Source organism: Triticum aestivum, chromosome 3D (genome assembly GCF_018294505.1).
Source record: "Triticum aestivum cultivar Chinese Spring chromosome 3D, IWGSC CS RefSeq v2.1, whole genome shotgun sequence".
Classification (NCBI taxonomy): Eukaryota; Viridiplantae; Streptophyta; class Magnoliopsida; order Poales; family Poaceae; genus Triticum; species Triticum aestivum.
In genome coordinates, this window is record NC_057802.1 from 27,527,207 (window position 1) to 27,599,295 (window position 72,089).

The 72,089-nt window shown below is 46.3% G+C and overlaps 2 protein-coding genes across 5 annotated transcripts; one reads left to right on the forward strand and one right to left on the reverse strand.

Annotated features, from left to right (window-relative positions):
- Positions 1-9,302: 9,302 nt before the first annotated feature.
- Positions 9,303-10,178, reverse strand: LOC123073901 (germin-like protein 11-1). The gene has a single exon (XM_044496900.1). The coding sequence runs from the start codon at positions 10,176-10,178 to the stop codon at positions 9,510-9,512; it is 669 nt and encodes a 222-aa protein (XP_044352835.1). The 3' UTR covers positions 9,303-9,509.
- An 8,115-nt stretch (positions 10,179-18,293) lies between these two features.
- LOC123077063 (uncharacterized) lies at positions 18,294-22,888 on the forward strand. 4 transcript variants are annotated; one of them, XR_006436359.1, is made up of 3 exons: positions 18,294-19,910; positions 20,477-20,606; positions 22,492-22,888. XR_006436359.1 is itself a non-coding variant. In XM_044499263.1 (3 exons), the coding sequence occupies exons 1-2, from the start codon at positions 18,377-18,379 to the stop codon at positions 20,557-20,559; spliced, it is 1,581 nt and encodes a 526-aa protein (XP_044355198.1). In that variant the 5' UTR covers positions 18,294-18,376; the 3' UTR covers positions 20,560-20,606; positions 22,492-22,888. The 4 variants fall into 4 exon arrangements, 2 of the variants coding, with proteins under 2 accessions (XP_044355198.1, XP_044355199.1); XR_006436358.1 differs by having other exon boundaries at positions 20,481-20,606; XM_044499263.1 differs by having other exon boundaries at positions 20,513-20,606.
- The last annotated feature ends 49,201 nt before the right edge of the window (positions 22,889-72,089 follow it).

Sequence of the window (72,089 nt, forward strand, 5' to 3'; positions counted from 1 at the left end):
GTCGGCCACCACTTCTTGTGTTGCTGCAGTCTCCGGGCCGACTGCTGCAGTCCCCGGGCCGGGTTCTGAAGTCCCCGAGCCGGGTGCGACTATGGCAGTCCCCGGGCCAGTTGTCGAAGTCCCCGTGCCGCCTGCGGGGTTCCTCCAGTCGGATTCGGCTGCATCGGGGGCAGGCGGTGCGAAGATAGAGTCCGACTCTAGAGACGGCATGATGGACGGCTTGAGGAGGCGCTGGAGGGAGACACCGGTCGGTATAGCTTGTCGGGTGGAGCCGATCCGCGCCAGGGCATCTGCTTGGTCGTTGTCGGCCCGTGGTACGTGAAGGAACTCGCACCCTTCGAAGTATCCACTGATCTGCTGGACGAGGAATCAATAGCTCGCCATGTTTGCGTCCTTGGCGTCCCAGTCGCCAGATGACTGCTGGACCACCAAGTCTGAGTCGCCATAACACAGGATCCGGCGTATGCCAAGTTCTTTGGCTAGCCGGAGCCCGTGTATGAGCGCCTCGTACTCGGCCACGTTGTTGGAGGCGGCGAAGTGGATTTGCAGCGTGTATCTCAGTTTGTCGCCTTTGGGAGAGGTGAGGACGATGCCGGTTCCCAAGCCGGTGCGCATCTTGGACCCGTCAAAGTGCATCCGCCAATGGGTAGAGTCGGGAGACGGCGGTAGGTACTGGGTCTCGCCCAGTCGACGAGGAAGTCGGCCAATGCTTGGGACTTGATGGCGGTGCGGGGTTGGTAGAAGATTGTGTATGGCGCCAGTGCAATGGCCCATTTGGCCACTCGCCCGGATGCATCCCGGCTGCCTATGATCTCGGCAAGCGGGGCGGTGCACACGACCGTGATGGGATGCTCTTGGAAGTAGGGCTTCAGCTTCTTGGCGGCGAAGTACACCCCATAGCACATCTTCTGGTAATGCGGGTAATTTTGCTTTGAGCTGGATAGTACTTCGCTTAGATAATACACCGGCCTTTGGACTAGCTGGGCTCGGCCTTCTTCCGGGCGCTGGACCACGACAACTGTACTGACCACTCGGCTAGTCGCGGCAATGTAGAGGAGCATGGGCTCCTTCTCAGTCGGCGCCGCCAGGACAGGTGGAGTGGTCAGCATCTTCTTCAGCTCATGGAAGGCTTGGTCGGCTTGGTCATTCCACTCGAAGTGAGTGGACTTCTTCATGAGTCGGTACAGGGGGAGAGCCTTCTCTCCTAGTCGGCTGATAAAGCGGTTTAAGGAGGCCAGGCACCCAGTGAACTTCTGCACATCTCGCAATTTGGTGGGAATCTCCATCCTCTCGATGGCCTTGACCTTCACAGGGTTGCACTCGATGCCGCGTTCGGAGACCAGAAAGCCTAGCAGCTGGCCGGCTGGTACTCCGAACACGCATTTCTCGGGGTTGAGCTTGATCTGGAATCGGCGCAAGTTGGCAAATGTTTCTTTGAGGTCCTCCAGTAGGGTGCCGCGCTTCTCTGTCTTCACCACAATGTCATCTACGTAGACGTGGGCATTTCTGCCGAGTTGCTTGAGGAGGCATTTCTGCATGCAACGCTGAAAAGTGGCACCGGCATTCCTTAAGCCGAATGGTGTGATGAAGGCAGTCTTCAGGCGGTCTGCTGGGTCCAACTTGATTTGATGGTACCCTGAATAGGCATCCAAAAAACTCAACAGCTCGCATCTGGCCGTGGAGTCTATCCGCTTGGTCAATCCGTGGCAAAGCAAACGGATCTTTGGGGCAGGCCTTGTTGAGGCTGGTGTAGTCTATACACATGCGCCACTTGTTGTTCTTCTTCAATACCAAGACGGGGTTGGCAAGCCACTCTGGAAAAAATACTTCCATAATAAAGCCAGCAGCGAGGAGCCGGGCTATCTCTTCTCCTACGATTCTTCGCTTCTCTTCTGATAGTTGGCGGAGGGGCTGCCTGACCGGCTCCGCGTCGGCTCGGACGTGTAATTTGTGCTCGGCGAAATCCTTCGGGACACCCGGCATGTCCTTTGGGGACCATGCAAAGACGTCTCGATTCTCACGGAGGAAGTCGACGAGCTCGCCTTCCTATTTACTGTCCAGGTTTGCCCCAATGACAGCAAACCTTTCCGGGTTCTCCGGGTCCAGAGGTATCTTCTTCGTCTCCTTGGCCGGCTGGAAGGAGCCCTGCGCATCATAATCTTTGGGGTTGGGGGACAAGGCCGGCTGCTTGCCAGCCATGGCCACAACCCGTTCCAGCATCTTCTTCTCTTCTGCCACTACGAGGGACTCGGCCAGCCGACTGCTGGCCATAGCGCACTCGATGGACTTCTTGTAGTCGCCGGCTACAGTGATGATCCCCTTCAAGCTCGGCATCTTCATCTTCAGGTAGGCGTAGTGGGGCACAGCCATGAACTTGGCCAGAGCAGGTCGGCCAAGCAAAGCATGGTAGGGGCTCTCCAGATCCACTACCTCAAACCAGATCGCTTCTCGGCGAAAATGATCCTTGTCTCCGAAGAGAACATCCATCTTGATCTTGCCGATCGGGGAACAAGACAAGCCGGGCACGATGCCATGGAACACGGTCCGGCTTGGCATGAGCTGCTTCGCCTTGATGTTCAGCTTCTCCATGGTATCGCGGTACAGTATATTGATACTGCTTCCGCCATCAATCAGGACGCGAGAGAATCGGGCAGCTCGCCTCTCCGTCGCGAGGGTGACATCCAAGACTAGTGCATAGGAGCCAGGGGATGGCATCACCTCTGGGTGGTCGGCCTGGCTCCAGTTGATGGGCTTCTCAGACCAGTGCATGAACTCGGGGGTGCTAGAGGTGACTGCATTGACCTCTTGGTGCTGACGGCGCTGACTACGCGTGTCTTCAACTTGGCTTGTGAAGACGAGACGTAGGCGGCGTGCTCTTCAGGGAACTCATCTTGAATGGCTCCGACCGCTGGTCGAGCCGCCGGCTGCTGGGGGGCTGGAGGCGGCGGGCCGGGAGGCGGAGGCGGCACCAGCCCCTCGCCCTTGGAGATTCGCGTGAGCCAGTGGCACTTTCGGGTCGTGTGGTTGGACGACTTCGCGCCGCTGTGGAACTTGCAGGGGGCGTCGAGAGTCTGCTCGTAGGAGAAAGCCGGCTGCCAAGCCGGCCTGCCACCCTTCTTCTTGGGAGCAGGCCGCTCTTCGGGCTGCTCCTCTTCAACTGTGGCCACTTGCCGACTGGTGGAGGGCGGCATAGGGGCCTTGCGCTTGTGATCGTTCTGGTAGGGGTGCCGATTGGAGTCGCCAGCCGGCGTCTTGGGAGCCGGAGCGATCACCTTCCCAGAGGCGTCCACTCGAAGCTCGGTCTTCATCAAGGAGTCGGCCGTGGCGTACTTGTCTGCGATGATCAGTAGTTCGTCGAGGGTAGCCGGCTCGTCGCAGAGGAATCGGTGCTTGAGGAGGGTGCCCTCTCGGCACCCGGCGGTGAAGTACTCGATGGCCTGAACCTCATGCACCCCCTCCCAGGAGTTGCGGAGCTCGGCCCACCGTGTGAGGTAGTCGCGGGTCGACTCGTTTGGCCCTTGGACGCATAGGGAGAGTTGGCGAGGCTTGGGAGGCCGCTTGTACGTGCTGGTGAAGTTACGGACAAAGACTTCCGTGAAGTCCAGCCAGCTGTTGATGCTGTAGGGCTTGAGGCTGTTGAGCCAGGTGCGCGCTATGCCCTGTAGCATGAGGGGGACGTACTTCACGGCTACGCACCGATTGCCGTTGGCTATGCTGACAGCAGTAGAGTAGTCGATGAGCCAATCTTCCGGCTTCACAGAGCCGTTGTACTTAGGCGTGTCTCTGGGGAGCGAGAACCCTTTGGGGAAGGGCTCGTCGCGGATGCGGGGGCCAAAGCATGGCGGACCGACATCGTCATCTTCTTCTAGCACCAGGGACCGAGCCAGGCGGTCGATCCGGTGGCGGGCGTCGTTCTCGCCGACTCCTTCGCGGTGGCCTAGTCGGCCACCAAGAGTCGGATGCGTGACAGGCGGCGGGGTGGGGTATCTCTCCCCTCGAGGTGGGGGAGGAGGCGGATTTCCTTGGCGCTCCACCGCTCGAGGGCGGCCTTCCGCGTCGCGCTCGATGGTGATACGAGTCCGGCTGCAGCTAGCAGCCGGCTCCTTGTCTTTCCTCCGCGAGCGCCGCTCGCAGTCGGCGACCGGGATGTCGCGGCGTGCTCCCGGCGCGGGGGAGGACTCTTAGCGCAGGCGCCGGCTTCGTGCTGTTCTGCGGCCGCGTCGATCAGCTGCTGGATCCGCCTTGTCATGTAGGGGAGCTCATCGGCTCCCAGCCCATTTAGCTCTTCAGCGGCCGCCTGAGCGGCTCGCAGATTCTCGAGCGGGGTGGCGTAGACGGGGCGGTCTGCCCCCAGGATGCTGGCGATAGCTGTGCCGCGCTTCTGGACGAAGCCGGCTCGGCTCGGCCCGCCACGAGGCGGCGTGCCAAAGGCGGCGCTGTCGACTTCGCGCTGGTGAGCCTCGGTGAGGCGTCTCATGGAGGCTATCTTCTGGCCTTCCGCGATGAGGGCAAGGCGGCGTGCCTCCAAGGTCTCGGCGTCGGCGTCGGCCGGGATGGGGACGGATAAGTCGTGCATCGCCGCTTGCAGGGCGTCGTGAGCGTTTTCGCCCGAGTTGGCGACGTGACTGATGACCAACACTTCGGTGACAGCGCTGCTGCCGCTGTCAGCTCGAAGGAGAGGGTCGTCGAAGAACACCACGTCGGAGGGGTAGGCGTCGAGTGATGCCGTGTCGGAATCAACAAGCATCGGGTCGGTGGAGCCGACCGACTCCAAGTCTACAGCAGGCTCGCCGGAGACGTGAAGTTGGTCGAGGAGGCTGACGAGGCGGCTCTCGGGGTAGTCCGTGCCAGCGTCGGACGCGGGCTCGTCGGAGATGCGAGTCTCGCCGAGCAGATCGGCGAGGCAGCTCGCTGCGTAGGCGTCGTCGACGCCTTGCAGCGCGTCGGGGCAAGCGCCATCGGGCGCAGCAGGCTGGCTGCGCTCGCGGGGGAGAAAAAGGGTTCCCGTCCAGAACAGGTCTCCGGACGACGGTGCACCTAGCCCCACGGTGGGCGCCAAATGTCGGGTGGTAGGTGCGACATATGCCAACGGGTGGCTTATCATTGTGGGAGCCAGTAAGACGTGGCCGGTGCCTGGAAACGGGATGAGGCGAAGACATGCACGCCGGCGAATCTTACCCAGGTTCGGGGCTCTCCGTGGAGATAACACCCCTAGTCCTGCTCTGCGGGGTCTCCGCATGATCACTAGATCGAAATGAGTAGCTACAAGTGCTCCTTGAGCTGTCGGATTTTAGGGAGAAGAAGAGCAAGGCTAGCTCTCACTTTCCTCTCTATATGGTGTCTGTGTAACTCTATGAGACCAACCCTTTGCATGGGTGCCCCGGGGGGTTTATATAGGCCTACCCCCCGGGGTACAATTGTAATCCGGCTGGGCGCGGGTCCCAGCCGTCAGTGTCTGTGTTCGCCGGCTTCTCCGCCGGCCATTGGGGCCCGCCGACTGGTGGGTCCCGCCGGCTGCCGGCCTCTTGGTCGACAGGCCGGCCCCACCACTTGGGGGTCTTGTCGGCGGCGGGTTACTGTAGCCTCGCCCCTGATGACGAGGGCTTTGTCGAGGTAAGCGTGGCTACAGTGTGCCGCCTTGTGGGCTCTCACTGTAGCCTTACCTCGTCTTGTCTCCTTAATGTGGCGCACGTTTCGAGGGAGGGGGTAGCCGGCTTCTGGGGGCCGGCTACGCCCCTGGCCGACTAGGGGAGGCCGGGCTGCCTTCGAGCGTCTCTCTGGCTAAAGGGGCCCGCCGCCCGCGGACCGTACTGGCGTCTGTCGTGGATGACGTCGAGGCCAATATGGCTACAGTGCCGCGCCGGACGGGAGATGGCTGACCCGCACGGCGTCCTGTGGCCATGCCTGCTTCGGGATTCGGGGGTAGTGGGCTCTACTGTGGCCACGCCCCGTCTTATCTCCGTTATGTGGGCATAGTTTTGGTGGGTGCGGTCTTGGCCGGCTTCTTGGAGTCGGCGTTCTTCATGGCCGGCTTTTGGGAGTCGGTCCTTTGGGAGCCGGCTTCCTGGAGTCGGTCATCTCGTAGCTATCTTGGAGGAGGTTTCTGGGAATGGGTCGCCTTCTGAGAGTCGGCCTCTGGGATAGCCGGCCGGGGGAGGGCATCCCTGTGCTTCGAATGCTTGAAGGCTCAAATGGCCTGATAATTTCTTGAGAAGCCAGGGGGAGTCAGTTAGGCTACCCGTGGCTATTTACTCCGACATCAATTGTCCGTAACATTTCAAATCGAAATTGGACAAAAACAAACATAATCCATACAAACTGGACAATATTTATTACATTCTGAAATATGGTATAATCTAAAGGATGAAATTAAAGAAATTCAACTAAACCAGACGAAAAATCAAACTAAACTAAACTACGAGAGGTGCCGGGCGGTGACCTTGTAGGCTTGTACACATGACCATCATCGTCATCGGCGTCGTCGTTACATCATGGCCTTGAACTCCTCGTCGGTCTGCGACGCCTCGGCGAGGAGGGGCAGTGACTGCCACAGGTTGTCGGAGGAGGAGGAGGAGGGCAGCACCTCCTCCTTCACCGACGAGGCGGTGAAGGACGGCGGCCCCGAAGACCATGGGTGGCGGCGCCACAATCCAGAGCTCCCTCCAAATCCAGTCGTCGACACCGAGAACCAGCCGCTACCGCCAGACTTGGACTTGCCCATTGCTCGGTGACGGTGTGCGGAGAGGAGAGTAGATGAGAGGGTCGGCGACAGTGTGTGGATAGGAGAGGAGAGGCGGGGATGGGGTTGGCCAGCAGCGCCTCCCTGCTTAAATAGCCGGGGCAGGCGGACCGATGCCGATTCGATGCGGCGCAGCGGCCGGAGTAGGCTTCTCAATCGTCGCGTGAGCATTGAAGCGTCAGCACCCTTCCGTGCGGTCACATCCGTCTGACCGCCATTCATGCTGTATAGTCACCTCCGCAGCAAGGCGACATGAATGCACGAAGATGGTTTTTGAGCTGAACGCATAGGGAGAACTATGGGTAGGACCTGGCAGTTGGACACCTACGTGGCGGAGGTCAGGATGTCCGCAAACATCCTTAGGTTTGCCTCTGATTTGTGGGAATTTGACGTGCAGATCTATCTGCCAATGTCTGATGGATTGTGTTGGAGGGCACAAAAGGTCCAGGCCACGTGGTCCGGACATATAGCAGTGCATATGAGGGCAAATACTTGATATAATCTATAGTTCTCGTGTCTTGGGACATAATGTTGCAAAAATATTTACAAAATGCTACTTGAGGGGTTGAACAGGATGGTACAATATACAGTGACAGAAATTCACAAAACATGATTGACCATATACACTTGAAGGGTTGAACAGGCCTGTACGATCACGAAGGACGAATCATCATACTGTGTTATCAGAACTTCACATAAAAAGAATCTGTAAAATATATTCACAACATCAAACTTCAACACAATATACCATGTTTCGAATCTGAATTCGATCAACACATTGCTGAATTTGAAATATTATCTTCCATGAGAGATACATCTTGTACCCAATATGATGTCAAAAGGTTTCAAGAAAATTCCTGACTTTTTGATAGGCCAGTCAACAAGGCGTCCAAGCATCCAGCTGGCAGCTGTGACCATCCAGATGTGCCTGTGGCAGCAAAGAGTGTATCAGGAACGAACAGAGCTAGTAGTCTAGCGGCAAATTTTACAATGAAAGCTATCACAATGAACAACATTGGACGGACGGGTTTGCATGTACAGAACATATTCCACTGTTCTGACACACAGTTTCTGGCAATCATGCAGTTTCACGGGTTGACGTCGCAGATTACAGAAAGTTTGATGTCTACAGCTTTGGTGTTGTCGTCATGGAAATCATCAGCGGAAGAAAGAATCTCGACTCTTCCCGATCTGAAGTGAGCCTGCATCTTATTACCATGTTGGAAGAAAACGTTAAGACTGATCAGTTGGTAGATTTGATTGACAAAGAATAGTAACGACATTCAAACACATGAGCGAGAGGTAATTCAGATGATAAAGATGGCAATGTGGTGTACGCAGATTGATTGCAAAGAATGCCTCAAATGTCTGAGGTTGTCAAAGTCTTGGAAGGTACCAAGAATCCAGAGACCAACATAGAGCACAACTTTGTTGTTAAAAATCCAGTTGATTTTGCTATTACTGTGAATGTGAGCTCCTCGGTTGCACCTCTAGCCTGGGATGTATGAGGTCCTAGGTGAACTGATAATCCTGACAAGATATATCTAGATTGTGGCAGGAAAAAAATTCAGTGTGTTTTTATTACACAAGTACTGTTGTACTTAGGAAAGCGTATTGTATATGACATTTAAATTTCAGCCTTTAAGATGTACTCCCCCGTCCGGAATTACTTGTCGTTGTCTAGATAAATCCGCTTGAGCGACAAGTATGAGGTAAGATGTATTGACTGAGACACAAGTCACATAACACAGCTAGCATATTGTATGAGAAGCCAGACATGAATTTCTCTCCTGCTCACAGAAAGACCAACCATGCCTAGAGGGTGTCAAGTCTGACTGAACTATCTCTGCTACTGCTGTGACCATGTAATGCTCCCTATTATCAGGGTATATGACATCAGATTTCACAACATTTTTGCAAATCTAGTCAGATAGAAGTTGTGCTGCTTACAATGCCACTGGTCTGAATTCAGGGCGCAGTCGAGTAGCCATTCGTTCCCTCTGGATTATTCTTCAGACCTCGCTAAGCTCAACCTGTTCACCTCGCCGCCGAGTGCTCAGAATCCTATGCACGAGTAGCTAGTTGATTGGTAGGATAATCCTTGCACAAATCTGTAAGTGGCATCATAGGTATATACCTATGAATCAAACTTTCAGTGAAGAGAGAATAAAAAATAAGCTTCACTTTCAAAAGAAGGAAGGGAAAAGAAAGGGACCACCACAACTGCAAGGAGCAAAAGATAACAATACTAAAAGAACGGTATAGAATTCCACTGAGTAAAGCAAAAGGAAAAGCAAGGCTACGATACATACAGTCCAGAGGATGTCAACCTTGGTGATGCTGAACCAAAGAGACTGGCTTGCTGTCGCTTGACAAAAATCTCATGTCACAGCTTACATAAGGTTCCAAAACTTGGTTGTGCATGTGCGACACTAATGAGATAGAAACAACACCATGGAGAGATAATGCATAGCGTCCAGGATCATTATTATTATCACGACAGGGTTCAGGCTAAACAACCAACCTGTAAGGTAAACAGATAGAAGGCTATGGTCCCAATCTATGCGTCGCGATTCTGATCTTTATATAATTCCTAGTTTCCTACAGATATTAATCAGCTACATCACATGGTATTTACATCATTGAGTATAGAACATTACTAGACTGAGATTCTGTCCAAATACATGACAAGATTGAAACGTGGAAATCATCATCTGCGGGTAAATTTCATAATAATTAGATCCACTATCTTGATTAGTTACATAACTAATCAGGAAGTCCATGGAAAATCAGTAGTCTTGTTGTCAGAGATTTCCATCTCTCTGAACTTCATCATTCTTGCCACCAGCCCCTCAGCTACATCTGAATCTGGCGCAAACATCGCGTGGGTGATTCCAACCACACCAGGGTTCTGACTGTTGAGCACCGAGAACGTCGTGGCAAGACGGAGACCATAGTTCATGATGAAGTGAACAAGACCACGGGGAAAGATGAAAACATCCCCCTCACATAATCTCTTCTGAAACAGCTTACCGGTGGTGTCAAAGAAACCGGCCAGCACGCTGCCATCATGGACAAACATCATCTCCGACGCCCTTGGGTGAGAGTGGGGAAGCACTATCCCGTAGGAGTCGATGTCGGTGCGTGCCATCGACATGCCAAGGGTGTTGAGGCCAGGGAACTCGGCAGCGGTGACGATGTTCGCCGATGACCGGACCATGTTGTCTAGTTTCCCGGCATGGTTGAGAAGCAATGTCTTGAAATCGGAAGCCAGAATGGTGCTCGGGTGCTTGCAGAGGTAGCCGTTCATGAACAGCTTCCTTTCATCCTGAGGCGCCATAGGGCACATATCTTGAAGAGGTGGACTGTCTGACAGGCTTGGTGGTGTATAGAGGCCAAGAAGGAGGAGGTAGGAAAACATGACAGTGAAGAGCTTCATCTCCTGGACGCGGAGATGGGAGTAGAAAATCATGGGTTTAAATAAAGTGATGAGAAAGGAGTGAAACCAAAGCCAAGTCTGTGCAACCTGTATCAGATTTCTTGGAGTTCACTACAGAATTTGCTTCGGACTGTGGCCAAAGTAACAATCTCTGAATTGTGGCAAAAGGGTGAAGGTGTTAATATGAAGCTTTTAGATTCTAATGATGGCCCTAGGTCGCCATTTGTTTCATCTCCAGGCTACCTGAGGCTGCAAATCTAGAAAAATTATTACGCTGATTCTGAAAATGCTTCAGACTTGGCAGGCTGCAGTAATGCCTATTGTATATGGTGCTCAATTTGCGTTCCCGTGGTAAAGTGATACTCCCTCCGTTCCATAATAGTGTTTTTGGTACTACACTAGTGTCAAAAACGCTCTTATATTATGGGACGGAGGGAGTAGTTGGCAATCTGTTGTTAGTAATGGTATCCGAGGAGGCGCTCATCGCCCACTCACTGGTAAAAAATGGTGTGCTTCAGAAACTGATGCTCATGAAGAGATCAAGCAAAGACTAGCTGAACAAGCTCTGCTGCTTCGGAAGTAGGGAAGATCAATGGCGTGCAAACGGAAGGTTTCGGGAGAGGGTCGACATCGCCGCCGCCACAGGATGCGCCGGACCTCTCGTCGGCGGTAGTTTTTTTTTTTTAGGCAAACCCACAAAGCTTTTTATTCATCCGTCACGAGGTTTACAGGGACGAAAACAAGATCTCCGGACTGACCAAACCAAGCATGGCGACCAGTACCCAGCGTTAAGGCATGCTTTGCAAGTTTGTGAGCCTCGACATTGGAGGTTCTAAATTCATGGCGCATGAAGGGGACCACTCGCAATCAGAAAGTAAGCCCAACACCCACAACCTACCAAACCACTCGTCACGGGCTTGTAGTGGGCCCCCCAGTGCAGTGAGCCAGAGGATCGGTAATAGGAAAAACAAAACCCTGTTTAAAAAACCCAGCAAATATCGCTAAAAGGATTTTAAAAACATAGCATACATGTCGAATAATCCCCTACTAAAAAGTTGTGTAATCTCTCATAATTTGGAGCTAGAAAAACTTTGAAAATTTTGGAGCAATATTATTATTAAAAACAGAACATGAGATGCAAAATTTGGAGCTAGAAAAACTTTGAAAATTGTTATGTAACCTCTCATAATGGAGCTCATGTCTTTTTCAATTTAATTGATCTAGTATTTTTTGCTTGAAAATTCAACCTTTTACTAAAAAGTTATTCACTCATAATTTTCAAATGGTATTATAACCATTTTGAATTAATAAATCTACCTGTGTTACTCACTCAGTTTCATAATACAGTGTGCATTGGTTTCTCAAAAGTCAAGCTTCATAAACTTTGACAAAATTTATAAAGAAAACTGTTTATATCTACAATACTCAATATATACTGTATGAACATTATCTCATGATGAATATGTTGGCATTGATTTAGTATCCTAGATGTTGATAAAAAATTCTATAAAATTAGTCAAAGTTGATGTTGAAAAAAAAAACTAATATCAGCTAAATATGCATGCGTTGCTATGGATGAGAATAGACTGGCTGCTATAATTAAATAGTAGAAAATTCACTGTTACATATCAATTACTAGATATATCCCGCACATTGATGTGGGAACTCATTCTTATATATCTAGTGATTTGATGTATGAAATATGCATATTTGAATTAATAATTATGAACTAATATTATATATTGTATTTTGGTTATTGTCCAGTAGGAAATTATTTTAGTCTTCAATGGACCTTGTCGGTCAGAGGTTGAAGGTGGATCTTACGTAGCCGACGGAAATGAAGAGGGAGACCCAGATATTTTCCGGGGAAGGAAGCAAGTTTTGCCGGAAACACTGTGATAAGGTCAGGCAGGTCAATATCGTTGCAGATGATGGGAAAGATCTATGTCTTTAAGATGTTAGTGATCAGTCCAGAAGCGTTCCCGAAACATCCAAGGACGGAATTGATCGCGTTGAGCTCATCCTTGTTGGGGTTGGGGAAGATGCTAGCATCATTGGAGGGAGATCTGGTAGTGCGCCGCTCTTGCGCGAACTGGCTGGAGGACGCCCGTGTCAGCCGCTACACGGATCAAGTGGTGCAGAGGGTCAATGGCCAGGATGAATAGCATAGGCGAAAGTGAATCCCCTTGCCGAAGGCCTTGCCTGTGGGTAAAAGCAGAGCCCAGGCAACCGTTGAGAAGGACGCTTCAAGTTGAGGAGCTGAGAGACATGCAAATCCATCCAGTCATGCCAGCATTGTCCAAAACCCATGTGGTCCAAGGTCTCGAGGAGAAATGCCCAGTTGACATAGTCGAAGGCCTTGGATATGTCCAGTTTGAGGAACAGGCTTGTGGTCTTGGATTCGTGTAGCTCCTTGATGATGTTCTGCACAAAGAGGAAGTTGTTGTGGATGTATCTCTTTCCACTAGTAGAAAAGGGGGCTTTAGTCCCGGTTGGTAAGGGCCGTCGTTACTAATGCCTCCCCCCTTTAGTCTCGGTTCTTACACGAACCGGGACTAAAGGCCGTTCACGTGGACGCAGCCTGGAGCTCCATCTTTAGTCCCGGTTGGTGTTACCAACCGGAAATTTTATGATATTTTTTTTTGAAATTTTTTTTTGCGATTTTTTTGAAATTTTTTTTTGATTTTTTAAATTTCTGAATTATTTTAACCTCTAATCTCTAATCACCACCCCTAATCACCCCTCAATTTATCCTCTAATCTCTAATCACCCCTCATCATTCCAAATCATCTAACTTCCCGGACGGTCACCCATCCTCTCACTACTCCAGCCTGAGCACGCTTAACTTTTGAGTTTTATTCTCCCTCGTTTCCAAGTCTGCACTTGTTGTTTTCCTGACAATAATAAGATGTCAATTCTATTAACCCTCAGGAATTTAGCTTGAGCATGAAGTGACACATTTCACTGTTTGAGTTTGAAACTATTGTTTTAAAAAACAATAATTATTTAGTAACACTAATATTTCTGGAATAATTAGTTTGACCATTGTTTGACCAATGTTTGACCATAGTTTGACCAGATTTGACCAAAATTCAAAAAAACTGAAATAATTATTTAGTAACACTAATGTTCTAGAATAATTAGTTTGACCATTGTTTGACCACAGTTTGACCACAATTTGAATTTTTTGCCTCTCCAGATCTTAAAAGCCCCGTATCTTTTTTTCTGTTAGGTTTTTGAGGATTTTGAAAATGTTTAACGGGGTTCCAGAGAGGATTTTGAAAATGTCAGGTTTCTGTTAGGTTTTTGAGGATTTTCTGTTAGGTTTTTGAGGATTCTGAAAATGTTTTTGAGGATTTTGAAAATGTTTGATATAAAAAACTTTTTCATCCGAGTTCGTATGCAAAAGTTATGCCCATTTTAAGAAATTCCAGAGAGATTTTGCAAATAAAGTCGAAATTCATATTTGTTAATTTTCCCAACAACTAGACCACATATCACATGGGAAACTTATTTTATTTTATTTTTTTTGACATTTCCATCATTTTCTTTTGTTTTTTCTAAAACTGAAAAGGCGGTCCGGGGGGGGGGGGGGGGGGTAGAGTTTGATGGGACCTTTAGTACCGGTTCGTGCCATGAACCGGTACTAATGTCTCAAAGCCCATTAGTACCGGTTGGTGCCACCAACCGGTACTAATGGGCATCGCACCCTTTAGTCCCGGTTTGTGGCACCAACCGGGACTAAAGGGCCCAAGTGAACCGGGACTAATGCCTTAGCCGCATGAACCGGGACCAATGCTCACGTTAGTCCCGGTTCATGACTGAACCGAGACTAATGTGAATATTGCCCTGTGACGAAAGCCCTGTTTTGTACTAGTGTTCTTACGAAGGCACTCTGGCTTCTGGAAATAATGTCATCAAGGATGGGGGCGAGTCTGTTAGCCAGGAGTTTGGAGAAAATCTTTGTCATGCCTAGAGTTCTCCCTAACTTGTTTTGGTTGCTTAAGAGTTGACATGCTGAAAGCAAGACATTAGTAGCATTCAACTATCCCACCCCCAATAGATTTCAGTGTCAAAGGCTTCAATGGTTTACCTTGTTGTCCCTTGTAATCCTAGGAAATATAGTTGGGAATATTGCACATGACACATTTTACGAGTTTGCACACACAACTTATTCACATACTTTTATTAACCATCTATGTTGCATGGTTGCTACTATGAGATTTTGCCAGTATTTCTCTTTACTAACGGATTGGCATTTTGTATCTTTAGGTGAAGAAATGCCTGCTGCAGTTCTCACGACTTTGTCGCGTTGCATCAATGTGGTCGGCAGTGTTTATATCTGTTCTGTGAAAGAAGTTACTGTGTGCCTTGGTGGAAGCGGATTTGTAGCACCCGGGTGCTCCATACCCCTATACGAACATTAAATTCAAAAAAAACCGAGAAATTTGAAAAAGAAATATGAGATTTTGGCATATCAAACCTGGGTTCCGATCTATTCCCGTGTGAAATTTTGTAAAAAAAAATAGCAGGAAATATATTCGTGGCAAAAAAGACAAAAAAATCCTATGTATAGAAAAAAAACTGTTTGAATGGATTTTTGTTCGGACAATATTTCCTTCGCCACGGATACGTTTTTCGGTATTTTTTCACGAAATTTCACACGGGAGTAGATTGAGAATCCAGTTTGATATCCCCAAATTTCAGATTTTTTTATTTTTTAGTTTAATATTCATATAGGGGTGTGGAGCACCCAAGAGCTCCTATGTATTTTCTGTGCCTTGGTTAACTAAGTTTCTAATGTAACAAGATGCTTTTTACTCACTTTATCCCATAATGTAAGACACTTTTTGACGCTACTAGTGTCAAAAGACGTCTTACATTATGCGACGGAGGGAGTAATATGTAATCAAGGAAAGTTCGGCTTCCCCAAGTTATAACTGGAGTCAGGTTCCATTGTGTCCTTTTTACATGGTTGTGCCTGGCAGATCTTCTCTTAAGCCAGGAATGTTTTGGGGTACATTTCTTACTTGGTCAATCATCACTGAACATTGAGAAAAAACAAGCTCATTTTCTTCTGCATACTGCATACTGTGTCTTATATCCACAAAAACCAACTGCTGCTACAAATTACATTTATCATTTTTTACTACTTCTTCTGGTTTTATGGACACACAGTAATTGACTGCTTTAAACTAAAAAAAAGTCATACTTATCACGGTACTTGTTGGTTAACATTGTGCCATATCCGCACAACTGAAACAAAAAACACACAGGATCAATATTATCCTTATATGCCAGAAATAAAGGTATGGATGTTGTAGGAAAGGAACGTCGGAGCAAGTACTAGTTATCTGCTTTACTGAAACTAGTGGCAGTTACTGGACACTAGGAAACAAGTACTGGGAGCTTGCATATACCAAACTTCTTTTTCTCGAATTTTTTCTCGAATGCGCACGAGTGTGCGTATCATTCATTATAGAAGCCAATTTCCTAATAAAACATAAACACAAACTTGTCTATTCAGCTGATTGGTCTACCATCAGAAGCTAAAATACATACTGGGAAACCAAACAAAGAGTGCTGCTGCCTTCGATGGCCCTTGCATCATCAGGTTCTGCAGTTGGTTTATTGGGCTGCTGCTGCATATATATAGTACAGTACAATAATTAAAATGATGGCGATACAAGGGCAAAATGACTTCTTTTTGGTGAAGCATAAAGTCTTGACGTTTGAAAAGTGCTACTCCCTTCGATTCATATTACTTGTCACTCATACGGATGTATGCGGACGTATTTCAATGCTAGATACATTTTATTTGAGCGACAAATAATATGGATCAGAGGGAGTATGTTTCTTCAGTGTATTATCGGCAAACCAAGAAATAACGGTAGAAAAAACAACATGGCATCAGGGTCTTGCCTTCTGTTCCTCTGGTTAATTAGTGTATTTTGCATACACCCACATCCAGACGAGCTTGAGTCCCTCAGCAGCCGCAAGCTTCAGTCCTTTTTTTTGCGAAATATCTACGTGTTCATTGCAAAATTTATACAAAGTGCACACACAGACACACCCGAGGACCCATAATCACGGGTATCCTCCAAACTTTACACAAAAGATCTGAAGAAATTTAACAACTCAGACCTAGGAGGCCCTTGCACTCACGCTCCTTGCCAACCACCGTCGCTGCAAAGACAAGCAACCCCACAAACCAAATTCAGCGAAGCTGAAGTAGCGTTGTGAGCCGATTGGGCGACCCGCCGCAGAACAATGAGGCCGAAACTTTGTGGCTCATGGGCTGGAGAACCCCACCTTGCTCGTTGGTGCAAATCCTACGACTCCGCCCGACGTCGTCGAAGGAGAGGGTCAGATCTGCTCTCTCCATCTTCCATAAAACCCTTGTTGGAAGTCACCACGCCCGGTAGGTCGCCGATGCCACCATCATCCGAGGAGGTAGCCATCACCGGCGATTCACCCCAAAGCAACCTTCATGGCCCTCGAGTTTCGCTAGAGGAGATACCGCCGAGACGTAGGCGGACCCGGAGGACAAAAGACATGAGGTCGGTCATTGTCGCGGCCTCACCGACCCTTCCCCACCACCCAGATCTCGCCGGCTGGGCATGACCCGCGAGTAGACCATAGCTTCCATATCTGTCGCCCACTGCCATGGAGACCATCACATCCGGGAGAGAACCACACCCTTATTGGCTGGTGCCGCCATCAACGTCGGAGAAGATATGACGCCCGGCCAAACCCTAGCTACGAAACTGACCTAGACCAACTATGCAAATTGCATCGCATATTTGTCGAGCACCCTTAAATCCTATGTGAATTTCAGCTCAGAATTTCAATACTGCTATGGGACTACAGGATTTAACCCAGAGTTCATGCCATTTTCTAATTGGTGGGGCATGGTTGTCATGCTAACATGGATTGAGAGTAATGGTAAGAGATTGACGCTAGCTAGACCAATCAGCTGGTTAAACATATCGAGTTACAACTGAAACAAACATCTCTTTCTCTTTCTCTCTCTCTCTCTCTACATGCTCGGCCGGTTGTTTCCATGGCGACAGTGAATCACGGTGGCGGCGACTGCTAACCCGATGACAGAGACGAGACGAAAGCATTGTCGGAGGGGGGGGCATCTATGATATGGAGTTAGGAGAGGGCAAGTACCACCGGAGCTCGAGCATGTTCTAGACATCGCTATCGCCAACACCCGACCATCCGATAGATACCATATTTGTGCAGGTTTCCCGATTAATTATGTGCCATTCTATTAACATATTTCTTTTGAAACTTGAGTAACTTTATAAAATAAAAACACTGTTACATCGTCCACCATCCACATCAAAGGTGAGATCGAGACCGCAGACCTGGCTAATTCATGGGAGACACGATTTACCTCCCTAGGGCAGTGAACAAAAGAAACCAAAGTATAACCAATAACTAGAACCTTGCAATCCGCATAAATTGCCGCATCGCCTGATGCCGTAAACCCTCCATGCAATCTGACTCAAACACCAAGTTATTGATTCCAAGTTGCTGCATCTGATACATGATCAATCTTTCCATTTGACACCTGCAATGAAATCCCCTTTCTCATCTCTAAGGACCACACCAACAACACCTTGGAGCGTCTTTGAACAAAACGCCGCGTCCACATGGAGTTCACTTGTTCCTCCATTCTCCCCTTTTGATGCCTACATTCTTCTTCCTTGCCTTTAAATAGTTTTTTTTTGCGGATGAAGACGAGTGTATATTAATTAAGTAATGTACCTTTAATTACATAGTTACTTTGATGAGCATTTGGTTTGAGACGTAGAATAATTCTGGCTTTTAAGATAAATGGCAGTTGCGACGAGAGAATAATTATTCGTATGACCCCGTGAAAAGAAACGATTTTGTTGAAGTGACTTCAATCAAAGTTTTCTAAAGCGTGCAAGTGTTAAATTACTTCACATTTGTTTGTCTTTGATCGATTATCTTCCCCATGTCAGTTTGTTACTTCTAAAGCATGTCTAAAAACAAAAGGTTGCAAATTTATCTCAAACCAGATGGGTTCATTGTAGGAATTTTCTTCCCAGTATACTGGTCAGCGAGGTGGTGGAGTACGTTTTATTTTCGGAATTACCCCTGTGCTGTCTAACCCTAGCTAGGTCCAGGCGGGGTCTCCATTCCAGTTCCACGGCGCGGAGATGACCCGCCGCCGCAGCCCACGTCTCCATCCCCAGATCCCGGCCAATGAGCAGCCCGCCGGAATGGCTGTCCGCCGCAGCCCGCGGCTCCTCTCCCAAAATCACACCACCGAGGATGGCTCCAGCATAGCCCTCCGCCGCAGCCCGCGGCTCAACCCTCAGATCCCCGTGAGTGGCAAGGGCGCCGGAGCGACCCGCCGGCGCAGCTCGCGTCTCAACCCCCAAATCCGCGTGGGTGAGGAGGGCTCCGGGGTGACCCACCGCCGCAGCCCGCGGCTCAACCCCCAACTCCACGCGAGCGACGAGGGCGCCGGCCGCCGCACCACGCGGCTCCACCACTCGAGCGAGGAGGGCTCCGGAGTTACACGCCGCCGCCGCCGCCGCGGCACCTCGGCGGCTGCGCCTGCCGCCCTGCCGGACGACGACGATATGCTCCGGGAGATCCTCCTGCGCCTCCCGCCTCAGCCGTCCTCCCTCCCGCGCGCTTCCGCCGTCTGCAAACGCTGGCAACGCGTCGCCACCGACCCCCGGTTCCTCAGCAGCTTCTCTGCCCACCACCGCAAGCCGCCCCTCCTCGGCTTCTTTGAGCCCGACTTCTACGACATCGTGTTCACCTCCATCCTGGACCCTCCCGACCGCGTCCCTCCCGAGAGGTTCGACGCACGCCGTCAGATCCGCAGCTTCCGGAAGGCCGAAGTGCTCGGTTGCCGCCACGGCCTCGTCCTCCTCCTGGAGTCAGACGGGTTCATTGTATGGGACCCAATCACCAGCGAGCATCGCCGCATCGACGTTCCAGAAGCGTTTGAAATGTCATGGTACTTCTATGGGGCTGTGCTCTGCGCTGCCGCCGACCAGGGCCATATGCACGGCAGCTGCCACTCGAGGCCCTTTAATTTGGTCTTGATGGCCCCGTGCCAAGGCTCACAAAGCGATGGTCCACCCATCGCTTGCGTATACTCCTCGGAGACTGGACTATGGGGCGATCTGATCTCAACAACGGATCGATGTGAGTTTGTTCATTGTAATCGTGGGATCCTTGTTGGTAATGTCCTTTACTGGTCATCTAAGAGTGTGAGTGCCGAATCAAATTATTTGGATTTGGATGAGCTCGCAGACGACATAATTGAGTTTGATTTGGATAGCCAGAGTCTTGCTTTGATCAAGGGGCCTCGAGGACTGAATTATTCCACCACGCATCAGATAATCCAGTTAGAGGATGGTGATCTTGGTCTTGCCATATTGTCTCATGGTAGATTCGAAATGTGGCAGAGGAAGGTCAGTTGTCAAGGTGGTGCCACATGGTTCCTGCAGAAGACCCTTGACATTGATAGTATTCTTGGGCTCCCTTCTCAGGTTGAGGAATCATCGATGAGAAAGGTGGAAATACTGGGGTATGATGAGGATAATGGTGTAATGTTTTTATTTCTGGACACCAATGTCTACATGCTTCAAGTGATGTCAATGCAATCCAGGAAGCTTCATCAAAGCCGTTATGCCAATAACTGTCATCCTTTCACAAGTTTCTATGGACCAGGTGAATGCTCATCCTTAGTCCTTGTATTGTGGTAGTAACCAAATCCAGTAATGTTCTATATACATGGTTGATGGAATGCCTTTGTTGTGCCTCCCCAGTGTCCAGCAATTGTTCCTTTAATTTACTAGTTAGACAAACTTGTAGTAGTATTGCGTTTTTATCTTTGCTCTTCAGAGACACCAAATCAAATGTCAAATGAATAACTCAATTGGTGTCTTGGGTTGTCTAAGCTAGTTATACTTTTCTGTCTTGAGTACTATCTGTTTTGATCTTGCTATTAATGTTATCTCCCTAATAATAACTTTTGTTGAGTCTATATTTTCTGAATAATAGTTTTTTGGTCACCTGTTGAAGGCGGCCCCTGCAGCAAGTGACTAGTACACTTGTATACCACACAAAAATAAATTGGATTTCTTGTCTCTAGTAGGCTAGATTCATTTACAGTTGAATACCAAAATAACTGTTGTTTCTTGAATTTATTAGTTTGGTCATGTTTTTATTTGTATGCTTGATATGTTGGATAAATTATAGGCAGTTTTCTTATGAGCTAAAGCTGTCATTACAAGGTAGCTAAACATTAGTGTTTTCCGGAACGATCTTAGCCATTCCCGATGGATACGGTGGAGCTGAAATGCTGCAAGATATGTAGGATGGCTGTCTGGTCTCATGTGGTAATATGCTGGAATGGTCCTAAAGGTAACAACATCTTCAAGATATAGTTTGTGAGATATCGATTGTTTGGTTTTTTTATGGAAATATCTGGCTGTGAACACAGGCAGCGTGCATCCCAAAAACTATTGCTGACTCGGCTATAGAGATTGTTTCATGTCAATAGCACAACACAAATTTTAAATGAGGGTAATGCCAAAGCAAAATGACTGTCTCTTTGGGGTTGTAAATGGTATCTAGATGTTGCATATAGTGTTGGTGCTGTTAATATTACCTGCTTGTGCCTCTTTGGCCATGCCTAGAATTCTCCTTGGTTTTGCTGTTTCAGAGTCAGCTAGCTGAAAGCAAGACATTAGTAGCATTTCGAAAAGAAAAGCTAATTATGCCCCAAATGCATGCTTTGGGGAAACTTCTCCAGTGAAGAACAATGTAGATGAAGAGAGAAGCATAATACAGATTCCCCACTTTGACACCAAATATGTGTCAAACCAATCAGATGTGTTTGATTTTTATCTATGCTTTTAGGCGACATAGTGTATCATGTCATCAAGAATATTCATACTGAAACAAGTGGTTTATCGAAGCCATCTACTGGCCCATCGAAAATAGGTGATAACTTCCGCCCAACCTATGACCTTAAATCAGAGCATGGTCCCTTGGGCTTCTTGGCTACTGGCTCATCGAAACCATCATCTTCATCTCCAATCATTTTATATTTTTATGGAGGTTAGATTTGTAGTTCGCACTAGTATGCCGAATAACCATTTTGTCCAAATTAATATTTCGGCATCATGAACATATTAAACAAATCATAATGGCATTTTCAAGCCCCATAATTCAGAGAATGTAAAACTTCTTTACATTATCGAGGGAACACAGAAAAAGAAAATCTTCACAGGTCAGAGCGCTCTATAACGTGCCCAATTAAATCAGTAGAAGCAAGTGAAATGTTGAGTTGTTGACCATCTTCACCACCGAAGCCTTCAAAGTATTCCATATCTTCCATTTCATCCATCTCGATATCAGCACATTCAGCACACTCTATCTCACCTTCCTGTATTGGCTTATGTCTCATATTCTGTACTGTGCTTACTTCTTCCTCTTCTATCTCAGGATCCACATAATCTTTTTCCATGTCAAGGATATTAATAGTATCAAACTGATTGAAGGGGTAGTTATAAATGTCACCGTAGACACCTTTCCTCAGACTTTCCTTTAGTTCGCTTTCAGCACTCTGACTGATAGCAGGAAGATGTAGAACATGTGAATGTAATCAATGTATAATAGAAAAGTTATAGAGATTATCAGAAGAAGAAAAATAACCTTCTCTAGCTGAGCAGCCTTTCCAGCTTTCTCCAGTCTTCGGAGATCGCGCTGAGTCTTCTTTCTAACAGAGCAGAAGAAAATATCTGTCTGCCAGCGAATGCGTCCTGCATCCCATGAGTTATTTCCCATTTGGCTATAGGGATTCATGCATGTCAATAGCACACACACAAATTAAAACCGATGGTGATGCCAAAGGCAAAATGACTATCCCTTTTGGGTCGCAAATGATATCCACATGTTGCATATAGTGGTGTCGCTGTTAATTGATATTACCTGCTTGTACCTGTTTGGCCATGCCTAGAGTTCTCCCTTGGTTTTGCCAAAGTCAGTTAGCTGAAAACACAAAGTTAGTAGGATTCAACTATTCCACCTGAATAATTTACATTGTCAAAAGGCTTCAATGGCGTACTTTGCTGTCATTTCTAATCCTAGGAGATATAGCGAAGAGTATGATATCTGTTACGTTTTACGAGCTTGCACACACATATTGCTCATAGGCTTTTTATAACCATGTATGCTGCATAGGCATATCAGGTTCTGCATGTATCTATATTTACTAACAGATTAGCAATTTTGTTCTCTGCAGGTGAAGTAGTCAAGGGCTGCTGTTGTCCCTAGTCCCTACTGAGTTTGTCGCGTTCCATCAATGTGGTCGGCAGTGTACACACATCATGTGGAAGAAATTGCTGAACATGTGCCTTCGTTGAGTAAGTTTGTAATGTGACAAGATGAATTCTAATACCGAAGCGAGGGAAGTAGACCTATCTTATTTTACATGGCTGTGCTAGGCAGTTATTTATTTGGAAGCACACTCCTACAGGGGTGTTTGCACTACTAAGATTGTCTATCGCAGTTTTAAACTGGTCAACAGTCGACATTATGGCCTACCGTCTGCAGTTAGAGCTGCCTGTAACCTGAAACCATACTGAGTCTGTAGAAGATGCGGCCATTTTGAAGATGATGTTCACTCTTTTCTTTTTTTTTTGCCTGCGACTTCTATTATTCAGTTTGATTCGCCTCACACTTAGCTAGTATAGTAGAGCTGACATTCTCCTCAATCAAGTTCAGGCCACCGTCACAGAGGTACTACTAAACTACTACTCCCTACTATGTAAAGAAATATAAGAGCGTTTAGATAATTACTTTTAGTGATTTTCTTTGCGAAGGAAGTAGATAACCACTAGTTATGATACCAAGAACTCTATTCCCCTTGTCTGACTAATTCTCTTTGGACTATTTGGAAAGCAAAGAAATGATATACTCCAACATGGTCGTATGAGGTGATACTCCAAGACTTAACTTTCAGTTCAAAACATTGTAGTACTGATCTTGGTCGCATGAGGTGATACTGTACACGCAATTTTTCACTCTCGCAGCATTCTTTATGGGCTCGATACGACTTGGACTGGGCCCAACACAAATATTAAAATGTCCAGTCTAGCTCCATTCCCACTCCCCCCACTCAAAAAATAAAATAAAAATTAAACCCAACTCCATTCTCACTCAAGCCCGCCTAAGAAACAAATCTATTCCAAATCCAGTCTCAGCAAGCACTTCTCTGAGCCCAATTCTACTACGCCAGGGCCCAATACTACTCTTCTAGGAGTCCTGCCTACACTTCTCGTGAGCGCCTCCATTCTTGAATCGACATGAGCGAGGAGGACACCGAAACGACCCGCCGCAGCGGCACCTCGCCGGCGGTGCCGGCCTCCCTACCGGATGACGAGGATCTTCTCCGGGAGTTCCTGCTCCGCCTCCTGCCAGATCCCTCCTCGCTCCCGCGCGCCTCCGCCGTCTGCAGGATCTGGCGATCCGTCGCCACTGACCCCAAGTTCATCCGCCGCTTCCGCGTCCATCACCGGAGCAGCAAGCGGCCCCTCCTCGGCGTATTCCATCGCCACAACGACGAGATCGCGTTCACCCCCGTCCTCGACCCTCCCGATCGCGTGTCAGGTATCAGTCACTGAAGATCAAGTTCAGTTAACTGTAACCATCCGGCAAGTAACGCTTCGAGTCAATCGGACGGCCATCACCACTTCTGCGAAGACGTGTACTACAAGGACCGTCCGATCGCCTTTACAGCTGTACTGTTTCTTTTTCGTTGTCGCTACAGTAGCTGTCGTCTTAGCCTATAAATAAGCCGGGCTGTGGCTGAGAGAGACCATCGTTTATTCTGTCAATTCTTGCCTTCGAGCAGAAGAAATACTCCATAAACATACATCTTATAGTAGAAACACAAAACTTCTGGATCTCATATCCCCTTTCGCTCCCAATTATTCTAGAAATTCCTTTATATCACAATTGGGGTCTGACAAATTGGTATCATGAGCATCGGTTCTTCGGCAGCGACTTCCGATTTCCAGTAGAGATCTGAGGGGAGTGATAATTCCCACCCTAAATCCCTCCCTTCTGTGGGCTACGGCATTCCGGTCGGCCGTGGCGTGAGCGGGCGGAGTTCTTCATCCAACATGGCGACGGCGGCGGCGATTTGGCGGCGCAGGCGGCGGTGATTGTTCGGGTACAGACCAGTAGAGAGGAGTGGTTGCGTGGGAACCTTTCTCACGCGGTAAAATTCCACGTCCATCGCTGATCCGTGTACTTTTGGCGGCGAGGATCGTTGGCGGCTGCAGGATCGCGGTGCAGGGGCTGGTTGCCGTGAGTACGGTAGTAAAATTCTCCCTCTGCTCTCGCGATCAAGGAGATGGGGAGAGCGAAGACCATAGATGAGTCTGATCTGCAGGAATTACTGGCTCTTCGAGATGATATGGGTACTTTGCAGCAGGATAATGCTTCGATGCGCGATGAAGTGGGTAAACTACAGCAAGATATGCAGTCAATCAGTTCCAAACAAGGCGATATCGCTCTGCAAGTGGGTATGGTGGAAAAAGTGGTTTTGGATCTCAGCAAGCAATTATCAGTGATCAGCTTTGTGCTCAAAACTTTGGTACACCCCAGCAATCAGGGACCAACGAGTGACATACCTTCTAGTTCTGCGCAGCCTGTGCGGTCTCCTACACTGCAAAGAGAAGAGGTGCACATTCCACCTGACAGAACTAAACAGTTAAGGAAACAATTGGAAGAAGAGAGGGAAAAGACCAGGCAAACTGAAGAATTACTGCTGCAAAATCTACCACCTATCCACACTAACAGACCAGCTGTCCCTCCGGGATTTCCACCAACAAGGAGACAAGAAGGGGCTAGTCCATTGGGGACACTTCTGTCTCACAAAGATCCAGGGCATACACCTGCATTCCAGCACTTTCAGAATAGAGAAAGACAACTTTGGCAAGGCTACTACAGAACATATGAACAGGACATGCAAGCCCAATTTATGAAGCACTCACAAAAGGGCCTAAGCTGGAGTTTCCAAAATTCTATGGAGAGGACCCTGTTGGCTGGATCCGACAGTGCAATAAGTACTTTCAAATGTCTGCTGCCCCTGAAGAATATAAAGTGTCATTGGCACAATTATATATAAGTGGGGAAGCTGACACTTGGTTGAGAAGATCTGGTCTGCTTAACAAGAAACCCACCTGGAAGGAATTTGGTAAGGAAATCATAAAAAGGTTCTCTGAACAAGGCACTTATGATCTAACAGAAAAGTTCACTAGTCTGAAACAACATAACAAGACTGTGTCTGCTTACACCAAGGAGTTTGAAGATCTTATGGCTGACATGCAAGAAGAAAACCCAGAATTATCTGAACTTTGGTTTGTAAGATGTTATGTCAATGGCATGAGGGATGGAATTAAATACCAGCTCAGACTGCAAAGACCTCAAACTCTTACAGATGCATACTGTCTGGCCAGGGACATTGAACCTTGTCATCCACCTGTCTCAAACACTTAGAAGAAAACTTTTGTTCCATACAACAGTTACATTCAGAAAAATGCAAGTGCCAATCTGCCCAAGTTAGTGCAGCAGCAGGTCATACCTCAGGTCTCAACTGTGCCCAAACAAGCTGAGCAAGTAAACAACAATGCTCAAAAGATCAGGAAAGCAGGGGAGTGTTGGAGATGTGATGATAAATGGGTACATGGACACAAATGCACCTTAATACCAAATGTGCATATGATGCAACAAGAAGTGAAAGATATAGGACCTCAAGAATTTGAGGAAGTAGTACAGGACCAGGCAGAGCAAGGGGAAGAACAAGCAGAGCAAGCAATGTTCATTTCTGCTTATGCCTTGGGAAGTCAGATGACTGTTCAAACTCCAACAGTGGTCATTTCTATAAATGGAAAAAGGCTGTTGCACTGCTAGATTCAGGAAGTTCTTCATCTTTTATGAATGAACAATTTGCTATCAAAGGAAATTGTCACCTACTGCCTAGAAAACCCAGAAGTGTTTCTGTAGCTTGTGACGCCCCCGAGTTGACCGTACACTAATCATGCACGCAAATGTGTACGATCAAGATCAGGGACTCACGGGAAGATATCACAACACAACTCTAAAACATAAATAAGTCATACAAGCATCATAATACAAGCCAGGGGCCTCGAGGGCTCGAATACAAGTGCTCGATCATAGACGAGTCAACGGAAGCAACAATATCTGAGTACAGACATAAGTTAAACAAGTTTGCCTTAAGAAGGCTAGCACAAAAGTAGCAACGATCGAAAAGGCAAGGCCTCCTGCCTGAGACCTCCTAACTACTCCTCGAAGCCGAACTCCATGTAGAATCATCCTCGGGATCTCTAGCTCCTGGACTCCAGCATCTGGTTGCGACAATCAGGTATAGGAAGGGGAAAAGAGGGAGAAAAGCAACCGTGAGTACTCATCCAAAGTACTCGCAAGCAAGGAGCTACACTACATATGCATGGATATATGTGTAAAGGGCCATATCAGTGGACTGAACTGCAGAATGCAAGAATAAGAGGGGGATAGCTAGTCCTGTCGAAGACTACGCTTCTGGCCATCTCCATCTTGCAGCATGTAGAAGAGAGTAGATTGAAGTCCTCCAAATAGCATCGTATAGCATAATCCTACCCGGTGATCCCCTCCTCGTCGCCCTGTTAGAGAGCGATCACCGGGTTGTATCTGGCACTTAGAAGGGTGTATTTTATTCAGTATCTAGTTCTAGTTGTCATAAGGTCAAGGTACAACTCCGGGTCGTCCTTTTACCGAGGGACACGGCTATTCGAATAGATAAACTTCCCTGCAGGGGTGCACCACATAACCCAACACGCTCGATCCCATTTGGCCGGACACACTTTTCTGGGTCATGCCCGGCCTCGTAAGATCAACGCGTCGCAGCCCTACCTAAGCACAACAAAGCGGTCAGCACGCCGGTCTAACCCTATGCGCGCAGGGGTCTGGGCCCATCGCCCTATGCACACCTGCACGTTGCGTACGCGGCCGGAAGCAGACCTAGCCTAGTGGCGTTCCAGTCCAATCCGGCGCGCGCCACTCAGTCGCTGACGTCACGAAGGCTTCGGCTGATACCACGACGCCGGGATACCCATAACTACTCCCGCGTAGATGGTTAGTGCGTATAGACCAAATGGCCAGACTCAGATCAAATACCAAGATCTCGTTAAGCGCGTTAAGTATCCGCGAACGCCGACCAGGGCCAGGCCCACCTCTCTCCTAGGTGGTCTCAACCTGCCCTGTCGCTCCGCCACAAAGTAACAGTCGGGGGCCGTCAGGAACCCAGGCCCACCTCTACCGGGGTGGAGCCACCTGTCCTTTCAGCCCCCCTCATCAGCATCACTTGCGGGTACTCCACGAGCCAACCCGACTTTAGTCACCACATGTGTCATGTATAGAATGTATATAGTATATAACCGTGATCACCTCCCGAAGTGATCACGGCCCAGTAGTATAGCATGGCAGACGGACAAGAGTGTAGGGCCACTGATGGAACACTAGCATCCTATACTAAGCAGTAGGATAGCAGGTAAGGGTAACAACTGTAGCAACAATGACAGGCTATGCATCAGGATAGGATTAACGGAAAGCAGTAACATGCTACACTACTCTAATGCAAGCAGTATAGAGAAGAATAGGCGATATCTGGTGATCAAGGGGGGGGGGGGGGCTTGCCTGGTTGCTCTGGCAAGAAGGAGGGGTCGTCAACTCCGTAGTCGAACTGGGTACCAACAGCGTCGGTCTCGTAGTCTACCGGAGAGAAGAGGGGGGAAGAAACAGTAAATACAATGCAAACATAAGCATGACGATGCGTGACATGACAATGAACAGTGCGAGGTGTGTCCTAACGCGACAGTAGGTGGTACCGGCGAAGGGGGGAACATCCGGGAAAGTATTCCCGATGTTTCGCGTTTTCGGACAGATGGGCCGGAGGGGGAAAGTTGCGAGTTCGATAGGTTAGGGAGGTGTGGTGGACGATCGGACTGCGTATTCGGATTCGTCTCGTCGTTCTGAGCAACTTTCACGTTGAAAATATTTTAATCCGAGTCACGGATTAAAAGATCTGATTTTCTAAAGATTTTTTTAATTTCTGAAATTTAATTAATTATTTAATTTAATTTGAAGTTTGGATTTATGACATCAGCATGATGCCATGCTGACATCAGTAGTCAACAGGGGTTGACTAAGTCAAACTGACATGTGGGTCCAGTGGGACCCACCTGTCATTCACTGTTTAGGTTAATTAGTGTTTAGCTAAATAATTACTATTTAATTAATTTAAACAGGATTAATTAAGTTAATTAATTTAGTTAGTTAATTAATTAATTAAAATTGTTTTTAACTTTTATTTTCTTTATTTATTTATTCATTAAATTTTATTAATTAATTTATTATTATTATTATTATTATTATTAATTTATTTTATTTATTATTTTATTTTTAATTTTGTTTTTATTTATTATTTATTATTTTTATTTTTCTTTTCGTTCAGGGGCTAGGCCCACTTGTCATTGGCCCAGGGGGAAGTGGGTTCGGCGTTAGCGGGCGCCCGGGTGTGGTGCGCGTGCCCGAGGCCGTAGCCTGCCCCGGCGACGGGGGGGGGGGGGGCGAGCAGAGGCGCGGGCGAGCGTGGGGAGCGGCAGCAGCGGCGGCCGGCGTGGAGCTCCGGCGGGAGGCAGAGGCGAGCGAGGTGGGCAGCAATGGGGGAAGCGGGCGAGCAGGGGGCGGACTCGCCCGAACGGGCACAAGGCGATGGCGACGGTGCGGCCGGCAGCGGCGACCAGCACCGCGGCACGGTGGCCGGAGGCGAGCGCCGGAAGGGGGGAAGAGGCATCGCGGGGAGAGGGACGGGGGCCGAGGCGAGCGCGGAGTGGGGAGGGAGCCGCGACCGCACGACAGTAGGGCCGCGCGGCCGTGGGCGCGTGTGGAGGCGCGCCAGGCGAGGCGAGGATGCGGTGAGCGCAGTCAGCGCTCGTACGAGGCGGTGGTCCGAGGCGTGCGCCGGCGCGGTGAGCACGGGGGCGAGGGAGAGAGGAGGACGAGGCCGTGGCCTCACCGAGGTTTGTAGGGGGCGGGGCAGCGGGGCTCGTGGAGGATGGCGGGGACGGCGGCATAGGGGAGGTAGTCCGGCGGGGGAGAGCGCTCCGGCGAGGCGGCGACGTCCTGGCGCGGGGGAAGGTGACGGGGCCGGGGCGGCGGCGGGGGTGGTCGGCGACGGTGGCCTCCTCTCGATCCCGTTCTGGATCGGGGGAGGGAGGAGGAGCAGATATTTCGGGGGTGGGGGGGGGGGGGGAAGTGGGGGGGTGGCTGTCGGTGGGGGGCCTAGTAGGCCAGGGGCGGGGGGGGGGGGGGGGGGGGGTTGGGCCGGCAGGCCGCTCGGCCACACGGCCAACTGGGCCAAGGCCCAATCAGGGGGGGCAGTTGTTTTTCCTTTTTTTTGTTTTAGTTTTAGTTCTTTTTCCTTTACTGTTTTATTTTAGTTACACTTTATTCTTAGTTCAGTAAAACATGACAATAGCTCCAAATTAGTGTTCCAAAACAACCCACTACCCTAAAAAGTTTTACCTCAAGATAAAATAGTTTATGATTTTATAAAATATCAAAGGCATTTATTTAATAGTTTTACCTACTGTTTTAATCATTTAAGTGCATTTAATTTTTTTATAAAAATGTTGTTTCTTCACCATAACTACCTACGCAATATTTGTCACGATCCGAACATTTTAGTTTTAACATCTGAAAACTTTTGTTGTTTGCTTTTATTTAAATTTTGAATTTGTTTCGGTTCTGAACCATCGAGAGTTTATCAACAGTAACGGGGTGACGTGGCATCGTTAACGAGGGATTACTGTAGCTTAATTATCCGGGCGTCACATAGCTGGAGGTGGAACATTGATATCAACAGCATTAGTGCCAAGCTGCCCCTTTCTGATAGCCAAACTGAAAATGCACCATCATTTCAGAGTACTGAATTTGCCAAGTCATGATGTAATTCTGGGCTATGACTGGTTTACTATGGTCAGCCCAATAACATTTGATATTCCCAGAAATCAGTTCAGTTTCACGTGGAAGGGAAAACAAGAGTGACTACTGCTATCTATAATAATGTGGAAGGAGTAGTGGAAGTGCAAGCTGAAAAACTCCCTAAAATGTTGGACAAAGGAGTACAAGGATTTCTGGTACAGATGAACATCATTGTAGTGGAAGCTCCAGATAATCACTGTATACCTGCAGCTGTGCTGAAACTTTTGGAGGAATATAAGGATGTGTTTGCAGAACCAACTAAACCACCACCCCCCAGAGCCTTAGATCACACAATTCCACTGATGCCTGGAGTTGAACCACCTCATTCTAGACCTTATAGAGTTCCCTATCATCAAAAGGAAGAAATGGACAAACAAATCAAGCACTTGCTGGATAACAAACTGATCAGGCATAGTCAAAGCCCCTATGCTTCTCTAGTTCGGTTGGTAAAGAAAAAGGATAGTACCATGAGGCTGTGCACTGATTTCAGAAAACTAAATGCAATCACTATCAAAAACAAGTTTCCAATCCCAGTCATAGAAGACTTGTTAGATGAACTGCATGGGGCAAAGGTATTTTCTAAGTTAGACCTAAGGTCTGGCTATCATCAGATCAGGATGAGTCCTGAAGATATACACAAGAGCTTTCAGAACATTTCTGGGCACTTTGAATATCTGGTGATGCCCTTTGGATTATCAAATGCTCCTGGCACCTTCCAAGCTCTCATGAATTTTCTATTTGCTCATTACAATAGAAAATTTGTCCTGGTGTTCTTTGATGATATTCTTGTGTTCAGCCCTTCCCTAGAAGAACATATAGATCACTTAGAACAAGTACTCAAGGTGTTAAGGGAGAATGAATTGTATGCCAAGATGTCCAAATGTGTGTTTGCTGTAAATCAAGTTCAGTATCTGAGACATGTGGTATCTGCTGAAGGAGTTGCTACTGACCCTGAAAAGATTACTGCAATTGCCCAATGGCCTACCCCCACTGATGCTACTAAACCGAGAAGTTTCTTGGGATTAGCAGGTTATTACAGAAGATTCATTAAGAACTATATGGAATCATCTGCAAACCTCTGCACAACATCTTGAAAAAGGGACAGTTTCAGTGGTTTGAAGAGCAGGAGAAGGCATTTCACACAATACAGAAGGCACTAATGACAGCACCTGTGTTAGCACTACCAGACTTCAAACAGCCTTTCCTGTTGGAAACAGATGCTTGTGGTCATGGAATAGGAGCTGTTCTGATGCAGCAAGGAAGACCTATAGCATATTATAGCTCTGCTCTGTGTCCTAGAAATGCAGCTCTATCAACATATGAGAAAGAAGCCTTCGCTATTTTGGAAGCTTTAAAGAAATGGAGACATTATTTGCTGGGTAACAGTGTGATCATCAAAACTGACCAGCAGTCCCTCAAGTTCATTACAAATCAGAAGATTACTGAGGGTGTGCAGCATAAACTCATGATGAAACTGCTGGAGTTTAATTTCACAATTCAATACAAGAAGGGCAGCAACTACAGAGTGACTGATGCACTTTCTAGGATGTGGCCTAAGTGTTTCACCATTTCAACAGCAGCACCACTCTGGGCTGAAGATTTGTTGAACAGTTACAAGATGGACACTGTCACTAAAGCTCTCCAAGAGAAACTGTTACTGCAGAAACCTGGTACTAACTCAGACCATACAATCCATGCTGGTATTATAAGATGCAAAGGGAAAACTGTGGTAGGAGATGACAAAAGATTGAAGGAACAGTTAATTACTGCTCTGCACAGCTCACCTGTTGGGGGCCATTCAGGGATGAGAGCTACTTACCAAAGAATCAAAGGTATATTCTATTGGCCAGGAATGAAAAGTCAGATAGAAACATACATTGCTTCTTGTCCTGTCTATCAAAGAGCAAAGCATGAAAATTGTCTTCAACCTGGCTTATTGGACCCCCTTCTAGTAGCTGATATGGCATGGCAGCATATATCCATGGACTTCATAGAAGGTCTCCCTAGTTCTCAGGGCAAGGAAGTGACACTAGTGGTTGTGGACAGATTTACTAAGTACTATCACTTCTTACCATTATCACATCCCTATTCTGTGCACAGTGTAGCTCAAACATTTGTGGACAACATCATCAAATTACATGGACCCCCAAAGTTGATCATCTCTGACAGAGATAGAATCTTCACAAGTCAACTGTGGAGAGAAATATTTGCAGCACTCAAAGTGGAACTCAGATACAGCTCTACATACCATCCCCAAATAGATGGGCAAACAGAGAGGGTAAATCAATGTCTTGAAACTTATCTCAGGTGCATGACAACTATGCAACCTACCAAGTGGTTGTCTTGGCTTCCTCTGGCTGAATACTAGTATAACACCACTTATCACACAGCTCTGAAGATGTCACCGTTTCAAGCACTATATTGGTTTCCTCCTCCATTGATTACAGAGTTAGCAATTCCAGGCCCTGCTGATCTGGAAGCACAGGAATTCCTAACTGCCAAGCAGCAAATGTTGGATCAACTGAAGCACAATTTACTGCAAGCTCGAAACAGGATGAAAAAGTATACAGATACCAAGAGGAGTGAGAGACAGTTTCAACAAGGTGACCTAGTATATTTGAAAATGGCGCCTTACAGGCTTGCAGCTTTTGGATTTCGTGGAGCTTTAAAGCTCCAGAACAAGTACTATGGCCCTTTTACGGTGGTGCAAAGAATTGGTCAGTCTGCACATAAGCTCCAATTTCCTCCTGCAGTCAAGATACACCCCGTGTTTCATGTTAGCCAGCTGAAGAAACATATTGGCACAAGGTCGATTCCCAGTCCACATCTCCCTATGGTCAATGAGGATGGAACGATCAAAACAGAACCAGCACTAGTTTTGGAAGTCAGACAAATCCCCAGACACAACTTACCCGTCGTGCAATGGCTCATCCAGTGGGAAAATTTGGCACCTGAAGATGCTACATGGGAAGATGCAGAGTTCATCAAGCACGCATTCCCAGCATTCTTCTAGGAAACTACACAGGAGTGGAAGAACAGGGCAGCAACGTCGTGAGGACACGCCGGTTCTCAGAGAAAGGCAATGCCAGGTATCAGTCACTGATGATCAAGTTCAGTTAACTGTAACCATCCGGCACGTAACGCTTCGAGTCAATCAGACGGCCGTCACCACTTCTGCGAAGACGTGTACTACAAGGACCGTCCGATCGCCTTTACAGCCATACTGTTTCTTTTCCGTTGTCGCTACAGTAGCTGTCATCTTAGCCTATAAATAAGCCGGGCTGTGGCTGAGAGAGACCATCGTTTATTCTGTCAATTCTTGCCTTCGAGCAGAAGAAATACTCCATAAACATACATCTTATAGTAGAAATACAAAACTTCTGGATCTCAGATCCTCTTCCGCTCCCGATTATTCTAGAAATTCCTTTATATCACAATTGGGGTCTGACATCGCGTCCCACCAGAGCGCTTCTCCCTCGGACGTTACAACAGTCACCCCGTTGTCTATCCGGTCGGGTGCCGCCATGGCCTCGTCCTCCTCATACACTTTGAGCCAAGAGAGGTCGTTGTGTGCGACCCCATCGCGGGTGAGCAACACCGCATTGCCGTTCCACCGGAGTTCCATACGGACGTGCTCAACGGGGCGGTGTTCCGCGCTGGCATCGGCCATGACCACGTGCATGAGAGACGACGCCACTTGAACCCCTTCAAGGTGGTCTTGATGTCCATGCACGCGGAGGATTATCGACCCGTCGCATGTGTTTACTCCTCGAAGACTGGCACATGGGGTAATCTTATTACATCAACGGATCAGTGTAACATTTATAGTGAAGATAACCACGGGATCCTTATTGGCGGGTGTCTTTACTGGTACGTGAGATCGAACCTACGGGTGCCGGGTTTGGCCAGTCTCACAAAGGACAGAGTTGAGTTTGATCTGGATAGGCAAACTCTAGCTATGATTAATGGACCTCCCGATCTGCATTATTCTCATTCCCCACGCACCAGATCATCAGAGTAGAGGATGGTGATCTTGGTCTCGCCACATTTTCGTATGATGGATTTCAAACATGGCAGAGGAAGGTTAATTGTCGTGGTGTTGCCACATGGTTACTCCAGAAGACTGTTGAAATGCATAATATTCTTAGACTCGCTCCTCGGATTGAGGGAGCGATGGTATACATGAAGATAGTGGGGTATGATGAGGATAATGGTGTTATGTTTTTATATGAGGACGGAGGTGTCTACAAAGTTGAACTTAAGTCAATGCAATCTAGAAAACTTTATGAAACCCGTCGTATGGATGAATGCCATCCTTTCACAAGTTTATATACACCAGGTGATTGCTCATCTTTTGTTATAATGCATTTGTAGTGATCCAATCCAAGTAATGCTTTGTACATTTTTGCTCTAACACTTGTGTTGCGTTTCGCAAGTTTTCACTAGCAAGTATCAACTAAAGCCTAGTTAGCACTTGTCCCTTTGCTAAATACTCCCTCTGTCCCAAAAAGTGTTGCAGATTTATAATACCAAGTTAGTACAACATTGTACTAAATCAGCGACACTTATTTTGGGACGGAGGGACTAGATCGACTTGTAGCTTTACTTTTGTATTATCATTCAAGTCGTCTCACTCTTTTGAAGATACAAATCATGGGTCAAACGAGCAACTTAGTTGCCACGTTTGAAACCTCAACACAAGTTATATTTTTTATTGGGTATCCATATCTGTTCTGAACTTGGTATTGGTATTAACAACACATAATAGTTACTCTCATTGCATCAACACCTTCTTCTCAGTTTTTCTCATTACACTAGTTAATGGCACATGTTGTAAGTGACCAGTAAATCTGCAGGACATAGAAATAAATTGAATTTCTTATCTCTAATCAGGCTCAATGATATTCTAAGAATTCTTGACACTTTATTTATACCGTCAGCTTAATTCTTCATTATGAGAGGTAGCTAAATATACCGTTCTCTACAATATTATTTGTATTTTACAATATTTATGTTTTTGATTAGATATTGATAGTATCAAAAAGGGATATATTAAACATTTTGTAGAAAATGTGTTGCGAAAGTGGGCATTTTTCTCAAGTTACATTTCTATGTTCATCTAACGACTCATTGTTACTTTGTCTTATCCTCAAAATTATCATAATTGTCTGACTTCTTACGCGTCTAAATATAGGTGTTACTGGTGGATGTGATGGAGTTTAAATGTTGACTGATTGTATTGTTTGCTGCATTGAAATGGTTCAAGAGGGTAAGAACATCTTCTTCGTTAATTAGTTTGTGAGATTTGGAATTTTTTCTTTGCTGAAAATTGTCTAGCCGCGAGCGTTGGCCAGGTGTCCTAGGAGATATAGCCAGGAGCATTGAGTTCACATACATATCTTGTTTATAAACTATGTCTTTTACACACATACCATATCCGGTTACTAATAGATTGACGCTTTCGTTTTCTCTAGGTGAAGGAATGGTTGTTGCGTTTTGCATTGAGCTCGTCGAATTGTGTCAATATGGTCACAATGTTTATATGTTACACACTGCGATGCAATCATATCCCACCTTAGGTTTTCACAGTTTTGGCTTATCTGGAAAACTTACCGTGTGCATTGGTCTAGCCAAATTTCTAATGTCGCGACATGTATTTGAATACATAAACCAGAAAATTCCATCTTGCCTTAGTAATATACAAGCTGGGTTTCACAGCAATATGGTTCGCAATGTGTATGCGAACTATATTTTTGAATGGACGGTATAGTATAAGTGTCTGCTGGAATAGGTGTTTCTGACAAAGGATTGGCGTGTTTATTAAATCGTAGGGGTATATATAGAGTACAACGTAGAAGAGGCTTGGAGTACAAGGCAAGATATTGTGTATTTAAACTAACTCTATCTCTTTCTCCTTATCTCTAGCTAATCACGTTTATAATTCTAACATTCCCCCTCAGTCGTAGCGGGAGAGAAGCGGACGATTACGACTGAATTTGAAGTCTTGTGCTTCCTTCATCTTCTCCGCTGCTCCATCGTCAACCGCGTCTCTGATGGGTCAGCACCTAGGGTGGTGACTGCGTCCCCTTCTGGCGCCTTCCTTGTCTCTTCTCTCTGAAGGAAATATGCCCTAGAGGCAATAATAAAGTTATTATTTATTTCCTTATATCATGATAAATGTTTATTATTCATGCTAGAATTGTATTAACCGGAAACATAATACTTGTGTGAATACATAGACAAACAGAGTGTCACTAGTATGCCTCTACTTGACTAGCTCATTGATCAAAGATGATTATGTTTCCTAGCCATAGACATGGGTTGTCATTTGATTAACGAGATCACATCATTGGGAGAATGATGTGATTGACTTGACCCATTCCGTTAGCTTAGCACTCAATCGTTTAGTATGTTGCTATTGCTTTCTTCATGACTTATACATGTTCCCATGACTATGAGATTATGCAACTCCCGTTTACCGGAGGAACACTTTGTGTGCTACCAAACGTCACAACGTAACTGGGTGATTATAAAGGTGCTCTACAGGTGTCTCCAAAGGTACTTGTTGGGTTGGCGTATTTCGAGATTAGGATTTGTCACTCCGATTGTCGGAGAGGTATCTCTGGGCCCTCTCGGTAATGCACATCACTTAAGCCTTGCAAGCATTGCAACTAATGAGTTCGTTGTGGGATGATGTATTACGGAACGAGTAAAGAGACTTGCCGGTAACGAGATTGAACTAGGTATTGAGATAACGACGATCGAATCTCGGGCAAGTAACATACCGATGACAAAGGGAACAACGTATGTTGTTATGCGGTCTGACCGATAAAGATCTTCGTAGAATATGTGGGAGCCAATATGAGCATCCAGGTTCCGCTATTGGTTATTGACCGGAGACGTGTCTCGGTCATGTCTACATAGTTCTCGAACCCGTAGGGTCCGCACGCTTAACGTTTCGATGACAGTTATATTATGAGTTTATATGTTTTGATGTACCGAAGGTTGTTCGGAGTCCCGGATGTGATCACGGACATGACGAGGAGTCTCGAAATGGTCGAGACATGAAGATTGATATATTGGATGACTATATTCGGACACCGGAATGGTTCCGGGGGTTATCGGATATATACCGGAGTACCGGGGGGTTACCGGAACCCCCCGGAGGCTATTGGGCCTCATGGGCCCAATTGGTGGAAGAGGAGAGGCGGCCAAGGGGCAGCCGCGCGCCCCTCCCCCCCAAGTCCGAATTGGACAAGGAGGGGGGGCGGCACCCCGACTTTCCTTTCCCCCTCTCTCCTTCCTTCTCCTCTCCTAGTCCAACAAGGAAGGGAGGGAGTCCTACTCCCGGTGGGAGTAGGACTCCTCCTGGCGCGCCTCCTCCTGGCCGGCCGCACCTCCCCCTTGCTCCTTTATATACGGGGGCAGGGGGGCACCCTAGGACACAACAATTGATCGTTTGATCTTTTAGCCGTGTGCGGTGCCCCCTCCACCATAGTCCACCTCGATAATACTGTAGCGGTGCTTAGGCGAAGCCCTGCGTCGGTAGAACATCATCATCGTCACCACGCCGTCGTGCTGACGAAACTCTCCCTCAACACTCGGCTGGATCGGAGTTCGAGGGACGTCATCGGGCTGAACGTGTGCTGAACTCGGAGGTGCCGTGCGTTCGGTACTTGATCGGTCGGATCGTGAAGACGTACGACTACATCAACCGCGTTGTGCTAACGCTTCCGCTTTCGGTCTACGAGGGTACGTGGACAACACTCTCCCCTCTCGTTGCTATGCATCACCATGATCTTGCGTGTGCGTAGGAATTTTTTTGAAATTACTACGTTCCCCAACAGTGGCATCCGAGCCAGGTTTTATGCGTTGATGTTATATGCACGAGTAGAACACAAGTGAGTTGTGGGCGATATAAGTCATACTGCTTACCAGCATGTCATACTTTGGTTCGGCGGTATTGTTGGATGAAGCGGCCCGGACCGACATTACGCGTACGCTTACGCGAGACTGGTTCTACCGACGTGCTTTGCACACAGGTGGCTGGCGGGTGTCAGTTTCTCCAACTTTAGTTGAACCGAGTGTGGCTACGCCCGGTCCTTGCGAAGGTTAAAACAGCACCAACTTGACAAACTATCGTTGTGGTTTTGATGCGTAGGTAAGAACGGTTCTTGCTAAGCCCGTAGCAGCCACGTAAAATTTGCAACAACAAAGTAGAGGACGTCTAACTTGTTTTTGCAGGGCATGTTGTGATGTGATATGGTCAAGACATGATGCTAAATTTTATTGTATGAGATGATCATGTTTTGTAACCGAGTTATCGGCAACTGGCAGGAGCCATATGGTTGTCGCTTTATTGTATGCAATGCAATCGCCCTGTAATGCTTTACTTTATCACTAAGCGGTAGCGATAGTCGTAGAAGCATAAGATTGGCGAGACGACAACGATGCTACGATGAAGATCAAGGTGTCGCGCCGGTGACGATGGTGATCATGACGGTGCTTCGGAGATGGAGATCACAAGCACAAGATGATGATGGCCATATCATATCACTTATATTGATTGCATGTGATGTTTATCTTTTATGCATCTTATCTTGCTTTGATTGACGGTAGCATTATAAGATGATCCCTCACTAAATTATCAAAGTATAAGTGTTCTCCCTGAGTATGCACCGTTGCGAAAGTTCTTCGTGCTGAGACACCACGTGATGATCGGGTGTGATAGGCTCTACGTTCAAATACAACGGGTGCAAAACAGTTGCACACGCGGAATACTCAGGTTAAGCTTGACGAGCCTAGCATATAACAGATATGGCCTCGGAACACGGAGACCGAAAGGTCGAGCGTGAATCATATAGTAGATATGATCAACATAGTGATGTTCACCGTTGAAACTACTCCATCTCACGTGATGATCGGACATGGTTTAGTTGATATGGATCACGTGATCACTTAGAGGATTAGAGGGATGTCTATCTAAGTGGGAGTTCTTAAGTAATATGATTAATTGAACTTAAATTTATCATGAACTTAGTACCTGATAGTATCTTGCTTGTCTATGTTGATTGTAGATAGATGGCCCGTGCTGTTGTTCCGTTGAATTTTAATGCGTTCCTTGAGAAAGCAAAGTTGAAAGATGATGGTAGCAATTACACGGACTGGGTCCGTAACTTGAGGATTATCCTCATTGCTGCACAGAAGAATTACGTCCTGGAAGCACCGCTGGGTGCCAGGCCTGCTGCCGATGCAACTGACGACGTTAAGAACGTCTGGCAGAGCAAAGCTGATGACTACTCGATAGTTCAATGTGCCATGCTTTACGGCTTAGAACCGGGACTTCAACGACGTTTTGAACGTCATGGAGCATATGAGATGTTCCAGGAGTTGAAGTTAATATTTCAAGCAAATGCCCGAATTGAGAGATATGAAGTTTCCAATAAGTTCTACAGCTGCAAGATGGAGGAGAATAGATCTATCAGTGAGCATATACTCAAAATGTCTGGGTATAATAATCACTTGATTCAACTGGGAGTTAATCTTCCGGATGATAGCGTCATTGACAGAATTCTCCAATCACTGCCACCAAGCTACAAGAGCTTCGTGATGAACTATAACATGCAAGGGATGGATAAGACGATTCCCGAGCTCTTCGCAATGCTAAAGGCTGCGGAGGTAGAAATCAAAAAGGAGCATCAAGTATTGATGGTTAATAAGACCACCAGTTTCAAGAAAAAGGGCAAAGGGAAGAAGAAGGGGAACTTCAAGAAGAACATCAAGCAAGTTGCTGTTCAGGAGAAGAAACCCAAGTCTGGACCTAAGCCTGAGACTGAGTGCTTCTACTGCAAGCAGACTGGTCACTGGAAGCGGAACTGCCCCAAGTATTTGGCGGATAAGAAGGATGGCAAGGTGAACAAAGGTATATGTGATATACATGTTATTGATGTGTACCTTACTAATGCTCGCAGTAGCACCTGGGTATTTGATACTGGTTCTGTTGCTAATATTTGCAACTCGAAACAGGGGCTACGGATTAAGCGAAGATTGGCTAAGGACGAGGTGACGATGCGCGTGGGAAATGGTTCCAAAGTCGATGTAATCGCGGTCGGCACGCTACCTCTACATCTACCTTCGGGATTTGTTTTAGACCTAAATAATTGTTATTTGGTGCCAGCGTTAAGCATGAACATTATATCTGGATCTTGTTTTATGCGAGACGGTTATTCATTTAAATCAGAGAATAATGGTTGTTCTATTTATATGAATAATATCTTTTATGGTCATGCACCCTTGAAGAGTGGTCTATTTTTGTTGAATCTCGATAGTAGTGATACACATATTCATAGTATTGAAGCCAAAAGATGCAGAGTTGATAATGATAGTGCAACTTATTTGTGGCACTGCCGTTTAGGTCATATCGGTGTAAAGCGCATGAAGAAACTCCATACTGATGGACTTTTGGAACCACTTGATTATGAATCACTTGGTACTTGCGAACCGTGCCTCATGGGCAAGATGACTAAAACGCCGTTCTCCGGAACTATGGAGAGAGCAACAGATTTGTTGGAAATCATACATACAGATGTATGTGGTCCGATGAATGTTGAGGCTCGTGGCGGATATCGTTATTTTCTCACCTTCACAGATGATTTAAGCAGATATGGGTATATCTACTTAATGAAACATAAGTCTGAAACATTTGAAAAGTTCAAAGAATTTCAGAGTGAAGTTGAAAATCATCGTAACAAGAAAATAAAGTTTCTACGATCTGATCGTGGAGGAGAATATTTGAGTTATGAGTTTGGTCTTCATTTGAAACAATGCGGAATAGTTTCGCAACTCACGCCACCCGGAACACCACAGCGTAATGGTGTGTCCGAACGTCGTAATCGTACTCTACTAGATATGGTGCGATCTATGATGTCTCTTACTGATTTACCGCTATCGTTTTGGGGTTATGCTTTAGAGACGGCCGCATTCACGTTAAATAGGGCACCATCAAAATCCGTTGAGACGACGCCTTATGAACTGTGGTTTGGCAAGAAACCAAAGTTGTCGTTTCTTAAAGTTTGGGGCTGCGATGCTTATGTGAAAAAACTTCAACCTGATAAGCTCGAACCCAAATCGGAGAAATGTGTCTTCATAGGATACCCAAAGGAGACTGTTGGGTACACCTTCTATCACAGATCCGAAGGCAAGACTTTTGTTGCTAAATTCGGAATCTTTCTGGAGAAGGAGTTTCTCTCGAAAGAAGTGAGTGGGAGGAAAGTAGAACTTGATGAGGTAATTGTACCTGCTCCCTTATTGGAAAGTAGTTCATCGCAGAAACCGGTTTCTGCGATGCCTACACCAATTAGTGAGGAAGTTAATGATGATGATCATGGAACTTCAGATCAAGTTGTTACTGAACCTCGTAGGTCAACCAGAGTAAGATCCGCACCAGAGTGGTACGGTAATCCTGTTCTGGAGGTTATGTTACTAGACCATGACGAACCTACGAACTATGAAGAAGCGATGGTGAGCCCAGATTCCGCAAAATGGCTTGAGGCCATGAAATCTGAGATGGGATCCATGTATGAGAACAAAGTGTGGACTTTGGTTGACTTGCCCGATGATCGGCAAGCCATTGAGAATAAATGGATATTCAAGGAGAAGACTGACGCTGACGGTAATGTTACTGTCTATAAAGCTCGACTTGTTGCAAAAGGTTTTCGACAAGTTCAAGGGATTGACTACGATGAGACCTTCTCACCCGTAGCGATGCTTAAGTCTGTCCGAATCATGTTAGCAATTGCCGCATTTTATGATTATGAAATTTGGCAAATGGATGTCAAAACTGCATTCCTGAATGGATTTCTGGAAGAAGAGTTGTATATGATGCAACCGGAAGGTTTTGTCGATCCAAAGGGAGCTAACAAAGTGTGCAAGCTCCAGCGATCCATTTATGGACTGGTGCAAGCCTCTCGGAGTTGGAATAAACGCTTTGATAGTGTGATCAAAGCATTTGGTTTTGTACAGACTTTTGGAGAAGCCTGTATTTACAAGAAAGTGAGTGGGAGCTCTGTAGCATTTCTAATATTATATGTGGATGACATATTGCTGATTGGAAATGATATAGAATTTCTGAATAGCATAAAGGGATACTTGAATAAGAGTTTTTCAATGAAAGACCTCGGTGAAGCTGCGTATATATTGGGCATCAAGATCTATAGAGATAGATCAAGACGCTTAATTGGACTTTCACAAAGCACATACCTTGACAAAGTTTTGAAGAAGTTCAAAATGGATCAAGCAAAGAAAGGGTTCTTGCCTGTGTTACAAGGTGTGAAGTTGAGTAAGACTCAATGCCCGACCACTTCAGAAGATAGAGAGAAGATGAAAGATGTTCCCTATGCTTCAGCCATAGGCTCTATCATGTATGCAATGCTGTGTACCAGACCTGATGTGTGCCTTGCTATAAGTTTAGCAGGGAGGTACCAAAGTAATCCAGGAGTGGATCACTGGACAGCGGTCAAGAACATCCTGAAATACCTGAAAAGGACTAAGGATATGTTTCTCGTTTATGGAGGTGACAAAGAGCTCATCGTAAATGGTTACGTTGATGCAAGCTTTGACACTGATCCGGACGATTCTAAATCGCAAACCGGATACGTGTTTACATTGAACGGTGGAGCTGTCAGTTGGTGCAGTTCTAAACAAAGCGTCGTGGCGGGATCTACATGTGAAGCGGAGTACATAGCTGCTTCGGAAGCAGCAAATGAAGGAGTCTGGATGAAGGAGTTCATATCCGATCTAGGTGTCATACCTAGTGCATCGGGTCCAATGAAAATCTTTTGTGACAATACTGGTGCAATTGCCTTGGCGAAGGAATCCAGATTTCACAAGAGAACCAAGCACATCAAGAGACGCTTCAATTCCATCCGGGATTTAGTCCAGGTGGGAGACATAGAAATTTGCAAGATACATACGGATCTGAATGTTGCAGACCCGTTGACTAAGCCTCTTCCACGAGCAAAACATGATCAGCACCAAGGCTCCATGGGTGTTAGAATCATTACTGTGTAATCTAGATTATTGACTCTAGTGCAAGTGGGAGACTGAAGGAAATATGCCCTAGAGGCAATAATAAAGTTATTATTTATTTCCTTATATCATGATAAATGTTTATTATTCATGCTAGAATTGTATTAACCGGAAACATAATACTTGTGTGAATACATAGACAAACAGAGTGTCACTAGTATGCCTCTACTTGACTAGCTCGTTGATCAAAGATGGTTATGTTTCCTAGCCATAGACATGAGTTGTCATTTGATTAACGGGATCACATCATTAGGAGAATGATGTGATTGACTTGACCCATTCCGTTAGCTTAGCACTCGATCGTTTAGTATGTTGCTATTGCTTTCTTCATGACTTATACATGTTCCTATGACTATGAGATTATGCAACTCCCGTTTACCGGAGGAACACTTTGTGTGCTACCAAACGTCACAACGTAACTGGGTGATTATAAAGGTGCTCTACAGGTGTCTCCAAAGGTACTTGTTGGGTTGGCGTATTTCGAGATTAGGATTTGTCACTCCGATTGTCGGAGAGGTATCTCTGGGCCCTCTCGGTAATGCACATCACTTAAGCCTTGCAAGCATTGCAACTAATGAGTTAGTTGTGGGATGATGTATTACGGAACGAGTAAAGAGACTTGCCGGTAACGAGATTGAACTAGCTATTGAGATACCGACAATCGAATCTCGGGCAAGTAACATACCGATGACAAAGGGAACAACGTATGTTGTTATGTGGTCTGAACGATAATGATCTTCGTAGAATATGTGGGAGCCAATATGAGCATCCAGGTTCCGCTATTGGTTATTGACCGGAGACGTGTCTCGGTCATGTCTACATAGTTCTCGAACCCGTAGGGTCCACACGTTTAACGTTTCTATGACAGTTATATTATGAGTTTATATGTTTTGATGTACCGAAGGTTTTTCGGAGTCCCGGATGTGATCACGGACATGACTAGGAGTCTCGAAATGGTCGAGACATGAAGATTGCTATATTGGATGACTATATTCGGACACCGGAATGGTTCCGAGGGTTATCGGATATATACGGGAGTACCGGGGTGTTACCGGAACCCCCCGAAGGCTATTGGGCCTCATGGGCCCAATTGGTGGAAGAGGAGAGGCGGCCAAGGGGCAGCCGCGCGCCCCTCCCCACCCCCAAGTCCGAATTGGACAAGGAGGGGGGTGGCGCCCCCCCTTTCCTTTCCCCCCTCTCCTTCCCTCTCCTCTCCTAGTCCAACAAGGAAGGGAGGGAGTCCTACTCCCGGTGGGAGTAGGACTCCTCCTGGCGCGCCTCCTCCCTGGCCGGCCGCACCTCCCCCCTTGCTCCTTTATATACGGGGGCAGGGGGGAACCCCAAGGACACAACAATTGATCGTTTGATCTTTTAGCCGTGTGCGGTGCCCCCCTCCACCATAGTCCACCTCGATAATACTGTAGCGGTGCTTAGGTGAAGCCCTGCGTCGGTAGAACATCATCATCGTCACCACGCCGTCGTGCTGACGAAACTCTCCCTCAACACTCGGCTGGATCAGAGTTCGAGGGACGTCATCGGGCTGAACGTGTGCTGAACTCGGAGGTGCCGTGCGTTCGGTACTTGATCGGCCGGATCGTGAAGACGTACGACTACATCACCATGTTGTGCTAACGCTTCCGCTTTCGGTCTACGAGGGTACGTGGACAACACTCTCCCCTCTCGTTGCTATGCATCACCATGATCTTGCGTGTGCGTAGGAATTTTTTTGAAATTACTACGTTCCCCATCACTCTCTTCCCTCCCGCAGTCACAGCAGGAGTGGCGTGAACGCTGGTGACGACGCGGACGCTGTTGACTGGAGTTGTTGCCGATATGTTGCTGTAGACCAAGCCATTAATGTCGATGTCGAGGTAGCCGATCATGGTGTTGTAGTCGTGGTCGATGATGTAGTCGTCGTGGATGATGAAGCCGCACAAAGCCGGAGGCGCAAAAAAAATGCGCTATGACGGAGCTGCAGACGTGGACGATGCACCTTGCGGATGTCAGAGGGTAGCGTCGACGATGAGTCCGCCTGTTTTGCCAAGACCGGAGGAAGCCCATCGAGCACACATCTGTAACACCCCAAAAATTTAACCATGTTTTGTTTATTAAAATTTTGCCAGGAAATTAAATTTTTATTTTTCTGGATTTATTTTTGATCTCAGAACCTCTCTTTTCTTTGATATTGTGGAGTTTTTACCAACTAACATTGCCACCCTCTCTATCATCTAAAGAGACTATGATCTGGAGTTTTTGGCCGCCCCAACAGTTGCCTAGATGCCCTTGGCATTCTGTCAAATACCTTGAGTGCATGAACAGAATTGGCATGAGCCCTAGTTTGCATTTTGAACCTGCTTGTTTTGCCAAACCAGCATGTCCACTAAGCTCCTAGATGACTCTAACCTAGACCTGTTAACTACCAGCCTCGCTCAAGCCTGCTAGCACGCCCTGGCATTGCGTCGAGCACGTAGCGTGGGTGCGCTGGGCGCGCGCGCACCGAGTCGCCGCGTCCCACTGCCGTCGCCCCGCGCTCGTTCTGGCCCTTCCCCACTCGCAGCAGACACGCCCCGACTCCTCCCTCGCCGCAGAGCCGCTCCTGGAGCTCCACAGCGCCGCCGTCAGGTCGGCCGTGGCCGCTAGCGGCCGGCCACAGCAGCCCCTGCCATGGACGGCGCCGCCCGAGCCACACGCGTGCGCCAGCTGCCCTCTGGAGCAGTCCGAACTCATCCACAAGCTCGTCTGCAAGCGCTCGTCGCCGCCACGTCCCCCTGGCTACAGAACGGCGGTTCGCCGTCGAGCTTATCCCCGGACGCCGCGGAACCGACCTACTCACGCTATAAATAGGACCCCCGAGCTCTCCTAGGCCCTCAGGCAACCTCAAGCCAACCCTCTGGAGCTCCCCTAGCCCGCAATCGACGGAGGAAGGCCATCTCCGGCCAGTACAGCCGCCGCCGCCCTCCGGTGCCTTGCGTCGCGAGCAGAACCACCCCGGTCCATCCAGCGCCGCCATTCGACTCTCCTAGACCTTGCGGAGCCACCCCACCTCTCAAACTTGATCGAGAACCACCGTAGCCCAAAGCCCCAAACCTCCCGAAGCTGCCGTTCGCCGCGGAGCTCGCCGCCGGCGACTCCCTCCATCCCCGCCACCTCCTCGACCACTGAGAGGACCGCCCGGGACTGGCGGATCCATCCCTGCCCTCGGAACCCCACGGGGAGCTACGGTTCGCCGACAGCGATCGCCGGAACCCGCCACCGCTCGGACAGAGGAGGAGGGAGGCACGGGCGACTGGTCAAACCTGACCAGTGGGCCCAAGGGACCCACTGTCAGTGACCCACGAGCCGGTCCACGCGGGTTAAGTGGAGGCGTAAAGCCCGAAGTACGTGTCCTCCTCTCGAAAGCGTATTTCGTCTGAAATGTTTTCTTTTCTGTTTTATTTTAAAAACAGGATTTTGACTAAACTTTGACTGGCTATAACTTTTTAAATATAAGTCCAAATGACTTGATTCTTTTTTGTTGTTTCTCAAATTCCGTCTAGTTTATTTTAGTATTTATTTGAAAATTTTCCAAACAACTTTTTTGTACTGTTTTGAAACTATGTGTTAATTTGAATATTTTCAAAATAGGATTTTTGGAGAGAGGAGAAAACTTTGAAAAGTTCTGGAATGCACCCTGCCTCTCCACAACTTGAAGGCAAGCATTCTGAACCCTGGCATAATATCTTTGTGTGTTGTTTGATACGGTTACAACACCACTTTGACATGGAGCATTCGTTATTTTATGTGACGATACAATCATACGCATGAGTGCACAATGAAGATTCTTTGCTGTTAGAAATGGATATGTTTGTGATAGTAATCATCCTCGTATGCTTTTCATGCATACCGGAAGGAAGCCGGGGAAGTCTTTGTCTTGGGTAGACAGGAGCTTGTCCCGAGTTCCTCGTCGAGACGAGTGTGTCCGGTATGGCATGATGAGGTATGATGAGTGGTGATTCTATCTGTTAATTGAAATATATTTGTTATGCTAATCATACAGGGAATACTTGAACCTCCTGAGTCGGCCGTAGATCGAGTCTTGTTCCAGTAACCCCCATACTTGTTTCGTACTACCACTTGTCCCTGCCACAAGTAGGGTACAGTTCAGTAAGTTGTCAACCCCTTCCTAGCACACACCGTACAGAGAGGCCATGGTGGAAGATACCGGAGGCCTCCGGTAGGCATGCCACCTGGTCCGGGGGCATGGGTGTTTCCGGTTGGGACCGAGAGGGGGGCACCCCTTAGTAGCGCGCGTTATAAATTTTGTGATCCCATGCTAAGTCGAGGTTGTAGCCTCCCCACTTAGAGTTTTGCTTGACAGGTGTCGTGGGTGATTCCAGACACCGGTGAGTTAAGCTGGTGTGTGCGGGTCAGGTGTGTTTTCAATTAAAAGACCGTAAATGGAATTAGTCCCGATGGACTAAAGAAATCCGTTACTCGTGGGTAAAGAGTACACCCTCTGCAGAGGTTAAATCTATTCGAATAGCCGTGTCCATGGGTAAGGACTACAGTCTGAGATGGGTCAAGTGTCGGTCTTAGTGTCGGTCTTAGTGTCGGTCTTCGGAGGAGACACTGTTAAACCAGAACATGGATCATGACTTGTGACTTATGATGATTATGATTATTATTATATTGGACTAACCCTTTTATTACTTAAATTATTGAGTATCCCTGGGACGGTTCTACCTCCTGGATATTCATTGTGATTATTTTCTTATAAGCCCTTTATGTGGTGTCGCTCAGACGCCCGACTGTGGCAGGCATTGTTATTTGTTTACTTTATAAGCCCTTTATGTGGTGTCGCTCAGACGCCCGACTGTGGCATGCTTGTTATTTATTTACTCTATAAGCCCTTTATGCGGTGTCGCTCAGACGCCCGACTGTGGCATGCTTGCTATTTATTTACTTTATAAGCCCTTTATGTGGTGTCGCTCAGACGCTCGACTGTGGCATGCTTGTTATTTATTTACTCTATAAGCCCTTTATGCGGTGTCGCTCAGACGCCCGACTGTGGCATGCTTGTTATTTATTTACTTTATAAGCCCTTTATGTGGTGTCGCTCAGATGCCCGACTGAGGCGTGCTTTATACTATTATCCTTTCGAGGCGTCGCTTCAGACACCCGATCGGTGCATTTTTATTTCTATTCTCGGATTGCATATTCATGTTTTATATGAACAACCTGCATGCGTGCATCATGAATTTTTATTTATTTCGTGACTGACATTGTGATCATAGAATTTTTCAGAGCATGATTATCATTCGCTGTATTATAGCCGTGTTCATAATGTTTGCGAGTACATTCAAAAGTACTCACTGGCTTGTCCCTGGCTATTGTCTTGGCCAGATTTCTTGCTTGGAGAGGAGCATTGTGATGACAGCCCCGGAACCTAAGCAACGGCGATAGCAACCTCGCGAAGATAGGAGTTATCCAGGTCGGCTGTTCCTGTGGGAAATGGAGTCCCATAGACGCAGATGAACCACAAACCGCTTCTGCCATCAACCACTAGAAACCATTTGTTGTACTCATAGGCCACAATGATCTTGTACTACATATTTTGTACTTGCTTGGAATTTCTGTATCAAGTTGGTGCCTCATCAGCTAACAGTAATCCTGGGGCTGGTGAGCACAAGGGCCATTTTCTGGGAAATTAATATCCCGAAAATCCGGTCATGACAACATCGGTTTTGCCAGAACCGTGTGGCTGTGTAGGGTCGTCACTATAGTGATGCCGTGTCGATGCAGTCGTGCCGTCGTGGATGACATGGTCGATGTCGTTGTCGTGACGCGGTCATTGCCGTCGTCGTGGTCGCGTCTTGCAGAAAGTCTGTCAGAGGACGCTAGGTGTCCATATTGTGAACAAGGCAGCGGCGGTGTGTTGACGAAAATGTTGATGAAGACCACGTTGATGAAGACCTTGGCGATGAAGTGTCGACGATGAGGCAGCAGGCGTGAAGTAGTGCGTCGCTTGAAGGCATCCCTTACTCGCGACGTGTGTCGATGCCTTGCTGTCAGAGACGAAGTCATGTTCCACACCGATCTGCGTGCGGTTGATGCTTCTTGTGGATGTACTTTTATGTTGATCGTAGCCTAACCGTAGTCGTACAACTTAATGCAGATGTAGTTCGGCTTGGTGAAGGAGTGGATCATCCTCAGTGCGGGGTCGGCGGCTCGGTGTAGATGAGGCAGGTCTTGCATGTTGTTGCTCAGGTCCCGCGCGCAAGTGCTGGAGTCGAGCGGGCGTGGCACGTATCACATGCGCATGGCCCGTGCTTGCTCGTAGTATAGATCGATCTGCTGCATGAAGTCCATGTTCCTTGGGGTCTAGGCGTGCGCTAGAAAGCTGCGGCCGGGCGGTGCAGCCATTGGGCTTGCATCTCGGCTGCTGGAACACGCGGTCGCGCGTTGAGTCTGCCATAGACGAGTAGAAGGAGATATGAGTTGATGTCGGCCGTCGGGAGATCCGTGTACGTACGCCCTCCAGTGATCGGGACGTGTTGTGGTGATCCGCTGACCGGCCTGCAGGTCAGGTCCCCATGGATGCATCGGTCTTTGAGATCTGGATGCAGAATCGCTCGTGGCTGCCATTTGTCGCTGGATGGATGATGCAGGCGCATGGCCACAGAGCTGGAGACGCGCCGGACTTGCTGGTGTGTCGCGCCGCCGCCGGGTACGTCGTTGTTTCAGTGTACGTCAACTTGGTGTTGATGCAGATTGAGGAAGTCGCTCGGTAGAGGCCGGAGTCGATCGAGTCCATGTGACCCACCTTGTGTCGAATGCGCTCGTACGCACGGCTGGAGGCGCATGGAGAGGCGGAGCCGCTGCTTGCATGCGTGGATGGAGCATGCCTGTTGCACTTGCACGCGCTTGGGCGAAGCTGCCGTCGATGTTCTGATTTGCACGTCTTTTTTTCACCGGATTTGATCTGGTTGCGGGTTTATTTGTAGCTAAAGGAAACTAATCTACTGGGAATTCGAAATTTATGTAATCTAACCTATGAATTGATCTAATCTATGGAACCGATCTCATGTTTGACACGATCGGGTGCCACGCCCCCGGGGAGAGGAGATTAATCTCCATGGGGGCGGCGAGCTGCGGAAGTGATGGAAAGTCTTAGGATCGGCGTGGTGAGACTAACCGCTCTAATAGCATGTGGAAAATATGAAACCCTAGAATTATGTGTTGTATTGATCTGACCCTCGTAGGGGTATATATAGAGTATAACGAAGAAGAGGCTTGGAGTACAAGGCAAGATATTGTGTATTTAAACTAACTCTATCTCTTTCTCCTTATCTCTAGCTAATCATGTTTATACTTCTAACAATTCTGTGTACTCCGTATTTTACTTGCGGAGAACTGCGAGCAGAACTATGCGAAGCTAAATCAAGTTCTGAAGACTCATAAGTTCAAAAAAGGAAAAAGAATGTTCTGAATGAATCATACAAAGGGTTTACTTATATCCATGAGAAATTAACAAATGGGTAGCAATTTTATACGTACTATTTACCAAGGAATACAAATTCGTTGTTTGTGTGCTGTCATCACTGTTTCATTTTCCTGCCTGTATATGACGACCTAACTATAGTGAAGAAATGTGGAGGAAAACACATTTCATTCCTGCGATTGTATCTGTTTTTGCGGTGTTACTGTAGTTTCCACATGCATGTTCCACTCACCCCCTTGGCCAGCTCTTTGGTATACATTAATTGGCTGGGTGAAAAGCATTGCATGTCGTTCATTTGATTTCAGCGTTCCAGTTTTGCTGATGATTCTGCCCATGTCTTCCGATTGTGCAACACTCGTATCTGTGCATGTGTTTGTGCGCTAGAGTTTTGCAGCCAGCTCCCACCTGAATCTAGCTAAAAAAAAGATGGCAATTTTTTATCTGCGGTTGAATATCACTAGCTCGGATATCGCTTCTGTAGCTCTTATTCCTGGCCGGCATCGACCTTTGAACAACTGGCCAGAAGAGAGATATGTCTTCCTTTTTTATGTTGTGTGTCCGAAGCCCTGCCCGTGTTACACGAATCTCAGTATGCTATCAGGGATTACTCTCTCCAGGTATCTGTAGATATGATCTCGGATAAAAGTTTGCAGCAAGAAAGGAGAATTGAGAAAGTCGAGCAAGGGGATGGGAGAGAGATAAACGCTTTATACTCAACTTGAGGCATCACAAGATCAGTGTAACAATCTAACGCTCATGCTGGTGGAGGGTGGCATGAGCACCAATGACATTCTCTGAGTCTCTTGCCATTAGTTTCATACATGATTGGTATCGTAGGATTGTAATTATGGATACAATGCCCAATTTCTTCCCACGAAGGAGGCCTAAAGGGTCAAAATGCTTGACCAGTTGGACGGTCTAGTGGTAAACAAATTCCTGGTGCCCTTCAAGCCTAAACAATTCATCCATGTACAACACAATATGTACTATGTGAGCATGTGTATAATCTCTATCCATTGGTATTGGAGGAACTAGAACTAAGAGTCTTGGAAGGGTCCTATGTTCATATGTTGGGAATTGCCGGAGTGAAGGTATATCACTGTATTTATCGACTTGTATGCATTCATGCTTCTTCAATTCTAGCACATGCGGCATTCACATGTATACTATTTTTATTTATTTACCATTTCAATCCTAGCACATGCATGTGGAATTCTCATGTATTCTATTTTTATTTATTTATCATTTCAATTCTAGCACATGTGGCATTCACCTGTATTCTATTTTTATTTATTTATTACTCGCCTTTTATATTAGAACCATATCTTTTCTGATATATATGGCTTGCCTAATTCTGTTATGATGGAACATGGGTCTCAACCATGCACATCATTTTTAGTTGTAGACTCTTAGTGTACACAAGCACTAGTAGAAAATATGGCTTTGGTTGGGGCCTGGCTAGCCCATTAGTCCCGGTTCTGTCACGAACCGGGACCCATGGGGGGCATACGTCCCGGTTCGTGCGGCCAGGGGGCCGGCCGGGGCTCGGGAGGCAATTTGTCCAGGTTGGTGTGGACCCTTCTGTCCCGGTTCTAGGCACGAACCGGGACCAATGGTCCTCGCTCCTAGCCCACAGACATTGGTCCTGGTTTGTGCCTAGAACCAGGATAGAAGGGGAGCCTTTAGTCCCGGTCCTAGGCACGAACGGAGACTAATGAGGTGCCTATATATACCCCTCGCCCGCGAGCAGAGCACTCCACAGTGCTCTGTTTTTTCTGGCCGGCGAGGGGAGAGCTTTATAGTGCTCTAGCTCACCTCCTATGCACATGAGGTGTTCGATGAAATGCCCGAGCCACACTAGTTAAGCTTTCTCCTCTTGAAGCTCGACCTCCAAGCTTCATTTTCCCCGAGATTTGTCTAGATTTAGCGGTCCGTCATGTCCCGTCCCCGTCTTCACCGCCGTCGATCGCTCGCGCCAATCTCGTCGTCGGCACCACCGTGGTGAGCCTCTTGTTCTTATCTTCTTTTTGAAAGAAAAAAAATCCTACTTTAGATAGATACTTGTCTAATTTTCTTACTTTTATTATTGCTTGTTATTATATAGTGCGATGGTTTTGGTATCCACCCCCGTCGGCCCTCGTCCTGTCTATGATTCGGATGTGGTATATATTATCTTTTATAACTATTTGGTTCATTTATTGTTTATGACAATTATGCCGACCAACGTGACATAGATTTTATTTATCTTGGAGGTATGTGAACTGGAAATTCCAACCGACCCTATTGTCGAGAGGTTAAATTTAGTTGAAGAAGAAAACAATTACTTGAAGGAAAAAATAAAACAAATTGAGGAGGAGAAGATGATATTGGAGTTGCATGTTGCGGATGTCGTCGATGATCACAAGATCAAGATGGACGCAATGCGTTCGAAGATTAGAAAGATTAGAAAATATGCCATTCATACCGAGGCTTGGTATAATTATGTTGTTGGATCAATTGTTACCTTGGTTGCGATTATGATCGCATTTGTTGTTGCATTGAAATGTTTTACATAGTTTCAATGTATGGTTTAATTAGATGCTCTGGGAGAGCTATATGTTGTTCAATGAGAACTATGTATGTACTTTGGTTTAATTGTGATGATGAACTTATATTAATTTGGTCACTTATCTATCCATGATGTTCTGTAATGGTTTTTGACACACTTAATTATATATAATGCACGCAGATGAACCGACAATGGATGTAAGGTGACAGACACACCTTCGAGTACGTTAAGGGCGTGCATAATTTTCTCAAAGTGGCTGAGGCAAACAAGCAGAATGGTTTTATGTGCTGTGCATGCCCTATATGTGGGAATACGAAGTCTTACTCTGATCGGAAAACCCTTCACACCCACCTGCTTTATAAGGGTTTCATGCCATACTATAATGTTTGGACGAAGCACGGAGAAATAGGGTTATGATGGAAGACAACGAAGAAGAAGAGGACGATGACAACTATGTGCCCCCTAAATACGGTGATGCTGCAACGGGGGAAGCCGCTGAAGATCAAGAGGAACCAGACGATGTGTCCGATGATGATGATCTCCGCCGGGTCATTGTTGATGCAAGGACACAGTGCAAAAGTCAAAAGGAGAAGATGAAGTTCGATTGCGATGTTAGAGGATCACAAAAAAGGATTGTACCCTAATTGCGAAGATGGCAACACAAAGCTCGGTACCGTACTGGAATTGCTACAGTGAAAATCAGAGAATGCTGTGCCTCACAAAGGATTTGAGAAGCTACTAAAAATATTGAAGAAGAAGCTTCCAAAGGATAACGAATTGCCCGACAGCACGTACGCAACAAAGAAGGTCGTATGCCCTATATGATTGGAGGTGCAGAAGATACATGCATGCCCTAATGACTGCATCCTCTACCGCGGTGCGTACGAGGATTTGAACGCATGCCCGGTATGCGGTGCATTGCGGTATAAGATCAGACGAGATGACCCTGGTGATGTTGACGGCGAGCCCCCCAGGAAGAGGGTTCCTGTGAAGGTGATGTGGTATGCTCCTATAATACCACGGTTGAAACGTCTGTTCAGAAACGAAGAGCATGCCAAGTTGATGCGATGGCACAGAGAGGACCGTAAGAAAGACGGGAAGTTGAGAGAACCCGCTGACGGGTCGCAGTGGAGAAAAATCGAGAGAAAGTACTGGGCTGAGTTTGCAGGTGACCCAAGGAATGTATGGTTTGGTTTAAGCGCGGATGGCATTAATCCTTTCGGGGAGCAGAGAAGCAATCACAGCACCTGGCCCGTGACTCTATGTATGTACAACCTTCCTCCTTAGATGTGCATGAAGCGGAAGTTCATTATGATGTCAATTCTCATCCAAGGCCCTAAGCAACCCGGCAACGACATTGATGTGTACCTAAGGCCATTAGTTGAAGAACTTTTACAGCTGTGGAATGGAAACGGTGTACGTGTGTGGGATGAGCACAAACATGAGGAATTTAACCTGCACACGTTGTTGTTTGTAACCATAAACGATTGGCCCGCTCTCAGTAACCTTTCGGGACAGACAAACAAGGGATACCACGCATGCACGCACTATTTAGCTGACACCGAAAGTATATACCTGGACAAATGCTGGAAGAATGTGTACCTGGGCCATCGTCGATTTCTTCCGACCAACCATCAATGTCGAAAGAAAGGCAAGCATTTCAAAGGCGAGGTAGATCACCGGAAGAAGCCCGCCATGCGTACCAGTGATCACGTACTTGCTATGGTCAATGATTTACGCGTAATCTTTGGAAAGGGTCCATCGGACTATCTGTTCTGAATGACGCTGAGGGATGCGCACCCATGTGGAAGAAGAAATCTATATTTTGGGACCTACCCTACTGGAAAGACCTATAGGTCCGCTCTTCAATCGACGTGATGCACGTGATGAAGAACCTTTGGTGGACCTGCTAGGCTTCTTGGGCGTGTATGGGAAGACAAAAGATACACCGGAGGCACGGGAGGACCTGCAACGTTTCTATGAAAAAGGCGGCAATGCCTCCAAAGCAGTATGAAGGTCCTGCCAGCTACGCTCTTACCAAAGAAGAGAAGGAAATCTTCTTTGAATGCCTGCTCAGTATGAAGGTCCCGTCTGGCTTCTCGTCGAATATAAAGGGAATAATAAATATGCCAGAGAAAAAGTTCCAGAACCTAAAGTCTCATGACTGCCACGTGATTATGACGCAACTGCATCCGGTTGCATTGAGGGGGCTTCTATCGGAAAACGTCCGATTAGCCATTGTGAAGCTATGTGCATTCCTCAATGCAATCTCTTAGAAGGTGATCGATCCAGAAATCATACCAAGGCTAAGGAGTGATGTGGAGCAATGTCTTGTCAGTTTCGAGCTGGTGTTCCCACCATCCTTCTTCAATATCATGACGCACATCCTAGTTCATCTAGTCGACGAGATTGTCATTCTGGGCCCTGTATTTCTACACAATATGTTCCCCTTTTAGAGGTTCATGGGAGTCCTAAAGAAATATGTCCGTAACTGTGCTAGGCCAGAAGGAAGCATCTCCATGGGCCATCAAACAGAGGATGTCATTGGGTTTTGTGTTGACTTCATTCCTGGCCTTAAGAAGATAGGTCTCCCTAAATCGCGGTATGAGGGGAGACTGACTTGAAAAGGCACGCTTGGAGGGGACTCAATAATATGCAGGGACGGACATTCTTGGTCTCAAGCACACTACATAGTTCCACTACTAGGGAAAAGCTTATACACATGATCTTACCAGCAGCGAGTTTTAAATTAAGGCGCTGCTGCAATGTAGCAGTAGCGCGCCCCGGCGGTTCTCGCTGATGAAATAAACGTAGCAGTAGCGTGCCTCCTCTAAGCCGCGCTACTGCTATAATTCCCATGACCCTGTCGCGAAGCTAGTTCTAACAGCAGCGCGTTAATTCGGACCGCGCTACTGCTAGGTAGTTTAGCAGTAGCGCATTTGCCTTTAGAGCGCTACTACTAAAACTAGCTATCTCCCACCCCCACACACTCTCCTCTATCCAATCCACACTCACACTCACACTCACTCCCCCTCAACCCCCCCGCGCGCCGGTCCTCCCCCGCCGTCCACCGTCGCCCCCGCCAGCCGCCGTCGCCTACCCCTCTTCCCTCTGTGCCGCCGTCAACTCCTCCTCGCTAGACTCGGTACCGCCCTCCTCCTCCGTCCTCCCTCGACTCGCTGCCGGCCGGCCCCTCCTCGCTCCGCCTTCCTCCTCCGTCCTACTCTCTTCTCCCTCCTCGAGTCGCCCCTCCTTCTCCCTCCTCCCTGCTACATTTTGATTTAGTAGGCTAGTTCATATGCAACATTTTGATTTAGTTGATATGATTTAGTTGATTTAGTAGGCTAGTTGATTTAGTTGATTTAGAACATTTGGATTTAGTTGATTTAGTAGGCTAGTTCATTTAGTAGATTTAGTAGGCTAGTTGATTTAGTTGATTTAGAACATTTTGATTTAGTTGATTTAGTATGCTAGTGGATTTAGTATGCTAGTGGATTTAGTAGGCTAGTTGATTTAGTTGATTTAGTATGCACCATTTTATTGTTATTTTTTCTGTACATGGATAGGTAGATGCTTTTGTTTTTTTGTGATAAGTTATTTTTTGGCAAAATGTAGGTGCCAATTTAGTCAAATTTGCCACTTGTTTTTTTAATCAATTATCTTAGGCAATAGGGGCCAAATTAGATGAAATTTCTTGGTAGGTGGTACCCTTATTTGGTAGATATTTGTGAAAAAAAACGGCAATAGGTGCCACCGAAATGCTTTGGTAGGTGGTACCTTGTCATCTAATATGTTACTAGATCTTAGGATTATAATTGTCCATAAAATTGCTTCTCGCAGAAGAGCCAAAAATATCACATGCTACTGTTTTTCTTTCCTGTGAAGTGGATCGTTAATCCTTTGCTCATATTGCTTTAGGAAAATGGCACCACCACCACCACCACTATGTCGACTGTGCAAGTCAAGGTGCGCCAGCAGCCTTGCAACTGGCAAGCTGTTCGACATCTACTTCCAGCCGAGTTTTCTTCATGTGGCGGTAAGAAATTAGATGAAATGTAACAACTATTTTATTTTTAGTGTTGGCATTACTGCATTGTGTCATTTTGCTTTTTTACACAGATCGTCCCATGCAATGTGAGGTTGAAATTCAACAAGCTGACAGGAGACACTGTGACATTTGAGGCTCCTGGGAGGCCGTACACTATGGAGGTCGAGAAAGGACGCAATATGTCGCAGATTGGAGGAGATGGATGGGCCCGTTTCCTCGCCCACATGCATCTTACTGGTGGTGAGTTGATCAGCTTCTCCTTCAGAGCAGAAAGACCCAAGCTGGCTGTCATTTATCTCAACCTGGTGGAAGATGATGAAGATGACGAAGATGATGAAGATGACGAAGATGAAGATGACGAAGATGACGGAGATAATGAGGACCCACTCGATGAAGATGATGAGAACCCACTTCATGAAGCCATTGTAGCTCAAAGAATGAGGCTGAGCGAGGAGGAGGTGTGCAACCTATGGGACATAATTCCGCCACGTGATGACTTTGTCGGGGTGCCATTCGTGACCCGCCTGACAACCATGGTCGATCGGCATGAAATGATATGTTATACTGACTGTAGTAATTTGATGATATATATATGCTTTATTGTTATACTTACAAATGCAAATTATCCGATGATATGCTTAGTGAATCCGATGATATGCTTAGTGTAGAGTTCAATGATATGCTTTGTGGAATCTAGTCGATGATATGCTTTAGTGTAAAGTCTGATCACATGCTTATTAGTGTAGAATCCAAGGACTATTAATAGTGTAGATAATCCATATATACTTATTAGTAGAATTCATGATTAATTAGTACAAATGCGCAGTACTGTGTCTTTTGATAGTGTAGAAATCTAGACTTAATAGAAATATATTTGCAAGAGTATGTGCGAGGCTATTTATTAATTGATATGTTTTTCTTATTCAGAATGATATAACCAGCAATATTAATCCAGTAGTTATTCAGGTCGCTCACAATGTTTCCCCTATGAAAGTTACATGCATGCATATGATAGAGATGTACTCACGTAACAAAGAGAAAGTTGATAGTGTCATATGAAGGTTCCCTCTGGCTCTGATACCACTTGATGTGGAGCGAACCTCGAGACAAGGGTCGATCCGTTGTTGGCCCGATCTTTCACGGCACAAAAATCCATCGCAGCAAGAAAACGTCGCAGGTTTACGAAGATGCTCGCAAATCCCGCGGAAACAACACGCCAACCCCTCAATCCGAAGGAATAACATGGACGAACCGTATAGGCTCAGCTTGTAATCTCCTACGCGTCGCATCGCAGGAACTCACACGCCGGTAAAGATTGTTGACAAGAATTCTCTAATCTCGATAATGGCCGACGACCGAAACACACAGCGGTGTCTAATTCGTCTTAACATAACCTCCCTATTACATGGCCGCACCTAGGCTTTTATACTAGCGGGACCATCTAAAGAAACTTGACAGCCAAGGAAAATCCTATCTCTACTCTCACGGCTAATAACTAAATAAAACAACTCCCCGATTTTGCCTAAACATAACCATAGGACTCTTAAGAAAATTGCCTTTTACATCTCAGCTGTTTTTATTTCCTAAGCAAACCATGAATCTTCACAAAATAAGCTGAAGGTGGGCCCCATCCGGTTTCCTTTAACGTGAGTTGTTTGATCCCTCGAAACATCGACGAATATGCTTCTTTCTCGGGTGGCCGTGCCTGATGAAAGTAGTAGTCGACCGGGACTCTTCTCTGGCTGTTAGCAGCGACCAAAACTCCTGCCTCGTGGATACACGTACTCCTTCTAACCTCTGTCTGCTCAAACTGATCAAAAGTGCTACCGTATGAGCATTTTCTTGCATGCACGTACATGCACATCTCCCAAGGTAATGCATGCACGATCAACTTTCTCTTTTCCTCTTTGTTACGTGAGTACATCTCTATCATATGCATGCATGTAACTTTCATAGGAAAAACATTGTGAGCGACCTGAATAACTACTGGATTAATATTGCTGGTTATATCACAGAAATTGCCAAAAAACCTATCTGTGAGTTGTGGTATCGAGCCTGATGAAGAAGGCTCAGCTGGACTACGCCTTACTGCAAGGGACTCCGTCACCACCTGTACTTACCGCATGGACACAGACGGTCGCACACACTTAAACTTGGTTGGGTGGAAGAGATTCCTTGTTGGCAAGAATCTTCGTGTTGGACAGGTCATCCTAATTACTATCAGGAACACCCACCGCACAGGCTTGAGGATGATGATCGTCGTTGATATCATCTAGAACTACATATGTGTGTGTGGCTATATCATCTAGAACTACATATGTTGATTGTCGTCGATATCATGTAGAACTACATATGATGATCGTCGTCGATATCATCTAGAAATACATATGATGATCGTCGTTGATATCACCTAGTACTGCTTGAGGATGCATGTTGAGTATATATGAAATTGTTATCTAGTACTCCCTCCGTTCCAAATTACTCGTCGTGGTTTTAGTTCAAATTTGAACTAAAACCACGACGAGTAATTTGGAACCCAGGGAATACTACCTAGTACCTATAATGCTTTATGGCTTTATGAAATTGATATCTAGTAGTACCCAGCATCTCGAAATTGCAGTTTATTGAAGCTGAAACGGGGTGGAAATGATGAAAGATATAGCAGTAGCGCTGGGCTAGGAAATCGCTATAGCTAATTAATAGTAGCGCGTTCCGGAAAAGCGCTGCTGATATAGTCAATAGTAGTAGCGCTGGTACAGAGAGCGCTACTACTAACAGTTAGCTGTAGCGCCTTATTGGTAGCGCGGCTGCCCGCGCTGCTTATAGCCTCAAAACCCGCGCTACTACTAGGGTTTTCCCTAGTAGTGTTCTACGGAACTCTACCTTGGTGACCCCGTATGTCCATCAACACAAGAACAGTCTGCGCTCCAAACACCCGGAGCAGTGTGACGACTGGATTACATATGAACACATCAGGACTTTCAGCAGTTGGTTGGAAACACGTCTCAGAGGTGACAACACTGTTTGTGATGAGTTGTACTCGTTGTCCAGGGGACCATCTTCGACTGTATTGACTTACAAAGGATACGAGATAAATGGGAATACATTTTACACGATCGCCCAAGATCAAAAGAGCACCAACCAAAACAGCAGTGTCCGCTTTGATGCAGCAACCAAGAGGGGAAAGGACACATATTATGGTTACATAGTGGACATATGAGAACTTGACTACGGACATGATTTTAAGGTCCCTTTGTTTAAGTGCAAATGGGTCAATATGTCAGGAGGCGGGGTACAGGTAGACCCACAGTACGGAATGACAACAGTGGATCTGAACAATCTTGGGTACACTGACGAACTGTTCGTCCTAGCCAATGATGTGACGCAAGTTTTCTATGTGAAGGACATGTCTACCAAACCGAGAAAAAGAAAAGATAAGGAAGCGAATACATCATACGATGAGCCAAAGCGCCACATAGTTCTTTCAGGAAAAAGAGACATCGTGGGAGTGGAGGGAAAGACACACATGTCTGAAGATTATGAAAAGTTTCATGAAATTCCTCCCTTCAAAGTCAAGGCTGACCCAAGCACCCTGTTAAACGATGAAGATTATCCATGGTTACGGCGCAATAAGCAAAGGACACAAGCGAAGAAAAAGTGAAGACTTTCTCTCCACAACTATTATGATGATGCCTTTGATCTAGAATATCACTGCAGTTACATGTGAAGAAATAAAATGCCTTTTGTAACAGATGAGTTTCCGTATGAAACCCTGATACTTCGAAAGAGATTGTCCGTTTTGTACACGAAATGCATCCAATTTTTTCCGTAACCATCTCAACTTTTTAGCACATGCTATGTGGGTGAAATGATGATACCGTGCCAACTTTCAACCTTTTCAGAGTTCATTTGAAATGCTTTTGAATTTCAGGGTCTTATAGCTCAAAAAATCAGTAAATGCATGAAAAATAACAAATGAAGTCATAAAGGGTTGAAAATTGATGATGTGGCTTTGAATGGTGCATTTTGAACACACAAAAAGTCTGGAGTTTAAATAAGTTCAAAAAAATGAATCCCTTTGTAACAGATGAGTTTCCGTATGAAACCATGATACTTCGAAAGAGATTGTCCGTTTTGTACATGAAGTGCATCTAGTTTTTGCCGTAACCCTCTCAACATTTTTGCACATGCTATGTGGGTGAAATGATGATACCATGCCAACTTTCAACCTTTTCAGAGTTCATTTGAAATGCTTTTGAATTTCAGGGTCTTATAGCTCAAAAAAATCAGTAAATGCATGAAAAATAACAAATGAAGTCAGAAGGGGTTGAAAATTGATGATGTGGCTTTAAATGGTGCAATGCTCAAAATAAAAGAGAGGCGCAATGCTCACCTACACGTTGCTTAGCTTCAGACCTTGAGGAAATAGTGTAGACTGCACGGAGCTATGTGTAGTTTTTGTCCGAAACCCTGATAGCTCCGTGCAGTCTACAACACTTCCTCAAGGCCTGAAGCTAAGCAACATGCAGGTGAGCATTGCGCCTCTCCTTCATATCGTCTCTGCACTCAGGGCTTATAAACCGCTGCGAGTGCCTCTCGCTTGGCAAGGTGGGACTAAAAAACAGCTACAGAAAGAATCAATTAAAAAACTCTAGTACCGGTTCATGCCACGGACCGATACTAAAGGTGCTCGTGGGGAGCCTTAGAAACGGTACTAAATGAAATGCCTTTGTAACAGCCTTAGAACCGGCACTAAAGAAATCAACTAAAAAGCTTTTATAAACCTCTAGTATTATTGAAACTAAAATTATATAAAATTTATGCAACAAAAATTATCAAAGTTTTTTCTGTTCAAAACATTAAAAGCAAAAAAGAATTTTCGTCAAGTATGTGCTTAGCAAGAACAGTTCTTACCTACACATCAAAACCACAATGATTTTTCGTCGAGTATGTGCTGTTTTAACCTTCAACAAGGACCGGGCGTAGTCACACTCGATTCAGCTAAAGTTGGAGAAACTGACACCCGCCAGCCACCTGTGTGTGAAGCACGCCGGTAGAACCAGTCTCGCATAAGCGTACGCGTAATGTCGGTCCGGGCCGCTGTAGGAGATATGCCCTAGAGGCAATAATAAATGTTATTGATTATCTCCCTGTTCATAATTATGTTTATGTTCCATGCTATAACTGCTGTGGTTCCCGAGCCCGTATATCCATAAAGGCTCTGGGGAGAACCCATATGCACGTGTGGAATAATAAACGGTAAAATGTATTCCTAGTCGTGCCTCTAAGACTAGCTCAAGTGTTGCATGATGATTATGTTTTCCCAATCATGGGCATGTCTATGCCAAGCAACTTTGAGGGCACAATGTCAGGAAGGACATTTGTGTTGAATCGACCCGGATTGATGTTATGCTATGAGATTCATTCGTCACAAGTTTATTGGTACATAACACAGAGATGGTTAACGTTTGCATGATTCCTTAGACCATGAGAGTATCGAGTTTCTTCATGCTTGCTTCATGAACTTTGGGGTTTGTTAAACGTCATCCGTAAATGGGTGGCTATTACGGCGGCTTACGGGTTCATGGAAAAGTGTGTCAAGTAACTTGATAGATCAAGATTGGGATTTGCTCCTCCGACGATGGAGAGATATCTCTGGGCCCTCTCGGTGTTACGGTATCCATCATCGTCTGGCCAGACACTTTGTGATTTGATCACGGGGATGCCGGAACACGATAACGAGAAAAGAGAACAATACCGGTAACGAGGTAACTAGCATAGTGGACAAGTTGTTGACCCACGGGAATGCCAACATGTCTCACCTCGGGTATTTGTAACATATCGCGAAGCAACAGGAATAGCACACGGCAACTGGAGGTTCACTCGAATATTTATTCATGTGGGTATAGGGGTCAATATGGGTGTCCACGGCTCCGATGTTGATCATTGATCGGAAGGGGTTCCGGGTCATGTCTATACTTCACCGAACCTATAGGGTCACACGCTTAAGGGTCATCTATCTGCTGAATACTAGACAGGGAGTCTGAGAGAAAATCACCGAAAAAGTTTCGGACACCGAAAAGTTTCGGACAGCGGAATCGTACCGCAGAGAGAGGTCATCGGATAAGTTTCGATGATACCGAAAAGTTGTTTCGGGATACACCATTAAGTCAAATTGGTTTCGGCACATGCCTGATAATTCTTGGAGGATGCCAGAATCATTCTGGAAGCTTTTTGGAATTTTCTAGATAAAAACCGGAAATGTTCCGGAGCTGCCGGAGCCACTTCAGATGCGTTTCGCAGATGAAAATCACTAAAACCGGAATTGTTTCGGAACGCGTTGAAAATCATTTTAGTGGGTACTGGAAATGTTCTTAGCCCACATAAATATTTTCAGTTCGATCAGACGCTGAAAAATGTCGTCGTGAATAGTGAAAATCAGCTTTATGGTTATTTTATGGAAAGCCACCTTTTGGGGCTTTGCTCCAAAAGATCTTGGGGATGACATGGATGGATAGGAGCCATTTTTTGGGCCCCTCATGGGGGTGTGGCCGGCCACATGGGGTATCCCCCCTTGGGGACCCTCTTGTTCCTTGGTTTCACTCCTAGGTCCTTGTGGAAGGACTTCATTCATGTGCATTTTGGGTTTTTTGTGAAACTACCCTACCCCCTTGGGATTTCCTATAAATAGAGGTGGAGGGGCAGCCCTCCACACTCATCCCTTGCTCTCATACACATGCCATGCATTATCTGGCTTCTTCTCTCCCTCCCACGAAAAGAGTTTCGTAGAGCCGTAAGGCTGTCTGGGTTCCGGCAGGAACTAGTTCTGGACGGCGAAGCCCTGCCGGATAGATGACACCGTATGTGTGCAACTCTGTAGAGAGATCGTAGTTTCGGTCTTAGTTCGTGAGTGCCTCCCGAAGGGCTGTCCGTGCGACCGTCCGAGTTTCGAAGGTCCTCCCGAAGGGCTGTCCGAGTGACCGTTCGAGTTTCGAAGGTCCTCCCGAAGGGCTGTCCGCGACACCGTCCGGGGGGCTGTTCGACCGCCTCCCAGAGGGCTGCCTGAGGAGCAGATGAGGGTATACATCCTCGCGGTTGGGAGGTTGTAAATCCTAGCTGCGGGGATCTGCACCGCCGATCGTCATCGACTCTACTTCCCGCTGCGCTACGAGTCGGTAACGAAAAAGATCAAACCATGTATGCAGTCTCCATAGTGGTCCTGGGCTGGTGCGTAGGTCAGAATTTTTTTGTTTTCTGCTACGTTCCCCTTCAGCCGCTTCATCCAACAATACCGCCAAATCAAAGTATGACATGCTAGTAAGCAGTATGACTATTATCGCCCACAACTTACTTGTGTTCTACTCGTGCATATAACATCTACGCATAAACCTGGCTCGGATGTCACTATTGGGGAACGTAGTAATTTCAAAAAAATTTCCTACGCACACGCAAGATCATGGTGATGCATAGCAACGAGAGGGGAGAGTGTCGTCTACGTACCCTTGTAGATCGCAAGCGGAAGCGTTATGACAACGCGGTTGATGTAGTCGTACGTCTTCACGATCGACCGATCCTCAGTACCGAACGTACGGCACCTCTGTGTGCAGCACACGTTCAGCTCGGTGACGTCCCACGAACTCACGATCCAGTAGAGCTTCGGTGAAGAGCTTCGTCAGCACGACGGCGTGGTGACGGTGTTGATGAAGCTACCGACGCAGGGCTTCGCCTAAGCACCGCTACGATATGAACGAGGTGGATTATGGTGGAGGGGGGCAACGCACACGGCTAAGAGAGATCAATGATCAACTTGTGTCTATGGGGTGCCCCCTGGCCATGTATATAAAGGAGTGGAGGAGGGGGAGGGCCGGCCTAGCTATGGCGCGCCCTGGAGGAGTCCTACTCCCACCGGGAGTAGGATCCCCCCTTCCATGTAGTAGGAGTAGGAGAGAAGGAAAGGGAAAAGAGAAGAGAAGGAAGGAGGGGGCGCCGCCCCTCCCCCTAGTCCAATTTGGACTAGGCCTTGGGGGGCGCGCAGCCTCCCCTCTCTCTTTCCCTAAATCCCAATAAGGCCCATATACCCCCCGGCGAATTCCCGTAACTATCCGGTACTCCGATAAATACCCGAATCACTCGGAACCTTTCCGATGTCCGAATATAGTCGTCCAATATATCGATCTTTACGTCTCGACCATTTCGAGACTCCTCGTCATGTCCGTGATCACATCCGGGACTCCGAACTACCTTCGGTACATCAAAACACAAAACTCATAATACCGATCGTCACAGAACTTTAAGCGTGCGGACCCTACGGGTTCGAACTATGTAGACATTACCGAGACACGTCTCCTGTCAATAACCAATAGCGGAACCTGGATGCTCATATTGGCTCCTACATATTCTACGAAGATCTTTATCGGTCAAACCGCATAATAACATAGGTTGTTCCCTTTGTCATCGGTATGTTACTTGCCCGAGATTCGATCATCGGTATCTCAATACCTAGCTCAATCTCGTTACCGGCAAGTCTCTTTACTCGTTCCGTAATGCATCATCCCGCAACTAACTCATTAGTCGCATTGCTTGCAAGGCTTATAGTGATGTGCATTACCGAGAGGGCCCAGAGATACCTCTCCGACAATCGGAGTGACAAATCCTAATCTCGATCTATGCCAACTCAACAAGTACCATTGGAGACACCTGTAGAGCACCTTTATAATCACCCAGTTACGTTGTGACGTTTGGTAGCACACAAAGTGTTCCTCCGGTATTCGAGAGTTGCATAATCTCATAGTAATAGGAACATGTATAAGTCATGAAGAAAGCAATAGCAACATACTAAACGATCAAGTGCTAAGCTAACGGAACGGGTCAAGTCAATCACATCATTATTTAATGATGTGATCCCGTTAATCAAATGACAACTCATGTCTATGGCTAGGAGAATTAACCATCTTTGATTCAACGAGCTAGTCAAGTAGAGGCATACTAGTGACACTCTGTTTGTCTATGTATTCACACATGTATCAAGTTCCCGGTTAATACAATTTTAGCATGAATAATAAACATTTATCATGAAATAAGGAAATAAATAATAACTTTATTATTGCCTCTAGGGCATATTTCCTTCAGTCTCCCACTTGCACTAGAGTCAATAATCTAGTTCACATCGCCATGTGATTTAACACCAATAGTTCACATCACCATGTGATTAATATCCATAGTACACATCGCCATGTGGCCAACACTCAAAGGGTTTACTAGAGTCAGTAATCTAGTTCACATCACCATGTGATTAACACCCAAAGAGTACTAAGGTGTGATCATGTTTTGCTTGTGAGAGAAGTTTAGTCAACGGGTCTGCCAAATTCAGATCCATATGTATTTTGCAAATTTCTATGTCTACAATGCTCTGCACGGAGCTACTTTAGCTAATTGCTCCCACTTTCAATATGTATCAAGATTGAGACTTCGAGTCATCATGATCAGTGTCAAAACTTGCATCGACGTAACCCTTTACGACGAACCTTTTGTCACCTCCATAATCGAGAAACATATCCTTATTCCACTATGGATATTTTTGACCGTTGTTCAGTAATCCACTCCTAGATCACTATTGTACTCCCTTGCCACACTCAGTGTAGGGTATATAATAGATCTGGTACACAGCATGGCATACTTTATAGAACCTATGGCTGAGGCATAGGGAATGACTTTTATTCTCTTTCTATCTTCTGTCGTGGTCGGGCTTTGAGTCTTACTCAATTTCACACCTTGTAACATCGGCAAGAACTCTTTCTTTGACTGTTCCATTTTGAACTACTTCAAAATCTTGTCAAGGTATGTACTCATTGAAAAAACTTATCAAGCGTCTTGATCTATCTCTATAGATCTTAATGCTCAATACGTAAGCAGCTTCACCGAGGTCTTTCTTTGAAAAACGCTTTCCAAATACTCCTTTATGCTTTCCAGAAAATTCTACATTATTTCTGATCAACAATATGTCATTCACATATATTTATCAGAAATGTTGTAGTGCTCCCACTCACTTTCTTGTAAATACACGCTTCACCGCAAGTCTGTATAAAACTATATGCTTTGATCAACTCATCAAAGCGTATATTCCAACTCCGAGATGCTTGCACCAGTCCATAGATGGATCGCTGGAGCTTGCATATTTTGTTAGCACCTTTAGGACCGACAAAACCTTCTGGTTGCATCATATACAACTCTTCTTTAAGAAATCCATTAAGGAATGTAGTTTTGACATCCATTTGCTAGATTTCATAAAATGTGGCAATTTGCTAACATGATTCGGACAGACTTAAGCATCGCTACGAGTGAGAAAATCTCATCGTAGTCAACACCTTGAACTTTGTCAAAACCTTTCTCGACAAGTCTAGCTTTGTAGATAGTAACACTACTATCAGCGTCCGTCTTCCTCTTGAAGATCCATTTATTCTCTATGGTTTGCTGATCATCGGGCAAGTCAACCAAAGTCCACACTTTGTTCTCATACATGGATCCCATCTCAGATTTCGTGGCCTCAAGCCATTTTGTGGAATCTGGGCTCATCATCGCTTCCTCATAGTTCGTAGGTTCGTCATGGTCAAGTAACATGACCTCCAGAACAGGATTACCGTACCACTCTGGTGAGGATCTTACTCTGTTTGACCTACGAGGTTCGGTAGTAACTTGATTTGAAGTTACATGATCATCATCATTAGCTTCCTCACTAATTGGTGTAGGAGTCACAAGAACAGTTTTCTTTGATGAACTACTTCAATAAAGGAGTAGGTACAGTTACCTCATCAAGTTCTATTTTCCTCCCACTCACTTCTTTCGAGGGAAACTCCTTCTCTAGAAAGGATCCATTCTTAGCAACGAAAGTCTTGCCTTCGGATCTGTGATAGAAGGTGTACCCAATAGTCTCCTTTGGGTATCCTATGAAGACACATTTCTTCGATTTGGGTTCGAGCTTATCAGGTTGAACCTTTTTCACATAAGCATCACAGCCCCAAACTTTAAGAAACGACAACTTTGGTTTCTTGGCAAACCACAATTCATAAGGCGCCGTCTCAACGGATTGAGATAGTGCCCTATTTAACGTGAACGTAGCTGTCTCTAATGCACCCCAAAAACGATAGTGGTAAATCGGTAAGCGACATCATAGATTGCACTATATCCAATAAAGTACGGTTATGACATTCGGACACACCATTACGCTGTGGTGTTCCAGGTGGCGTGAGTTGCGAAACTATTCCGCATTGTTTCAAATGAAGACTAAACTTGTAACTCAAATATTCTCCTTCACGATCAGATCGTAGAAACTTTATTTTCATGTTACGATGATTTTCCACTTCACTCTGAAATTATATGAACTTTTCAAATGTTTCAGACTTATGTTTCATCAAGTAGATATACCCATATCTGCTCAAATCATCTGTGAAGGTCAGAAAATAACGATACCCGCCGCGAGCCTGAACACCCATCAGATCGCATACATCAGTATGTATTATTTCCAATAAGTCAGTTGCTCGCTCCATTGTTCCGGAGAACGGAGTCTTCAATCATCTTGCCCATAAGGCATGGTTTGCAAGCATCAAGTGATTCATAATCAAGTGATTCCAAAATCCCATCAGCATGGAGTTTCTTCATGCGCTTTATACCAATATGACCTAAACGACAGTGCCACAAATAAGTTGCACTATCATTATTAACTTTGCATCTTTTGGCTTCAATATTATGAATATGTGCATCACTACGATCGAGATCCAACAAACCATTTTCATTGTGTGTATGACGATAGAAGGTTTTATTCATGTAAACAGAACAGCAATTATTCTCTAACTTAAATGAATAACCGTATTGCAATAAACATGATCAAATCATATTCATGCTCAACGCAAACACCAAATAACACTTATTTAGGTTCAACACTAATCCCGAAAGTATAGGGAGTGTGAGATGATGATCATATCAATCTTGGAACTACTTCCAACGCACATCGTCACCTCGCCCTTAACTAGTTTCTGTTCATTCTGCAACTCCCGTTTCGAGTTACTACTCTTAGCAACTGAACTAGTATCAAATACCGAGGGGTTGCTATAAACACTAATAAAGTACACATCAATAACATGTATATCAAATATACCTTTGTTCACTTTGCCATCCTTCTTATCCGCCAAGTATCTAGGGGCAGTTCCACTTCCAGTGACCATTTCCTTTGCAGTAGAAACACTCTGTTTCAGGCTTGAGTCTAGCTTTGGGTTTCTTCACGGGAGTGACAACTTGTTTGTCATTCTTTCTTGAAGTTCCCTTTCCATTCCTTTGCCCTTTTCTTGAAACTAGTGGTCTTGTAAACCATCAACATTTGATGCTCTTTCCTGATTTCTACCTTCGCCGATTTCAGCATCGCGGAGAGCTCGGGAATTACTTTCGTCATCCCTTGCATATTATAGTTCATCACGAAGTTCTAGTAACTTGGTGATAGTGACTAGAGAACTTTGTCAATTACTATCTTATCTGGAAGATTAACTCCCACTTGATTCAAGCAATTGTAGTACCCAGACAATCTGATCACATGCTCACTAGTTGAGCTATTCTCCTCCATCTTGTAGGCAAAGTACTGTCAGAGGTCTCATACCTCTCGACACGGGCATGAGTATGAAATACCAATTTCAACTCTTGGAACATCTTATATGCTCTGTGGCGTTCAAAACATTTTTGAAGTCCCGGTTCTAAACCGTAAAGCATGGTGCACTTAAACTATAAAGTAGTCATCATACCGAGCTTTGTGAAACGTTCATAACGTCTGCATCTGCTCCTGCAATAGGTATGTCACCTAGCGGTGCATCAAGGACATAATTCTTCTGTGCAGCAATGAGGATAATCCTCCGATCACGGACCAAGTCCGCATCATTGCTACTATCATCTTTCAACTTATTTTTCTCTAGGAACATATCAAAAAAAAAACGGGGTGCTACATCGCAAGCTATAGATCTACAACATAGTTATGAAAATACTATCAGGACTAAGTTCATGATAAATTAAAGTTCAATTAATCATATTACTTAAGAACTCCCACTTAGATAGACATCCCTCTAGTCATCTAAATGATCACGTGATCCATAGCAACTATACCATGTCCGATCATCACGTGAGATGGAGTAGTTTTCAATGGTGAACATCACTATGTTGATCATATCTACTATACGATTCACGCTCGACCTTTCGGTCTCAGTGTTCCGAGGCCATATCTGCATATGCTAGGCTCGTCAAGTTTAACCCGAGTATTCTGCGTGTGCAAAACTGGCTTGCACCCGTTGTATATGAACGTAGAGCTTATCACACCTGATCATCACATGGTGTCTCGGCACGAAGAACTGTCGCAACGGTGCATACTCAGGGAGAACACTTATACCTTGAAATTTTAGTAAGGGATCATCTTATAAAGCTACCGCCGAACTAAGCAAAATAAGATGTATAAAAGATAAATATCACATGCAATCAAAATATGTGACATGATATGGCCATCATCATCTTGTGCTTTTGATCTCCATCTCCAAAGTACTGTCATGATCTCCATTGTTACCGGCATGACACCATGATCTCCATCATCTTGATCTTTTATCAACGTGTCGTCACATGGTCGTCTCACCAGCTATTGCTTTTGCAACTATTGCTATCGCATAGCGATAAAGTAAAGCAATTACATGGAACTTGCATCTTATGCAATAAAGAGACAACCATAAGGCTTCTGCCAGTTGCTGATAACTTCAACAAAACATGATCATCTCATACAACAACTTATATCTCATCATGTCTTGACCATATCACATCACAACAAGCCTTGCAAAAACAAGTTAGACATCCTCTACTTTGTCGTTGCAAGTTTTATGTGGCTGCTACGGGCTTAGCAAGAACCGTTCTTACCTACGCATCAAAACCACAACGATTTTTCGTCAAGTATGTGCTGTTTTAACCTTCAACAAGGACCGGGCGTAGTCACACTCGATTTAGCTAAAGTTGGAGAAACTGACACCCGCCAGCCACCTGTGTGCGAAGCACGTCAGTAGAACCAGTCTCGCGTAAGCGTACACGTAATGTCGGTCCGGGCCGCTTCATCCAACAATACCGCAGAACCGTATGACATGCTGGTAAGCAGCATGACTTGTATCGCCCACAACTCACTTGTGTTCTACCCGTGCATATAACATCTACGCATAAACCTGGCTCGGATGCCACTGTTGGGGAACTTAGTAATTTCAAAAAATTTCCTACGCACACGCAAGATCATGGTGATGCATAGCAACGAGAGGGGAGAGTGTCGTCTATGTACCCTTGTAGACCGTAAGCGGAAGCATTATGACAACGCGGTTGATGTAGTCGTACGTCTTCACGATCGACCGATCCTCGGTACCGAACGTACGGCACCTCCGTGTTCAGCACACGTTCAGCTCCGTGACGTCCCGCAAACTCACGATCCAGTAGAGCTTCGGGGAAGAGCTTCGTCAGCACGCCGGCGTGGTGACGGTGTTGATGAAGCTACCGACGCAGGGCTTCCCCTAAGCACATCTACGATATGACCGAGGTGGATTATGGTGAAGGGGGGCACCGCACACGGCTAAG

Coding starts and splice junctions, on each gene's coding strand:
- LOC123077063 (XM_044499263.1), top strand. CDS start 18,377: ATGACCCGCCGCCGCAGCCCACGTCTCCATCCCCAGATCCCGGCCAAT. Junction 19,911..20,512: donor CACAAGTTTCTATGGACCAG/GTGAATGCTCAT, acceptor GAACGATCTTAG/CCATTCCCGATGGATACGGT.
- LOC123073901 (XM_044496900.1), bottom strand. CDS start 10,178: ATGAAGCTCTTCACTGTCATGTTTTCCTACCTCCTCCTTCTTGGCCTC.